Source organism: Phascolarctos cinereus, unplaced genomic scaffold, assembly GCF_003287225.1.
Source record: "Phascolarctos cinereus isolate Bilbo 61053 unplaced genomic scaffold, phaCin_HiC Scaffold_3;HRSCAF=262, whole genome shotgun sequence".
In the NCBI taxonomy this organism is placed as follows: Eukaryota; Metazoa; Chordata; class Mammalia; order Diprotodontia; family Phascolarctidae; genus Phascolarctos; species Phascolarctos cinereus.
The window spans coordinates 177,001-241,380 of NW_027555736.1; the positions used below are offsets into that span (position 1 = coordinate 177,001).

At 51.2% G+C, this 64,380-nt stretch overlaps 2 protein-coding genes across 4 annotated transcripts; one reads left to right on the top strand and one right to left on the bottom strand.

The window, feature by feature from the left end:
- Nucleotides 1–16,262: 16,262 nt before the first annotated feature.
- On the bottom strand, nucleotides 16,263–20,633 carry ZNF511 (zinc finger protein 511). Its single transcript, XM_020973067.1, has 4 exons — nucleotides 20,495–20,633; nucleotides 19,931–20,284; nucleotides 18,813–19,175; nucleotides 16,263–16,820 (listed from the first exon to the last, which is right to left on the bottom strand). Exons 1-4 carry the CDS (start codon nucleotides 20,527–20,529, stop codon nucleotides 16,721–16,723), a joined length of 852 nt encoding a protein of 283 aa, XP_020828726.1. The 5' UTR covers nucleotides 20,530–20,633; the 3' UTR covers nucleotides 16,263–16,720.
- A 622-nt stretch (nucleotides 20,634–21,255) lies between these two features.
- Nucleotides 21,256–46,700, top strand: TUBGCP2 (tubulin gamma complex component 2). Of its 3 annotated transcripts, none has more exons than XM_020973063.2 (18): nucleotides 21,256–21,351; nucleotides 24,867–25,054; nucleotides 25,926–26,054; nucleotides 26,758–26,934; nucleotides 29,250–29,409; nucleotides 30,623–30,830; nucleotides 36,458–36,657; nucleotides 37,772–37,961; nucleotides 38,956–39,101; nucleotides 40,019–40,199; nucleotides 40,573–40,753; nucleotides 41,237–41,409; nucleotides 42,325–42,453; nucleotides 43,266–43,386; nucleotides 43,971–44,114; nucleotides 44,194–44,310; nucleotides 44,933–45,096; nucleotides 46,480–46,700. In XM_020973063.2, exons 2-18 carry the CDS (start codon nucleotides 24,905–24,907, stop codon nucleotides 46,589–46,591), a joined length of 2,682 nt encoding a protein of 893 aa, XP_020828722.1. In that variant the 5' UTR covers nucleotides 21,256–21,351; nucleotides 24,867–24,904; the 3' UTR covers nucleotides 46,592–46,700. The 3 variants fall into 3 exon arrangements, with proteins under 3 accessions (XP_020828722.1, XP_020828724.1, XP_020828723.1); XM_020973065.2 differs by having other exon boundaries at nucleotides 41,270–41,409; XM_020973064.2 differs by having other exon boundaries at nucleotides 29,256–29,409.
- The last annotated feature ends 17,680 nt before the right edge of the window (nucleotides 46,701–64,380 follow it).

Genomic DNA, 64,380 nt, shown 5'->3' on the forward strand with positions numbered 1-64,380 from the left:
GCTCTGACCTGACCCAGTTCCCCAGCTCACTGGGAACGACGTTTGGCAGGTGACCCCGCATGGGGGCTGGGGCATAAGAAGCCCCACTGGTCTGCGATCCTATGGGATAGCTCCAGCCAGTGTGCCCCACGAGGGCTTCCAGGGAGCTGCCAGAGTAGGGAGGTTGGAAGGCCATCTGGTAAGGAGAAGGCGCTTCTCCGTAATTCTGGAGCCAGTCCTCTGAAACCTGGTCGCTCCATTCTGAATAGTTTTCAGGATGATTGTTCACAGGGTCCATGTGAAATGAGGAGGGGAGGCTGAGGCCTTGTGGTCCAATTGCTGGTTCCAGCTAAAAGAAGGGGGAGACAGGTTATCTGAAGGACTCTGAAGCCCCAAGCAGGGTGGAGGATCCCTGGGCTGCCCATGGTCAGCCCCCTTCCAAACAAGACAGCAGAAGATCCCTGCTCCCTAGGGGCCTGAGGGGAACGGGGGTGGGAGGGGCGAGGTTGTAACCCTTGCTCCTCTTTACCTGGGGCAGCCTGTGATCTTGGTCATGTGTTCTGCACACAGGCACAGTCTGTGATCTCTTTACCTTCAATCTCTGGTTCTGGAACCAAGTCTTGACCTGGAGAAGCCAACCACCCCCAGTCACACAATGGTAGTTTCTTCCCCGGGGAGAGGACAGACTCCAGGGAGGAGAGGCCCCTGCCTCCCACCTCACTCACACTGAAGGGGGGAGGGGGAAAGGTCACTTCCTGGGCCCCCCTGAGCCCCTCAGCTCCATGGATGCAGTGATGTGCTGTGCTGGCTGCAGCCCCGACCCTCACTCCAATGTGCATTTACCTGTTTGTAATTTAGTCCTAACAGCTCAGCCAGTTGGTACCCCCTCTCCCGAGTAATGTATCTGGACACTGCAAAGTCACTCCTGAGCAGCCTCAGCTGCTCCTGAGAGAACGTTGTCCTGGTCTTTGGCTTCTTGGCCCGGCTCTGGTCTACCTCATTCTCCTGGACGGTGGGCGTGTCTGGAACCAGCGGATCCACAGGTGAGGAAGCAGGGGAGAAAGCTGGAAGAGGAGAAAGCAAGGAAAGGAGGGGACATCTGTCAGCTTTGCCTGAATGCCCAGCAAGGGAGGGACCAAGCTTCTTGTGGAGATGCGGAGAGATGTGGAGAAAGCAGAGAAGGGCAGCTTCGGAGGGACAACATCAGCATCATCTCAACAGAGGTAGAGGTCATCAGTTGGTAATTAGGCCAAGGACAGCTAGGTGGCACCGTAGTGCACAGACTGGGAGAATCATCTTCCTGAGTTCAAATCTGACCTCAGACACCTACTTACTAGCTATATGACCCTGGGCAAGTTACTTAACCTTGCTTGCCTGTTTTCTCATCTGGAAAATGAACTGGAAAAGGAAATGGCAAACCCCCTCAGCATCTCTACCAAGAAAACCCAAAATGGGGTCACAAAAGAGTCATAGGACAGACTGGACTAAACAACACCAAGCACAGGACAACCCAGGGAGGCAAAGGGGGCGTTGTTATGAGGATGAAGGGCATACTAAGGGCTCACAGAAGTTAACTGTGAAAAGCAGTATTGGTGTCCAGCCCAACCATTGGATGCCTCTCTGTGGCAGAAGCAAGCTCTCATGGGGGGGCGGGGGGGAGAATCTCACATCCTCTAACTCCCCAAGCCACCAACAAAGTATCAAAGGCAAAGTGGACATTCTAAGGCTTTGAATGAGCTTAATGAGACCCAATATTTCCCAGTTTCCCCCAGTAGTTTCTCCAAAGGACCAAGGAATAAGCAGGACTAATCCTGGAGGGCAAAGACCCCACCCTTCCTCCCTCCCATTCTTCCTGAAGTCAAATGGCTCCAAAGGGCTGGGCTCAAGGTGGTTGGGGTTCTTTCTGGCAAGTCAGACCTTAGCATCTGAGTCTGTCCTCTTCTTCTCAGACTTGGCTGGTTAGGAGAGCTAAGGATTGGGGTTCATGATTGTTTGCATGATGAGCCCCTTCAGGGGCAAGGCTTTTTAATCTTCTCTTGGTATGGACCTTAGACAGTGCTTTGGACATCACAGCACATACTCTAGGCCTGCTGGCTTAATTTTCTGTTCATTAGGGTTAGAACCCGAGATCGGGAGTCCACAGCCCTAAGGGAAGACTGTTTGGCCTGTAAGGCGAAGTGCAGATCTTGGAATCCGATAGGGCTGTGACAGAACACCGCCTCAGGCACTTGTAGCTGAATGACTTCATCTTTTAGCCTCGGTATCCTCACCTCCAGGGTTCTAGTTAGGGCCGACCTTAAAGTGACTTCTGCTATTGCTCCCCCCTCCTCTGCCTTCCTGCCTCCGGGGAGCCGCCGTCTATCAACCAGCCTAGAAATAAGGGCACCCTTTGCAGGCCACAACTGCCCCGACAGACACCCTCCAACCGAGTCTCCATCCTAGAGCCTTCGGTGCCCCGGCCCAGCCCAGCCCACCTCACCTGGGCTTTCTTGGAAAGCTGCGGAAGACGATGCGTAGGGCTCCACGGGCGGGTTCACAGCCCAGGTGTGGGGGAAGGCACCCCCCATGGCTCCTGGGAGCCTGCAATCTGTCGGAGAAGAGCCCTGGGGCCAGGCTGAGCCAGAGTGGTGAAAAAGTTCCATGGCAAGGCTCCAGTCCCCAGCACCCTGCTGTGGCCCACACGCCCTGTGCCTAGCTTCGTGCTGAGTCTGGTGTGGGAGCAGCAGGCCTCCCATTCAGTCCCCGCCCCCATCAGCCAATTCTAATCCAGTCGGCCTCAACCCTCCCCACCCAAGGCCATCTGACCGTGATTGACAAAGGTGAGTGGGAGCCCAGGGAGGAATGGGTGTGGTTTGGACCCTGGAGACCTGCGGCCCAGTTTCCAATCTCTAAATCCTTGTGGATGAATTAGGGTTCAATCAATGTCAATAAACATTTATTAAGCAACATAAATCTTATCCTCTCCCACTTCTTTCTGCTCTTACTTGGGCCTATCCTGCACCCCTACCAGGCCCAGTACCGCCTGCACCTTCACTCATTGTTCTGGGCTCACAGGTGGAGTCAGGGAGGAGTCAGGAAGACCAGAGGTTCAAATCCGACCTCTGTGTGACCTTGGGCAAGTCTCTTAACCCTGGTTGCCTCAGTTTCCTCATCTGTAAAATGAGCTAAAGGAAACGGCAAACCACTCCAGTATCTTTGCCAAGAAATGGGGTCACAAAGAGTTGGACACAATTGAAACAAAATGCTCCCCGTTGCCATTATCAGATTCTCCCCCTTCCTCCCTCACTTCAAAACCTCCATATTCACCTAATCAAAATCCTGGTAGCCGTTGTCTGCACTCCTCTTCCCCCTCTAAGTTATTCCCTTTCCTTCCTCAATGAGTTCAGATCCTGGGTCACCATTTTTCTCTCCTCCCCAACTCTTGCCCTCATACTAAGGGACTTCAACACACAGGTTGACTCTCCCTCAAATACCCTAACCACCAAGCTCCTCAGCCTTGTCTCCTTTAACTGTAGATAGCCCAAAGAAGTCTGGCCAGCCGGCTTCTCTCCTCCCTCCATGCTACTTCATTTGGTGAACTCATTTGGATTCAATGACCATCTCGTCTCCTTCTCCTGTCTCAGCCTCTCTGCCATGCTTCAATTTCTCATCTCCAAGTGCCTTCCAGATATTTCAGACTAAGTGTCCTGTAGACATCTTAAACTCAAGTTATCTTTCCCCCTAAACCCTCCACCCCTCCTACCTTCCCAGTTACTTTGAAGGACAATACCATACTCTCAGGCACTCAGGCTGGAAACCTAGGAGTCATTCTGGACTCCTTACTCTCTCACCCCCCTTTTCCAATATGGTACAAAGGCCAGTCAATTTCACCTTTGCCAACCTCTCTCTCCTTCTCTCCTCTGACACTAGCCCCAACCCTCATGCTTGGGTTACATAGCTGCTGGGGTTGGGGGTAGGGGTCTGCCTGCCTGGGGTCTCTCCCCACTCTAGTCCATCTTCCATTCAGAGTGATCTCCCTAAAGTGCAGGTCTGACCACATCATCCCCCCACCTCCCACTCAGTAAACAGTAGTTCCCTCCCGCCTCTGGAATCAAATCTGAAATCCTTATTTTGGCATTCAAAGCCCTGTACAACAGGACCCCTTTCCTACCTTGATAAGACACTGGATTCCTTGCTGTTCCTTGCACGAGACGCGCTATCTCCAGAGTCTCCCCCATTTGCAGTCCCCATGCCTAGAATGCACTACTTCAGCATGTTCTCTCTCTAGATTTCCTGGCTTCCTTCAAGTCCCTGTTAAAATCGCACCTGCTACAGGAAATCTTTCCTGATCCCTCTTAATTCTAGTTAATTCGATCTGTTATCTCTGATTTATCCTGAATATATCTTTAACCCCAAGATTCCACTGCTAGGCATATACCCCAGTGGGGTCCAAAAGAGAGACTCTCTCTCACTCTACTTTGTGATTAGCACAATGCCTTTCAGGATAAGTGTTGACTGATTGCTTGATTAGTACATAGTTCTGAATCAGCGCCATACTGAGCTCTTAGGGTCCTCATTTCACAGATGAGAAAACTGACATGCCCCACGAAGACCTCCCCCCTCTTCCCTAAATCCTGCCCTCTTGTTATGAGGCCAGAAATCCATTCCCTGAAAACCAACACCTCCACCAGAATACACGATCCAGGCCAAGAGATCAGGACACTCCCAGAGGGATTTAACTCTGAAACTCTGGAAGGAAGGGACTAGAGAGTGACTAGATGAGCAGAGAGGTGCAGAAGGGGCATTTAAAGCAGTCAAAACTTACGTATTCAGAGAGTTGGTCTTGCCAGGCTTTATCTATCTGTGTTCTGAGACTGAGTCAAAAATCCCCCAAAAATTTAATAGTCAATAAATAGTTTATAAACACTGTTAGGTAGCACCATAGGGCAAAGAGCACCAGGCCTAATACTTCAACTCCCTGAGTTCAAATCCAGCCTCAGATACTTACTTTCTGTGTGACCCCAGGCAGGTCACTTCACCCTGTGTGCCTCAGTTTCCTCATCTGTAAAATGAGCTGGAGAAGGAAGTGGCAAACCACTCTAGTAGCTCTGCCAAGAAAACCCCAAAGGGGGTCAGGAAGAGTGGGACACAACTGAAACAACTAAAGAACCAGAGTTCATGGCCCCACCCTCCCATCAGGGAGGCAGAGGGTGTGGATGAGGGGCAGGCCCTGGACTGATGAGTCCTCACAGGATGATGAGGTTATCCCAGTAATGAATTTCCTGAAAAAGTAGAGGAGTCAGGTGAGAAAAGGAAGTGATGCTTTTTGTGCTTTCAACTGAGAAATGCCTTCCCTCTCAGATTCCCTTCCATCTCCTCTGTCTGTATCTTGTATGGACCCAGGTGCTGGCCTGTTGCCTGAGACATTTCTTTGCATCCCCAGCACCTCAGTGCTGAGCACTGTGCCTAGTACAGAGCGAGTTCTCAATCAGCGTTTTCAGTGTTTTGTACACGGGGCCTCTCTTTTCTTGTCTCTGACCTCAACTGGGTCTATAGCTGCCTAGCACTGGAATCTCTGGGTTAAAGGGCATGGAATTTAAGTTGCTTTTTTGAGAAGCCACAGACAGGTGCCATGCTAGGGAGTTGGTGCAGAGACAAAGAAACAAGTGTCCAAGAACAGGAGAGGGTCCTCAGGAGGCTTCTGCTCTTCGAAGCACTCTGGGGAAAGGCTGCCAGGGGCTGTGCTGGGGATCTTCCATCAGTTTGTGAGTAGGAATAAAGGCAGGGGATGTGGTGGTGATCTAGGGCATGGCAGGACAGAATTGGCAATAGGAGGAGGGTGAAGGATCTCCAGAGAAGAGCAGACAGACACAAAATCAAATCAAGAGACTGGAACCCACTGTACTATGCTAGTGATATGGCAAACAAAATGTCTGAGGTGAATTCAGGAAATTAGAAGGGAGTTGCCACTGTGCTACCAAACAGAGCAAAAATAAAAATTCACAATGCCAGTAGAGGGAAACAAGGAAAGTAGGTGATGCATAAAGGATCTCTAAACAATGAATCAATTTCAGTGTTCTTCATCTATGCAGCAAGTGGTATAGCACCTATATTAAGAAAGAAAGAATTAACTAGTAACAAAACACAGTAACACAGTAATAGCAGAAAATCTAAACATTTTTCTATCAGAAGTGAACAACTCTAACCAAAAGATAAACAAAAATATGTTTTTTAAAAAAACGGAAAATATGGAACTTAAATTGTAAGAGAATTTAGAGCTAAATGATTGGTGATATCTTCTGAATGACAACAACAGAGATTATGCATATTTCTTAGTATCGTGTGACACCTTTGTGAGATATGATTCACCTATTCCTACTCCATTCCAATCAGTATTAATCAGTTTGATATTTTACATTAAATCATATAAAGATAATTAGGTAAGCTAGGTTCTTATAGTAGGCCTTTATAGTGGGTCTCAAACTTTAATATAACATTCACTACTTGTTTACTGGTTATGAAGCTCACTTGCACAACCACAAGAATGTTGACAAAGATATCTCCATCCCATTTGCTCAAATCCGTGTTCAAGCCTAGCATGGGTGGGATACCTCGATTCTTTGGAAAGTTGCCCAACTTATTTTTGTGCCTACAGACCACCAAGATGAGCAAGTGACCATCTTATAACCACTTAGTGGAGATGACCCATGCTTCACCCAACCTGTGACTCCCTTGCTGATATGTCATCTTTGGCCCCCAAGAGCAAGATCTATCAACTAAAGAGATTCTGTATTTTACCATGACTCCTTTGCATATTTGGGCATCAAACTCTACAAAAGTAGGATCCTGGGGACCAGGGGCATCTCAGGTCGTGAGGAAGATCTGAGGTCTACTTCATTAGAGGAGGCCATGGACCCTTTAATGAAGTGGTGCTATTGGCTTGGAGCTTTGCCTTGGTGGTTTTTCCTGCAGATTGGACAATCTTGGACCCTACACCTTTACACAAATGGATTAGGCACTAGGACACAGGTAAATCATACATAATTTTTTTTTAAAAAAGTAGAAATACCAAAGAGACAGATCCAAATGAAGAATAGAGTGAGTGGGTCAAAAACCAAATCATAGAAACAACAAATAAGTATGTGTTAAGTAAAGCGTTCACCTCTCCCCCTCAGAAAATTAAACCACAGCAGGCCCAGAAAAGCAGAAAAGAAGCATTTAAGGAATTTTCCTACTAACACAACTAATGGGTGGAAAAAGTCCTTGGTCAAATTGAAAGGATTTAGGCCCTTAGCCACTGGACCGAGGCAGCTGTCACCATGAAGGGAGAACTTTGTGGTTGCTCCCCTCAGCCTTACGTAGAGACTCCAACCTCCAGATTGCGGGTAGAGTTCTGGGCCTGGAGTCAATGCTAGGCACCAAGTTGAGCATTGGGAATACCAGCAAAAAGAGGGATTATTCCTGCCCTCAAGGAGTTTACTTTCTTTTTAAACTCTTGTTAAGGTAAAAGTCTGCTTCCAATGTGGAGAATGTACTGTCCCAAGCTTCTGGGGTTTGTATGGCTGTTTTCAGAGATACTTCTAGGGACCTGTAAGTTTTCAGTTCTTCCAAGGTGGTATGATAAGGGTCAAGGTGTTTACTGTTTTCCTGGCCTATGCTCTGGTCTTTGAGTGACCGGTCACAAGCAGTCTTTTCTCTCTTGGAACTGTGAGGAGGGTTTACTCTACACCACCACTACAAGCTCCACCACGCCAGCGCTCCTCCTCACCCCAGGACCACCACCCAGAACTGTGACCCAGATCCAAGCACAGGCAAAGCAAGAGATTCCTGCAGTCCCCCTCTGATCAGCCACTTGATTCCCCCTCAGTCTGTGGGCCAGAAGCTCAGGATACAACCACCGCCCTAGCATCTGTGCTCTCTGCGCTCTGGAACTGGCTCTGACCTAGCTCTTCTGTCACCGCAAAAACAGACTTTTCCCACTGACCTTCTAAGTTGTCTTTGGCGTTTGTGGATTGAGGAGTCTGGAGGCCGCCACAGCTACCCGTGATTGAGTCCTCTGAGGCCTACTCTAGGTTCACTGGGGCCTGGAACCTGCATGCCCACGCCAAGAACTGTGCTCCACTCCCCACCTGGAGCGATATGTCTTTCCGATCAACCATCCAAGCTGTTTTGGGCTGGAAATGTGTTTTACTCTGTCTTTTTGTGGGTTCTGCTGCTTTAGAATTTGTTTAGAGCCATTTTTTATGGGTATCTGGAGGGGTTTGGGGGAGAGCTCAAGTAAGTCACTGCTTTCACACTGCCATCTTAGGTAGGAGTTTACTTTCTTATAGGAGAGGACAGCACAGAAGAGAAAGCTGAAAAGAAGAAAGGGAAGGGGACACACAAAACTGAGGCAGAGAAAGTCTTGGGGAGATGAGGAAAACGTGATTGGATGGGAGATCCTCCCTCAATTGGAGGCTCTGGGAGGAACCAGCCAATCAGAAGCTGAGGCCATGGGGGTTGGGGTAACTTCCAGTCTAGGAGTAGAGTAACTTTCTGAGGTGTAGAGGTCTCTATGCATGGAGATGAGCCAACAGCACAGCCAGGGGAGGAATGAAGACCTGAGTTCAAATCGAGCTCCAGACACTTACTAGCTATGTGAACCTGGGAGAGTCACTTCACTTCTATCTTCCTCAGTTTCCTCAACTGTGAAATGCAGAATAACAAGAGCACTTACCTTCCAGGGTTGTTTTGAGGCTCAGATGAGATCATCTTTGTAAAGCAATTAGCACAGTGTCTAGTACAGAGCAGGTGTTCAATAAATGTTTGTCCCCTTCCTTCCCTTGGCCTGTATCAGAAGGCAGAAGGGGAGGAAGGGGAAATTTCCTCCCCTTTCTCCCTACATTTCATCCCCAAGGCAGCTAGATGGTGCATAGAGTACAGAGCCTGGAGTCAGGAAGTCCTGAGTTCAAATCCAGCTTCAGACACTTCCTAGCTATGTGGCTCTAGCCAAGTCACTTAACCTATGTCTGCCTCAATTTCCACATCTATAAAATAGGGGCACTAATAGCACTTACTTCTTGAATGAGATCATTTGTCAAGTGCGTTACAAATCTTAAAGCACCATGTGAATGGTTAAGGGTAGTAATCGCTGCCACCCACAGGGCTATCCTTAGACCTTGAGAGAGCAGCTGTACTCTTCTGGAAAGGACTATGGATGATTGGTACCTGGGTTTACAGAAGTCCCCTCCTCCTCAAGCATCTCTTACTCCCAATCCAAAGAGCATCACTGTTTGGTGAGTGGTAACCTCAGGGAGCCTGGCCTCCCTGAACTAGCCTTTCTTCTGCCTCTGTTTCTCTTTCTCCCCCTCCCCTCCCTTCTTCATAATCATTCTCCTCCTGCTGCTGCTGTTTCTTCTACTCACTGATATCACCTCTTCTTTTCATTCTTTCTGTCATTTTTTTTATCTTTCCCTTCTTCTCAGTCTCTCTGGCATCTCTTTTCTCTTTTTTCCTCCCCCAAAGATCAAAGGCTAGAAAAGGCAACTTAACCCAAGCCCTTCGGTCAGTTCTGTCATGCCAACAAATATTTCTGGTTCCTCCTCTTCCCTCTCTTCCTTGGGCCTACTCATGTCTCCTCAGTCCCCTTCCACAATTCAGCGACCCTGTTCTCTTCTCTATGCATTGCATGCTTGGCTACCTCTGTGTCTTAGGGTCAGTGTCCCCTCCCTCTGAAGTGTCTGACTCCCATGGAACTTGGCAATGCCTCTGTGGAAAGGTTCCCAGTCAATGTCCATGGTGCTGGGAAGTTGGGACTCAGTTTCTTATTTTTCTTACATGTAATTCTTTTTCTATTGATAAAAATGCATTTCTGCTTTCCCCCTATTCCATTGAAAAAGAAAAAAAACCCTCCCTCTCCCCTTTCCCTTCCCCCCAAGCCCAAAACCTTTGTAACAAATAAACTGAGGTATAGCTGGCCTCTGGCTGTGCCCAAGAAGGGGAGAGTGTGCAGTGGCTTGCAACTCCTGCCTTAGATATTTCCTAGCTGTGTGACCCTGGCCAAGTCACTTAACCTAGGCCTGCCTCAGTTTCCTCATCTCTAAAATGGACATGCTAATAGCATCTTCATCACAGGATTGATGTGAGGATCAAATGAGATAAATGTAAAACCAAATTCAGAGAGTCATGTGAGCACTGTTGTCCTTCAGTTGTTGGGTAGCGTATGACTCTTCATGACTCCGTGGTCCATAGCGATCCTCCACTATCTCCCAAAGTCTATCCAAATCCGAGTTCTCTGTTTGTATGACGCTATTCATCCATCTCATCCTCTGCCATCCCCTTCTTCTGCCTTCAATCTTTCCCAGTATCAGGTTCCTTTCCAATGAGTCCATCCTTCTCATTTTGTGGCCAAAGTATTTAAGCATCAACTTCATCTTTGACCTTCCATTGAATAGCCTGAATTAATGCTGTCCAAGGGATTCTCAAAAGTCTTCTCCAGCACCACAATTCAAAAGCAAGGATTCTACTGTGCTCAGCCTTCCTTATAGTCCAACTCTTACATCCATACATTGCTATGGGAAAAACCATAGCTTTGACTATATGGACCTTTGTCATCAAGGTAATATCTCTGCTTTTTAATCTGCTGTACAGATTTGCCATAGATTTCCTTCCAAGGAACAAGTATCTTTTAATGCTTCTTCCCTTCCCTAGCCAAATAGGGGATAAAGTGAGTGTAAAAGACAAATTGGACAATCTGTCTGACTCGTCTTTTTTGGAGAATTAATCTTTAGACTTAGAGCTCCTTGAGACCCTGGTTTTTTCCTTCCTTTGTGTTCCAGAGCTTAGCACAGTGCTTGACAAGCAGTAGGTACCTAATAAGTGCTCATTGACCATTCCAATTACATCCAATTTAAAAACCAAGCCAATGTAGATGGCATAGGAGAAATTGCATCAGAACAGTAAAAGTTCCCCTGGGGCATTAAGGCAGAGCTATAAGAAATGATGACCAGAGAATTTGAAGAACCAAGGGAAGCCAGAGGTGGGGAGCAGGAGTCCCCACAACAGCCTCAGTGAAAAGCAAAAAGATGACCTTGAGGCTTAACCTTCTCCTTTGCGCAGAGAGGGGCGCAATGTGCAGAATGCTGGCAGAACCGGGCCCAGAAATGATTTGTTTGATTGAAGCAAGTGTTTACCTAGTTTTATTCCAAGGAAAGGTTGAAGGGTCAGTTATGGGCAGTGTGGATGCCCAAACAGGCCATGATATAATGATGATGATGACGATGATAACTAGCATGTCTGTAATGCTTAAAGGTTTGAAACAAGAGATGTTATTAAATCATTTTTTTTAATTAAAAAACTTTAAAACTCAATAAGAGGCATGGCTCCAAATTAACATGAAGCACTGGAGATGGTGAGCCTGGCACTGAGGGTACAGAGACACAAGCTAGAGGCAAGCCCAGCCTTCAAAGAGCTTCCATTTCACAAGGAAGGGGGCTGGGAAAGGGCGCAAGGTGCAATGTGTTCACAGTTGAGTAACTGCAGGACATAGACACAGCAGTGCTCTGGGGGCATTACCATGTCCGGGGTGGGGGAGACCTTGGTAAGGACCAGGGTAGTCACTTTGTAGGTAGTGACATTGAGCTCAGCTGTGGCTTCTCAGAAAAGAGAAGTAGAAGAACATTCCAGGCAGAGAGAGAGCTTGTACAAAGGTGTGGAGGTGGGAAATGAGCATGTAGAGTAGGAGGAGCAACAAGCAAGGCAATCTAGCCAGAACATGTGTATGTGAAGGAAAGTCATGTGCAGAGGAAGCTGGAGCAAGGTCGGAAGACCTGTAAGCAATAACAACCCCATAGTAGCACGCATTTCTACAGTGACTCAAGTTTGCCAAATCACTTCAGAAGCATGACCTTCTTGGAACCTCAGAATAACTTGGGGAGGCAGGTGCTATTATTATTCTTATTTTACAGTTAAGGAAACTAAGGCACACAGAGAGTCAATGACTTGCCCAGGATCACTGAGCTAGTAAGTGTCCGGGCTTCCAGACTTCAGGCCCAGGACTTCATCCCCTGTCCCACCAGAAGGTAACACGGTTGGACATGAGCTTTAGGAAAATCCTGGTGCAGCAGTGTGGCCGAGAGCTTGGACAAGATCCCGACTTGAAGTGGACAGAACAGAACTGGCTATTGAAGTAGTGAAGGCAAGAGAAAATGAGGAGGGAACAATGAAGGAGATACTCGGGGGGCGGATTGGCAAAGCGTTAGCAAAGAATTAGCTGTGTGGGGTGAGGGAGAGGGAAGAGCTCGCCTTTCCTAGGCACCTCTGATGTCCCAGGCACTGCGCCCAAACGACTATGCACTGGCACCATGGAAGGAGCCCCTGATGAGAATGAGCAGAGGGGAGGCCTGGGAAGCTTTTTGCAGAAGACGAGATGTTAGCTGGGACTATAACCAGTCAGCAGAGCTGAGGAGGGAGCACTTTCCAGGCAGGGGGGACATCCAGGCAAAATGCCGGAGCAGGGGGAAAAGAAACGAGAGACTGTGGAGGAGAATGAGCTACAAGAAGGCAGGAAGGATGGAGGTGGGGGTGGGGAGGACAGGCCAGAAAAGACTTTGAACATAAACATGAGTATAAAGCATGATCTGGGCAGGGCAGAGGGAGTAACTGAAGTCTGTGCAGCAGGGGTGACCTGGTTAGACTTTAGGATGCTTTGAAGTGGGGAGAGCCTCATGGCAGGGACATTGACCAGCAGGCGCCAGGTGATGGGGTCTGAACTAACTCAGTGATAGTGTCAGAGGAGGTGAAGAGAGGGATAGACCTGTTGTCATGGAGATCTAGACTGAAACAGACCTTTATCCAATTACGAACTGGGTGATGTTAGTCAAGTTACTCTGCCTCAGCTTCCTCAATTATAAAACAGGGCTACCTCCCAGCGTGGTTGGGAGGATCTAATGATATCAGGCAGTCAGGAAGCATTTCTTAAGTACCTACTGTGTGCCAGGCACTGTGCTAAGCACTGGGGATACTAAAGAGGCAAAAGATAGTCCCTGCCCTCGAGAAGCCAAATAGTATTTGTAAAGAGCCCAGTAGGTGCTATATATAGCTTGTTATGGTCATTGACTGGAAATGTTGTAAAGGTAAAAACTGACAGACCTCAGCGACAGGTTGGAGACCTAGGAAGGAGAGGGCAAAGCTATCAGGATGACAGCGAGGCTGTCAGCCTGGGGGGCCCAGGGGGGTGCTGTTGTCCTAGAACGTGGGAGGGGAAGAGGGTTTGGTGGACAAGACACTGAGTATGAGATGAGCATAGTGGGGATCAGGGCTAGAGAAGCAGATCTGAGCATCCTCGGCACAGAGGTGGTGGTTCAATCCGGGGGAGCTCACGAGACTCCCAAGAAGGCCCAGGACAGGGCCACAGTTATTAGATGTGACCTGGATAAAGATCTAGCGCAGGAGAGGAAGGGGTCAGAATGGGGGAGTGGGGGAAGGAAGGATGACCAGGGAGAGTTGTCCTTGTCAGTGTTGAGGCATGTCTGGTGTGTCCGACCCTCCATGACCCCATGGGGTGGTTTCTTGGCAAAGATATTGGAGGGCTTTGTCATTTCCTTCTCCAGCTCATTATACAGATGAGGAAACTCCTATGCAGAATGGAGGTCTACCTGAACTCAGTTCCCCAATGACTAACAAATCCTAAGCCCCCCCCCCCAACCTCCAGCTGTGAAGTATCTATCACCATAGTACACAGAGTGCCAGGCCTAGAGTCAGAAAGACTCCTCTTCCTGAGTTCTAATCCAGTCTCAGACACTTCCTAGCTGTATGACCTAGCTAGGCAGGTCGCTTCACCCTGTTTGCCTCAGTTTCCTCATCTGTAAAATGAACTGGAGAAGCAAGCCATGAAAACTCCAAACGGGATCACCATGGATCAGACACAACTGAACAACAGCAAAAATTAGAAGCCTCTCTGTTAGTTTACCTAGAAATATTAAGAACTAAAGATGTCTTCTCATCTAAGAAGACTTTCTGGGCCTGTCCTCTCTAGAAGGTAGGTTAGGTCAAGAACAAAAGAAAACAAAAGGATTAAGGGTAAGGAACTAAACTTGGAGCAAAGATCATCTGGTCCCTGGGGGAAGGGCCTAGCCTCCCAGGCCTGGGACCCACCTTCCATTCAGAGGGAAATGCCCCATCCCTCTTCTTTCTTTCTCATTCAGAAAGATCAGATACCTTGGGAGTCCTTGAAGGGAGGGGTTAGTTGGGAAGCATGTATGAAGCAGCTAGAGCCAAAAGAGGCCAAGGGCAAACTTGTCCTCCAGGAGCTTACAGTCTAGCTAACAAACCTGGATAAATGGTTAGTCGCTGCTTGAGGAGGACCAAAATGACATCAGTATGTTGGGGCCAAGTTTCAGTGCATCCAACCCATGTGAGCTCGGAAGGCCCTGCCACAGATTGGGCACAAATAGGCCACGTGAACATTTGGAGTTGACCTGGCTCTGAATGGGCACTTACTGGTTCTTTTGAGTGACAGAGCACAGCACCTTCTTCGATGGATAAAATAGGAAAGAATGAACAGAGGGAAGGCACTAGAATTAGGCGGGATTGGGAAAGGCTGGGATTTTATCTGGGACTTAACACAGCAGTAGGTAGATATGAGGAGACCAGGAGGATGGGATGTCTTTGGGAGAAGCCTGGAAAGGTGGGAAGGGGGTAGGATTTTGTATTTGATCCTGGCAGTGATAGGGAGCCACTGGAGTTTATGGAGTGGGGGAAGGCAGGGCGACCACTTTAATGGCTGTATAAGGGATGGGCTGGAGCAGGGAGAGACTTGAGGCAGGCAGATCCCCCATCCTCCCCCCCCACTCCCCCTGCTGGAGGCAAGAACCACAGTCCAGGTGTGAGGTAATGAGGGTCCCACCAGGGTGGGGGCAGGGCAGGTGAAATTGACCAGAGGTGTTGCACAGTAATGGGAAAGATAATGGGTTTGGTGTGGACCTGAGAACGGTCAGCTTAGAGATGGTAATTCAATCCATGGGAGCTGATGAGACTGCCAAGTGTAGAGAGGAGGCCCTGAAGCAAACCATGAGGGACACATACAGTTTCAGGGTCCATGAAAGGAGACAGAGATGAGGGAGGAGCAACAGAAAGGGGGCGGGTGTCCCAAAAACCCAGAGATAAGAGTGTATCCAGGAGGAGAGTGACCAACTGTGTCCAAGACTGCAGAGAGGCCCAGGAGAATGAGACCTGAGGCCATTGGACCTGGCCACTGAGGTCATCAGTCAATTTGGAGAGCAGTCTGGCAGAATGGGAGAGAGGCCCCCATTGCAGATGGCCTTGTTCAGGAGGTTAGCCATCACAGAGAGGGGAGAGATGACCACATGAGGATTCCTTGTAGGATGGGGAGATGTGGGTGTGTTTGGAGGCAGAAGTGAGGCAGCCTTCTGTAGAGGTAAGAGAGAGTGGGGGTGGGGAGTCAGCAGCCCCCTTGTAGAGGCCAAGGCAGCAGGTGGCAGGAGTGATAAATAAAAGGGTCCAAAGGCTCACCAAGGGATCCCGATGGGGTTAGCCTCAACGGATGAGCAGAGAACCTCTGCCATAGGGGGAATGATTCTGGAATTTTGGCCCAATACCCTGACTCTCCTGTTTCAACCAAAGCCTTCCACAACCTCTAAGAAGTGTGCCCAAACCAACTGTATTCTCATTGCCAATTCTGACTTTCTGAACCACGTGTGACCATGTGCTGGGCACCTCCATTTCTCCCTCCCATTCCCTTTCAGCTCCCTTTTGTGTATTCTCTCTGCTTGTATCTATATTCCCAGCTTAGCCCAGTGACTGGCCCATGTAAGCGGCCAAATGCTTCTTGCCTTTCTCCTCTCTCAAGATTCCTACAGTTACCTCAAATTGTCTTGGGGTTAAGGAGACCCACGAAAGGAGCATGGGAGGACTAAGTCGGGGTGGACATTTTCTCTCTCGTCTAGAAATTGTCTGGATTTAGAATCATGTAAAAGGAATAAAAATGCCATCTAGGACAGAGGGGGCCCAGGACCAAACCCTGGCTTTGGCTATGGGCAGTAAGCCTGAAGAGTTGGCTGGGGTCAGTTGGGAAGGGTGCCACAGGGGCTCACTGTGAGCTTTGGGAAGAATAGTTTGGAGAAAGGATGAGAAGACGAAGGATGAGGGCCGAGTTCACTAGGGACTGGGGCCAGGGGGCAGCTTGCTGTAAAAAGGAGTGGGACCCTGAGTTTTCAGACGTGAGAAAGCCCTGGGCATCTTTGCCCGCAGCAGGGAAGGAGCCTCCCTGTGAGTGGTTGCAGTGTACAAATGGAGCCCAGCCATGGTGGGGTTGCTTACACAGACTTTATTTAGGTTCACAGGGTTAGGGAGCAGACCCTTAGAAGGTACCTCAAGATGGCCCAAAGCAGGCATGGCTGCTCCGGGCGACAGCCTTGAGCATCCTCCTGGGATTCCTGGTGTGCACACCAGGGGCCTGTGCTTCACAGACAACAAGACAAAACACACAGACAGACGAGGGGTCCTCCAGCAGGAGGAGTGAGCAAGGAGGGAGAGGGGAAGAGGCCTGGTCTGGACTCAGCCGGGTCCAAGAGGTGCTTGGCCGACCCCTGATTTGGTCAGGGGCTCCAGAGATAAATGAAGACCAAGGAAGCAGCACCCCAGGCCGATCGCTGTGTGGTGGTGCACCTCGGGGGCTGCTCTAAAGCCCAGAAAACATGCTTCTGGGTGGGGGGGGAGGGGTCCTGCTTCACAACCCCAGGTGGCAGCCCAGCCCTACAGGTGCTCAGTGATCTTCATTACTTTCCTCTGCACTATCATATCCTCCAGTGTCTGGACTATCATATCCTGCAGCGGCACCCGGACCAAAGCCAATTGTAGGGCCTCTGGAAGGAAAAGTATACTCCCGGTAAGTCCTGACGCTCTCACTTCAATGATGCCCCTTTATTGGGGGGGCCCCCCATATCACCCAGCAGGGAAGTCAAGGGCTAGGCTGCAGAGGGACCGGAGGCCCAGGAATACCCTAACCCTTCCAGCAGTTTCTCACTGCCTATTTTTGGGGGAGGTGTGTGCTGCCTCAGTGGCAAGCTCTCTTTGCTCCCAATTCCCATTCCTCTGAGACTTTGCTCCCTCCTCCCAGTCCTCCCTTTAAACCCCTAGCTACCCTCTTCAGGAAGGAGCCAGCTTTTCTCTATTCCTTGAGATGGCAGAGCCTCCTCCTGCAGGGACTCAGCATTTGAGCTGCCACCCCCTTTCCCCCAGGACCAGTCTTCTCCCTCTTTCCCTCCCTCCTCCTCCTGACCCTTATAAGCAGGGAACTCTGTGGTCTCTGGCCTCCCCTCCCAGTCACCCTTTCCCCAAACAGGGTCACCTTCACCACTATATGCTTGGGAAGCCTCCTCGCCATCAGCATCTCTCCCATCCTTCCTTCTGCTTCCCCAAATTCTGCCCTCACTTCTCTCAGTGAAAAGACCTCGAGTGAGCTCTGTCCCTAATGACATCAGCCATCCCAGTGGTGTGTCAAGGTCACTCAGGATCATCCTATCACCAAGTCAGTAAGCAAGCTGCCAAATGGCACCAGGCCGGGAACAGATCCCTGGGCCACGCCACTACCGACCTCCCAACAGGTGCAGGGGTTTGCTGTTGGGCTCACCCAAATAACTCCCGTTACTGGCCCTTCACTGGCCAGTGAGTATCTAAGGTGTCTTCAGGCCCATCACTGTCTTCACTGTGCTGCAGTCAATGAGCCAGCCCCCAAGCAGGGGAAATGACAGAACCCAGAGGGTAAGGGAGTCAGGAAGGGTCTCGGGTAGGACCCTGTCCACAAGTACCAAAAAGGGAAGACTGGCAAATGCCTTGCCAAAATCCAAGTGTAACCCTGGCCCAGACTCTGGGGCTCCCAGCTCACCCAGGATGGGTTATATAGTCTTGAAAGGTTCAGCTAAGGTCAGGAAGGCCTAAGTTCAAATCCCGTCTTGGATACTTCCTAGCTGTGTGACCTTAGGCAAGTCACTTCCATCTGCCTCTGTGTGCCTTTATTTCCAGTAGATTGAGGATAATAACTGCACCTCCCTCTTAGTGTTGTTTGAGTATCTAATGAACCAATGTATGTGAGGAGCTTGGCTGACCTTCAGGGGCTCTGTGAATACTATGTGAGTAATCATCCCCTCTCAGGCCACAGGACTTAAGCCCCCAACCCTCAAGTTTCTCCCAGCTCCCATGCAAACACACACCTGAATGGGCTGTTCCCCACCCCAGAGTCTTCAGGGTCCCTGAGAGAGAGTGAACTCTCCCAAGCAGCTTTTGAGGGGAGCCCCGCCTCCCACTCAGACTGGCCTGCTTTGTCCTGATGCCTCCATCTCCTATCGGCCAGTCTTTGCATGGGCTGTACCCCCACCCCACATTCCTCTATCCCTTGGAATCCCTTGAAGACTGAGCCCACCTGTGGCCCTTCCTCATCCCTTCAGGACATAGATTCTTCCTGGGGTCTGTGTGCTCAAATGTTTAACCTTTTGTGCTAAGTGTATTTCTATAGGATGTGCTTCTTGGACAGTTCCCTTTGTGTGTGTTGAACAGCTGTATAAGAAGGCTTTTTGCCAGGTCCCAAACACATGTAGTGAATAGTGAAGCGGTAGCTGGCCGAGGCTCCATCGGTTTGTCAGTCAGGGCTCCCTCTCTCTCCCCAGGTAGACATTGCACTGACTCCCCAGGGGAAGGTAAGGCAGGCTTTGCTCACTGGGTTCTCGGGTCCATGGCCTAAGTGCTGAATGTGCTTTTGGGTGGAGATTGTGTAAGTGAGGCAGACAGAAAGAGAGAGACGCACACACACGGAGGGGTGGGAGGGGGCAGAGAAAGGGCCAACATTCCAGTCTCCTGACCTGAGGCTGGTGATGTCTTCATCGGGAGAGTCAGGGTCACTGCCAGCCTCCGACTCGGCATCCTCCTCGTCCTCCCCCATGTCCTCCTCCCCCATGGGCTCCTCCTCAGCCTCGTCCTCAGCCTCATCCACGGGCTCCTCCTCGTCCTCAACCTCTTCCACAGTCTCCTCCATGGCCTCCTCTGGCTCCTGGATCATGTCCCCTCCCATTGCTCCTATCTGCCCAGAGACCTGGGACATCGAGGCTACAGAAGCCGATGCGGCGGCAGAGGCCACCGATGCAGAGGCCGAGGCCGATTCCTTAGCCCCAGAGGCGGACCCGGCAGAGGCCGATGCCGAGGATGCCAAGCCCTGCTGGCCGGAACTGCAGAGGAGAGTGACTGGGGCGTGATAGCCCTGCAGCCCCCCCCCCACCTCCCGGCAACCGATGACGCCCCTCTGGCGTCCTCCGGTAGATGCTCAGGCCCGGATGTCCACCGCCCCTCCCCGCCCCCACCCCATCGCTCCCCCGAGATGCTTGGCCCCTCCCCCCACCTCATCCCTATCCCTCCCCCTCCCCTCTGCTCTTCTCTCCCCCTTCCCCGCCCCCGCCCCCTCCTGCTCTCCCCGGCCTCCGCCCCTTCCCCCTCCCCTCCTTGCTTTTTCCCCACCACCATTTATCCCCCATAATGATCTGCCTCCCCCTCTTCTCCCTGCTCTCTCTCCATCCCCATCCATCCTCAATAATGATCGACCACCTCCCTCCTCTCTCCGCTCTCCCCCCAAGCCATCCCCATCCATTCTCCATAATGATCGACCTCCTCCCTCCTCTCCGTGCTTTCCTCCACCCCCACCTCCATCTTTCCCACATAATGATCGACCACCTCCCTCTTCTCCGCGCTTCCTCCCACCCCATCCCAATCCATCCCTCATAATGATGGTCCACCTCCCTCCTCTCCCCGCTCTTCTCCCACCCCCGTCCCCATCCATTCTCATCTGAAAACACCTCCTCCTCCCTCCCTGCTCTCTCGCTGGCCCCCACCCCCGCCTGCCCCTCCCTTCTTGCTCTCCCCTGGTCCCCCCCTCGTTTCCCTGCTCTCCCCTCAACAACGATAGCTCGCCCCCGCCCCTCTCCCCTACCTCTGGTTGTCCGGGGGCGAATCGAACCACAGATGGGCCGGGTAGTGGTGGATGCGGATCAGATGGTCCGTCTGCTCCTCGGGGCTCATGAACTTGTCAGTGCAGCCCCACACCGGGCACTGGTAGTAGAAGGGGATGGGGCGGCGCTCGCGCGCGGCCGCCGCCCGAGTGGGCGAGGACGGCACGGTGCCGTGGCGCTCCAGGAGGTGGATGTCCAGCAGCTGGTCCGAAGGGAACGAGCGGCGGCAGAAGGAGCACGCGTTCTGGTGCAGCGTCTGGTAGTGACGCACGTAGCCCGGCAGGGAGTCAAACACCCGATCGCAGCCCCCAATGTGGCAGCAGTAAGCGGGCACCCTGCAGGGAGAAAGCGGCTCGCTAGCCCCCGACCAGGGGCTACCTGCCCGCCCGCCAGCCCCTCGGCTCATCGGCCACCTATCCGCCGCCCACCGGCCCTGAGGACCCTCTGCGGACCCTCTCCGCAGCCGGCGTCAGAGCCCGGCTCCGCTGACCGGACTCTTCCGTCGACCGCGGCTTCCCTGTCACTGGGAAAGGCGGCAACAGCACCTTCGGGTGCTGAGGGTGTCTCGTAGGGTCCCCATCCTGGAGAGCAGAGGGCCGAGGAGGGCGCGACCAGCGATGTGGACCGAGCCCTGATCACCGCGACGATGACGAACCTTTTTCTACGACGAACCTTTTTCTTACCTCCCACACCCTCCCCACCCCCTGCAATCCCCGCCTCTCTGCCTCGGTCTGGCCGCAAACCCCGCCTCTCCGCCGCAGTCTGGCCGCAAACCCTGCTTCTCCGCCTGTCTCTCACCGCAAACCCCGCCTCCCCGCCTGTCTCTTACCACAAACCCCGCCTCCCCGCCTGTCTCTTACCGCAGACCCCGCCTCTCTGCCTCTGTCTCATCCCAAAGCCCCGCCCCTGACTCGGTCTCATCCCAGGCTCCACCCCTCCACCTCGGTCTCGCCTGAGGCTCCGCCCCATATTCGGCCCCTCATCTTTGCTCCCGCCCCAGATCTATCCCTTTAGTCTTGCTCCTGCCCCAAGGCCCGCCCCTCAGCCTAGCTCTCATTCTCCAGGCCCCGCCCTGAGCCCACATGACCTCAAACAGCAGGTGTCCTGGTGCAGACTAGGGGTGGCCCCGGCAGTAGGGTGGCGAAGGTCCTGCAGCTGTGGGTGGGCGGGGGAGGGCCAGTCGACCCTGGGCCCAGGCAGGCCAGCAGCCTGGGGGAGGGGAGGGCAGCTCCATTTCCCCTCTTCTTCTCCCCCCCACCCTCCTCCCTTACCAACCATGCGCTGCCTGAGGCGGGAGGGAAAGGGCTGGTGATGTAACTTCCGGCTCAGGAACTACTTCCTGGTCATGCCTGAGCCAAGGCGGGATCCGGCTGGGAGCAGGAGGCATTGCTGGAGCCTGTATGTAAGTAGGGAGGGAGTCTCCCACAGGTGGATCAGGGTCGAAGCTTCCCCTCCCCGCTCCTGCCTTAGTGCCCCCAGGAGCCCCTCCAGCTCGCTGACTAGCACGGGACAACTTCCGGTCCTCACCCTAAATTCGAGTCTGTGTCCCAGGCACTGAGAGGCCTGGGGCCTGGACCGGGAGCGCCCCCTCCCCTCCCCCAAGCCCTGGACAAGAGCTCCCCCTCCTTCCTCCTCCCTCCCGCGGGGCCTGGCCCCAGCCCGGGACTAGGACCACTCCTTGTCCTCCCCCTCTTGCCTGCCTCCTTTTCCAGACCCGGGACAGCTCCCTTCTCCTGCTCTTTCTCCTCCTCTCTGCCCAGGAGATCACACCCCCTTTCCTGTGGGGATGGGACCGCGCCTCCCCCTCCTGCGCCCCTTCTCTCACCCCCCCCACCTGGACGGCTCCCCCTCCTCCTGCTCCTCCTTCTCCTGTCTGCTCCCCACACCCTCACCCTGGGCAACCCCTTGTCCTTCTCCCACCCTAGACTGGATAGCTCCTCTTGCTCTCTCTCCTGCTCCCTTCTCTCTCCCTTCCTCCTTCCTCTAGGACCCCTGACAGTTCCCCCAACCCCCTCCTCCTCTTCCTTCTCTTTCTCAGGACAGGACAACTCCTTCTCCCTCTCTCACTGTCCTCTCCAGGACCCTGGACAGCTCCTACCTTTTTTTCTCCTTCCTCCTCTTCCTCCTTCTCTTCCCTCCTGCTTCACTTCTCCTTCTCCCCCCTTCCTCCCCCCTTTCCTTCCCTCCTTCCTTCTTCCTTGTCCGCCCATCTCCTCCCAAGACCCTGGATAGCTCCTTCTCCCTCTTGCCTTCCTCTTCCTCCTCTTCCCTCCTGTTTATTTCTTCTCCACCTCCTCCCCCTCTCTTCCTCCCACCACCACTTCCTCCTCCTCCCCCCAAGACCCTGAACAGTTCCTCCTTCTTCCTCCCTCCTCTTCCTCCTCCTCTTCTCTCCTGCTTTATTTCTCCTCCTCCTCTCCTTTTCCTCCTTCTTCCTCCTCCCAGGACCCTGGACAGTTCTTCCTCCCTGTCTTTCTCCCCCCCCCCAGTCCTCCTCTTCCTCCTCTTCCTTCCCTCGAGGGTAAGCTCAAGATGGCATGAATTCCGGGGAGGCTTGAGGTCCACTCAGACCCCTCAAGAGTCCCAAGGTTGTTGGCAGGAACAGCCACCAGGGCAAAGAATTGGAAATTGAAAGGATGCCCATCCGTTGAGGAATGGCTGAACAAGTTGTGGAATATGAATGTAATGGAATACCATTGTTCTGTAAGAAATGATGAGCAGGCAGACTTCAGAAAAACCTGGAAAGCCTTGTATGGACAGATGCTGAGTGAAGTGAGCAGAACCAAGAGAACATTGTACACAGTAACAGCCACATTGTGCAATGACTAATACTGATAAACTTAACCTTTCCCAGCAATACAAGGATCTATGACATCTCCAGAGGCCTTGTGGTGGAAAATGGTATCCACATCCAAAGAAAGAACTATGGAATTTGAATGCAGATTGAAGCATACTATTGGCTATTTTTTTCTCTTTTGTTGAGTTTTATTTCCTCTTTCTGGTGATTCCTCCTATTGGTTTTAATTCTTACTTACAACATCACTAGTGTGAAAAATATATTTAATAGGAGTGTATATGAAGAGCCTGTGTCAGATTGTGCCCCCGTTTTGGGGAGGGTGGTGGGGAGGAAGGGGGAGAAAAATTTTAAACCCAAAAGCATATAGAAGTGATTGTTGATAAATCAAAATAAATTAATGAAAAAAAAAACCAGCCACCAGAAAACAGGGAGAAGCTGGGGTTGGAGGCCCCCAAAGTGAGCTGGCTGGTTCCCGAAGGAAAAGGCCTGGCTCCTTTGCAGGGGTTGGGCCTCAGGTGGGAGCAACCCTCAGGTACTGGTCATCTCAATGTATCTTTGTCATAAGAAAGGTCTCAGTGGGAAGGAGGCATTCTGAATGTGCTAGTAAAAGCCTCTTTTAAAAGAAACTACTGCTCTCTGGATTTGGGTCTGGCCCCTCCTTGGGGAGTTCACTTGAACCTCTGGGACCAGCTGTGTACAATGTCTAGGAATGGGGAACCCCTGAGTGCTCACTCCAGGCCTCTTCTGGCCTCCAGTCAAGCCCACAGTGAGTCCTGGGCTCCTTCTCCCAACCTCACAACTGTCTGGACACTTTCTCCTTGCTCCCTTTATGCGTCCAGTTCTGAATTGTTCTGCTGCCTTATCTCTGTCTTCACCTTCCCCACGGTCAGTCACCAAGTGTATTTAGGAAATAGAAGGTATCCCCAGACAATTAGCAGATGGTAAGACCTCTGTTCATGGCACTTTGCTGTGCTACAGGGGTACATCCAAAGGCATTGGCTTATTTATGGGGTTTGTCCATCTCCCTCTTGGACACCCCAAATCAAATGCCCCGTAGGACATCACTCAGACTCACAATCCTTCTTTCCACATTTCCCAGGCCCAAAGCCTCAGCACCCCCTCAACTTCTCCCTCTCATGCCACATGGCCAAATATTGTGGTTCTGCTTTCATGACCCCTCTTGTGTGACCCCACTGCACCCGACCCCCAGCCCCTTGTTACCTTACACCTGGACTGTTTCAGAAGCCCAAAGTGACCCTCTCTCCCACACACCCCCTAACTCAGACATCTCCAGGTGCAAACACAACAGGCTCTGTTTAGCCCCTTCTGCCTCTCCAGCCTCCTGGTGGTGTCCGTCTCTCAGTGTTGGGCATTTCTCTGGCTGTCCCCTGGGCCTGAACAGCTCACTTCCCATAGGAAGCCTTCCCAGACTGCCTTCCTCCCTGCTTCCACAGAGTTCTTGATGTGTTGTCTCCTTAGACTGGGAGCTCCGTATTTCTCCCCTTTCTTTGTATCTCTGGCACTTAGCACAGCTCCTAGCACATAGTAGGCATTTCATGGATGTTAGTGAATTGATTGTTTACTCTTCGAGCCTGAGGTTGCTGGTATTGTCACAATGCTCCAAGTGAGGAACCTGGAGATAGACTCAAATCCCACCTCAGACCCTTCCTAGTTAGGTGACCCTTGTCAAGTCACTTCATCATTGCCTTCCTCCGTTTCCTCATCTGTAAAGGGGGGATAGTAACAGCACTTACAACTCAAAGGAGATAGTCGCAGTAAAGCACTTAGCCCAGTGAGGGCACTTCATACATGGTTATGCCTTGCCTTCCTTCCCAGGCCCATTCTGTTTTTCACCATCCTTTTGATCTGACTGTTGCTGTTCAAAAAGGTAGTTGAATAAACCAGGCACCAGATGGGACAATTCTCAGTCAATTCTTGTGCATGTTCTTGATTCAGGTTTCCCGGGCAATGGACATGAGTTAGGTTCGTTTCTCCTTGCAAGACTCCCATTTCGTCTCCTACAGACAAGGGGAGGGCTTGGGTGGCGTCCCCCCCCACCCAACCCCTGACCTGCTCAGCTGGTCCTCAGTTTTTAGAGAAATGGTTTGTTTTGCCCTCAGGTGAACTCTTTGTGAGTGTGTGACCCAGCCCTGGAAACATGAGTGAATTCCGGATTCACCATGACGTGAACGAGCTGCTGAGTTTGTTGCGTGTGCACGGAGGGGATGGTGCCGAGGTCTACATCGACTTGCTGCAGAAGAATCGGACACCCTATGTCACGACGACCGTCTCTGCACACAGCGCCAAAGTGAGCCCCTCCCCCGTTCCGGAGCAAGAGCCGAGAACATGCCAGTCAGGATGCCTTTCCATACTTCAGCTCCCTTAGAATGGAAGCCCCTGGAGGGCACTGTCTTTGCCTTGTTTTGCATCCCTAGCACTATACACAGTGCCCAGCACTAGTTTGTGGACTGACTGCCAAGAACTAAATACGTTCAGGACTTCTGAAGAAGGGCTGTTTGGGGCACAGCCAAGAAGCCCTGGGTTCAAGGTCCTCCTCTGATCACACCCAGGCTGTGTGACCGGGGCTTGATCCCAGGCAGAAAGCGGCAGAGATGGTGCTAGCCTGCAGTGGTGAAGGGAGTTTGCTCCCCCAGGATTTCCCAAGACCATAGAAATGACAGGGGCCACCCAGCGGGTGTGGTGATGTTCAAAGCAGCAGCTGTTCTGCAGCTGATGCCCTGATGTCATCTCCAGTACTGGCCTCAAGTAGCCCCACATTCATTTTTCCTGAATTCTGAAAGCACAGGTTTTCATTTGTGCTCTGTCCTGACAATTCTGCAGCACAGTTTGCTGTTTCTGGCACTCCCTTACCTCCAACCCTAACCTTGTCTTTCGCACCAACTCGTTGCTTTGTAAGCTTGTGTTTTAATGAATATGAGGCAACTGCCTGCCCCTGCTAGTTGGAATGCGGTGGAGAAGCTGCGTGAGGAGTGGGGGGGCTGGGGTGAAGGGTGCCTCACATACCTCCAAAGGCGGACAGAGGAGAGGTTGTGCAAGTGGGGGTGGGGGCAGTCCTTCATTTGATTTGTGGTCCAGACCCTTGGAGGTTCACTTGACCTCAGCTGTTGGTTCTTTGCCTTGGCTTGAGGTGGTGTGCTAATGCTTGTTGTGCTCCCTAGGTTAAAATAGCAGAATTTTCCCGTACTCCCGAAGATTTTCTGAAGAAATATGATGAGCTGAAATCAAAGAATGCCCGAAATCTTGACCCTCTGGTCTACCTCTTGGCAAAGCTTACAGAAGACAGGGAGGTAGACTGCTTATTATCTCATGAAAAACCACAAAGCTCCTCAGGGTTGGGTGTGAAGCCCCTTGGGGAGGAAGTCTGAGCTGCACCTTCTGGTGGGAGGTAGAGGCAGTTAAGCAGAGTGGAGAGAGATGGAGGGCAGACCTGGATTCACATCCCGCCAGTGAGATTCTGTAACCCTAGACAAGTTCTACCCTGCCAGGCACTGCAGGGGCCACCCGAGGATTTCTCTACTAGGGCTGCGCAGATTGACTTTGCTTTGGAGCTGAAAGTGCCAGGTTCTGTTCCTGTCCAAACCACCAAGATAAACCAAGATATTTGCTGTTCCCAGGGCTTCCTGGAAGGCAGACATGGCAGGAGCTTTCCTGCTGTGCTGAGTGGGGGGCCCTGAAGGCCACAGGTCCTTCCTCACGGTGGCTACTGATGTGTTTCACCCCTCAGATATTAACAGATATTGTGTGGAAGTGATGAGCTGGCTTTGCATGGGAATTTCTAGAAAGATAAATGCAGGAAATTGTCTTACTCTTGGGGCAGTGCAGACTTTTCTTCCTAGAGTGACATCCAGTGGGGCTAGAAAGGGCCCCAATTAGGGACAAGGTGGATTGGAACAAGGCCAGCTCCTTTTCCCGTGGGCAGTAGTCCAATCAGAAATAAGGGTTAATGTGCTTAATCTTTCAGCCCAATGAATCTTTGTGCCCATGTTTCAGACTCTTCAGTATCTACAGCAGAATGCCAAAGACAGGGCTGAGCTGGCCGCCGGCACGGCCGTGAGCTGCAGCACCAACTTTAGCATCCCTTCAACGGCGTCCAAGATTTCCATGCAGGAACTGGAGGAGCTCCGGAAGCAGCTGGGCAGTGTGGCCACTGGCCCCAACTTACAGCAGGTTCGTGTCTCATCTGTCTTCCTCTGACTATGGAGCCCAGGCTGCCCTCTGCAGGTCCCCAGCCCCCAGATCAGGGCTTAGGTGGGATTATGCCCCCAGAAGGGGCAGTGAGGGGCAAGGGCTGGTAGCTGGACTCACGAGCACTTACCAGCTATGTGTCTTTGTTTGTAAAGTGGGCAGGAGAGCAGCCCTTCATGGGGTAGTTGGGAGGATCAGATGAAATCCCTTCTGAAAAGTGCTGTAGAAACATGTGCTTTTGCTAAATCTTTTTTTCTTTTTCTTTTTCAATAATTAATTTATCTATTTTTAGTTTTCAACATTCACTTCCATAAGATTTTGTGTTTTACATTTTCTCCCCCTTCCTTTCCTCCCCCATCACCAAGACGGTGTGCAATCTGATATCAGCTCTACTTATACATTCTTATTAAGCATATTTTCCCATTAGTCATGATGTAAAGAAGAATTAGAACTAATGGAAAGAAACATAAGAATGAAACAATAAAGCAAAACAAAGGAAAAGGAGAGCAGATAGTCTGCTTCCATCTGCATTCAGATTCCATGGTTCTTTCTCTGGATGTGGATAGCATTTTCCATTGTGAGTCTTTTGGAGTTGTCTTAGATCCTTGCATTGCTGAGAAGGGCTAAGTCTCTCAAAGTCAGTCATCGCACAATGTGGCTGTTACTGTGTCCAACATTCTCCAGGTTCTGCTCATTTCACTCAGCATCAGTCCGTTAGCCTTTACAGGTTTTTCTGAAGTCCGACTGCTCATCCGTTGGAGAATAGCTGAACGAGTTGTGGTATATGAATGTAACGTAATGGAAATTGTGCTAGAAGAAATGATGAGCTTTTGCTAAATCTTAACCAATGAAAGCACTTCTCTGAGCACATGTGGGCAGGTGCTCTGCAGAGGTGCTGTTCTGATGAGACAGTGGGTACCTATGAAAGCACAAGCTACATCTGTGTCAGTTTCAGCACATGCACACATGTGCGCGCACACACACACACACGCAGTAGTTACTTGGAGGGTCATTTGGAAGAGAAGGCACTAGTATTTGGGGGGGTGCTGCATCTTAAAGGAAGAGAGGGACTCAGAGGCAGAAGTGAGGAGAGATGGCATGCCAGGAATGAGGGACAGCCAGTGCAAAGATCCAGAGACAGGAGATGGATTGTAGTGGGGGAGGAACAGAGAAAAGACCACTGCAGCCAGACTACAGGGTAGGAGACTTGGAGTGACGAAGCAGTGGGGCTCGAAAGGTGGCTCCCCTCTGGCCTATGCAGGGCTTTAAAAGCTAAACCGAGGGGTCTGTTTCATTCTAGAGGTAAGGAGGGACCCTGGGACTAGACAGAGCAGAGGAGTTGGGGCCGGGTCTGCCCTAGAGAATAGAATCTGGGCCCTAAAGAGGAGAGGCTTAAGGCAGGGTGAGCAGTGAGGAGGCTCTCATTGGGACAAGAGGCCAGGGATGAGATCCAAATCAGGGGAGAGGCCGGGCCTGAACGTGCAGGCCTGAGAGTGGCCAGCAGAAAGGATGTGCTGATCAAGCCGCTGGGAGAGGAGCTGTGGATTACCCCCGCCCCCTGCTGGGGAGCCTAGTGTTGCTGAGAAGCCAGCAGGGGGGCTCTCAGACAGGAGAGAGAAAGGGTACAAGGTATGGGAGAGGGATAAAGAGGAGAGATGGAGAGTGGGTGTGGGCCTGCTTGGACACCCTGATGGGGGTGAGGCTCTGGAGCAGACAGGGAGCTGCCCTACCGAGGGGGAAGCTCATCCCTTCTGGACATTGCCCTTTCATCGATCTGCAGAAGGTCATGGTGACTGCAGAAAGGTGTGGGGGGTGCGGTGCATACACTCGGGCCTCTGCACTAGCTCCTCCAGCCACCAGCCGCCTTTGACCAAGCCTCTTCTCCCTAGTCCTATGTCCTGGTTGAGGCCTTGATGTAGCCCTAGTCTCCAAAACAGTCTTAGTTTGGTGAACCTCCCCTTGATCTCTGTGAATGTGGACAGCGAAGGTCAGGGAGGAGCAGCTGCAGCCTAGAGCCCGCAGGGGTCAGCAGAGGAATTGTACAACAGGAAGAAAAGGTGGACCAGTGTCCTGGGAGGGTGGGGAAGGCCCGTTCTAGCTCCCCCTTGCCTGGGCACCAGGCAGGGCCCCCAGCTTTACCTTGGCCACTGGGCTTCTGTGAGGCAGTTCCAACTGGGGCCTGGAGTAATTGTTGTTTGTTTGCAAGGAGGATGTTTTATTCTGAAATCATCTGTCTCACAAGTGAAAAGCATATCTTGACTCTTCTTATTTAAAAAAAAAAAAACAAACTTCTCAAGTCACAGGAACTCACAAGAAAGATGCTACGGGACAAGCAGAGCAAGAGAAATTCAGGCCACCATCTGCCAGTATTCCCTGCTTGGGTGTATGAGAGACCGACCCTGATTGGGGATTTCTTGCTTGGCTCTGGCCTCAGCTCAGAGTCTGCTCTGCCTGTTGGTACGTGCTCCTGATAAGTCAGAGATGGTGGCAGGGGGGCCCCAACTAGGGGCCAGGATTGCTCTGCCCCTCTCTGAGCCCCCCTCCTCAGCTGGCTTCCCTGGGCATTTGGGGGAAGGGTCCTGAAGGAAGCACCCAGTGATGATGGGAGTCCTCAAGCAAGGGCTTGGAGAGGTGGAGTACTCCCAGAGATAAGCAGAGAGTTGGGCTTTGATCAGAGGGGTCCAGTGAGATGACATGTAGCACAGGGCCTGGCACATAGTAGGCACTGTGTAAATGGTAATGACACCAATGATGATGGAAGACAGGGAGGGGAAGGATTGGTTTTCTTCCCTAAAGGGGTCAGGGAGAACTCCTAGGAACGTTCCCTCCAAGGAAGGGGTCCTGGTTGACCCTCGAGCCTGAGGGGACTCCTTTTGGAAGGGAAAGCCAATGTTCCTTGAATTCTGGAGTTCTCCACCTAAACCCTGGCAGTGGCCCCTGGCTCTCGACTCTTTGATTTTACGGGCTGTTTTCTTTCCCTCTCTCTGGGAAGCTCTACTCCACTGAGACTCGGCCTGGCTCCTCTCCCCGGGGATTGAAGCAACCCTGCCATTCAGAGGCCTTTGCCCAAGTCCTGTCTGTGACCCTAACTTGCTGCAGGAGCAAGTCCTTTTCTCACTAAGGCTGTGATGCCTGACCTCCCTCACATGCGGGTGGTGGGGGAGTCTCCCGTAAACCCCTTTGCAGAGTCCAGAGAGGTCCATAAACCTCCATCCCGAGTATGTGGTGTTTCATGTACTCTCCTCCTATCATCCTGATGGAGTGTAATCCACCCAGAGTGACCCAGAGTTTCAGAAGGGCCTCAAGAAGAAGCAGTTTGAGCCCACCTTTGGACACCTTTTCCTCTGGATGAAAGGGGAGGCATCCTGTTGGCTGCCCTCGAGGCAAAGTGCCCTTTAGGATGTTGGCCGGCCAGATCAGGCCTTATTGAAGGTGGAGCCCCGAGGACAGCCCCTGGGCGATTCTCCTTTGGAGCAGAGACCACCTGGGCAACACCCATTCACTCTAGGCTCTGCAGCTTCTTCCTCCTGGGCCCAGACACCCCAGAGAAAGCTGCAGAGACAATGTGTGATAAACAGCATCCCCTGATTTTTAGGGTTGGAATTATCTTGGCTAGGAGTTGGAAATTGACTGGTCTTTTGGGGGCCCTTTTGGTCTGACTTTTTTGAAGGGAGCTTGCCCTTGGCCTCTCAAGAATCTGCAGTTGTGGAAGACCTGCTGTATGTTCTGGTTGGAGTGGACGGGCGCTACATCACAGCTCAGGCCCTCATCGGCAGGCAGAGCCGCACGTTCCTCGTGGACCCTAATCTGGACATGTCTGTCAAGGAGCTGGTGAACAGAATTCTCCCAGTGGCTGCAAGTTACTCAGCTGTGACCAGGTGCATGTCATCTCTGTGTGTCTGTATGTGCTGGCAGGATCAAGTTACAAAAGCTGTCTGACTCCCTCACCACCCCTCCATCGTGGGCCCTTCCTGCAGACCCTCCCTCTCCTTCCATCCTCTCTTGGGGGCTGTCTTCCTTTGTGCTCCCTGCCACCAGACAACCTCAGCTCATTCAGGGCCCCTCCATCCTCAGGGGGCAGCACCTGGTTCACAGCCTTCCTCTCCCTCCATCCCTGGCGGCTTTCATACTCACAAGGGTGTTCTTTCAGATGCTCTTGCCTTCTCATTCCTCAACCATCTTCACATCAAGGGTGGTTTTTGTCTGCCCCTATCTCAGCCACCCACAAAAGGTGGCTTAGATGCTTTTAAGTCATCCCAGACTCTTGTCCAAGAGGGAGAAGGGACCTCAGGGGCTTCTCTTGTCTCATCCGTGTTGGGCCATCCATGGCCTCTGCTCTAGGAAGGCCTTTCTTGGAGGGAGAGGCTTCCCTTCGGGACGCTTGATTTCTGTGGTCATCAACCTCGCCAAACATCAGTGAACATTCAGGTTTGGTTTATCCTGAGAATGTCAGGGTGGCTTCCATCTAGTTCCACTTTAACAGAGCCAGCTGGGCTTTCTAGCAATCTTGTGGGTCACTATGCCAGACTCTGAGAGCCAAGCGACCCTTGACAGATGACCAACATGATTCCCTTTTCTGTCCCTCGGCCTCCATTACTGTGGAGCCATGCCCCGTTAAGGCCTGGTTTTCTTCACTGAGTGGCCAGCCTGCCGGGGCCAAGCCTCTCCAGACTTAGCCAGCCTGGTCTTTGGACAGCAGCTTTGACCTCTTGCCAGGGCTACCTGCCAGTCTCACATGCGCTTAGTGACTTTACACAATTCAGGAGAACCCTAATATTCCGCGTGCTCTGCCCTGCCAAGAATCAGGAGGACATGGAGGACCCCACCACAGCCTTCTCGGCTTCTCCTAGGCTGCTGAAGGTACAAATTTGTGTCACCTAATGCCTCTTGCCACTTGCCACTGAGGAGTCAGAGACAGTGGAGGAGGGAGAGACCCTAGGGTGGCAGGGGGGCCCCAACCAAGGTTCAGGACTGCTCTGCCCCTCTCTGAGCCCCCCTCCTTAGCCAGCTTCCTTGGGCATTTGGAGGGAGGGTCCTGAAGGAAGCATCCACTGATGACAGGAGTCCTCGGCCCTCTGGTCTCCTTCAGGATTCTTCCTGCTGCTCAGAACTCTGCTGGACCTTCAAACCCTGAATTCTACCTCCATTTTTCTTCCATTATCCCTTCTCCAGCCTCCTGCCATCTGGCTTCTTAGATGACAATTTCATTTGAAACTGGTTCCTGAGGTCCCCACTGACCTCTCCTTCCTGACTGGGACTCAGGGGAGCCCTCTCAGAGGCCTTGTGCACCGCCGCCCCCCTTGTCCTGTGGCTGTCTCCCGCTTTCCACTATCTGTCCGCCCTTTCTTTTTTCTTTTGTTTTTTTATTACTAAAATATGCAATAAGAAAAGGAAACATATCATGAAATTAAATATTGAAACTTAACTGTGAAATAAGAATAGGAAAAAAAGCATGTCATGCACAACACAGTATAAGAGAGGGTTCAAAATATAGAGCAATAAATTTCCATTTCAAGAAAGCCTATGTAATAAATACTACACATTGTATTGAAAGCTGTCCATCTTTTCTTTGCTTCTTGTGAGTTTTCTTTTGTTCTCTGCTGTGTACTTTTTTGGTATTTTTTCTCCCTCTCCCCCCCCCACCCCCAGAAGGCTACAATTAAGCATGGATGCATTTATATAGAGACTTAGATGTATACATACACACACATACATATATAGAGAGAGACGTATACTTTCCCTAACAAATTCTACTTCTGATCTTTGTTTTTACGTTTGTGCATATCTCTTATTCCCTATGCCTCCTAACTCTCTACTTTACTTCTACCTACTGCCTTGCCCTCCTATTATTTAATCTACCTGCCCGCTTAAGGATCCCTCCCCCATCCTTCCATTCCCATAAATCTAAACACCCTTTTGTACATGCCTTTGACCTGTTCCCTCACCCTCCCCTCTAGAGATCCCTCCTTTATCCTCTCCTCCCTCCGTATCCCCTTGCATTTCATTTCTTTAGAATTTAGAAGGCTTTCATACTCTCCTACTATGTATGTATTGCTCTCTCTTTAAACCCATTCCCAATGAAAGTAGGGTTCCAGAACTACCAGCCCTCCTCCCCCATCTAATTCCTTTATGTCGGTTCTTCCTCTCGCACCTCATTTGTATAAGATAATTACTCTTTTTAGCTGTTCCTAAATGGTTTTACTTTTTAAAGTCATATCATACTCAGGTCTACCCCAGTGTTTCTTACAAACTACCCAATTACTAATAACAATCTTTGACATATGTTTTACATATATAAAAGGCAAACAGTCTGTCCTTATTGAGTGCCTTGTAATTAGTCTTTAGTGTGTACCTTATGTTTCTCTTGCTTCTTGTATGTCAAATCTTCTGTTAAGTTAAGGTTTTTTTTTTAATAACAAAGTCCTGAAAGTCTAACAGTTCATTAAAGTTCCATTTTTTTTTTTTTGCTCAGGATGATGCTTAGCTTTGCTGGGTGTGATATTTTAGGCTAGAACCCCAGTTCTTCTGCTCTTTGATATATAGTGTTCCAAGACCTGCAGTCTTTTAGCTGCTGCTAGATTTTATGTGATTATAGTTGTGGCAGTACCATATTTAAATTGTTTTTTTCTTGTTTATCCTTGAGCTGGGGGTTTCAGAATTTGACTATGATATTTCTGTGGGTTTTCCTCCTAGGATCTCTTTCTGGTGGTGATTGGTAGATTTTTTCTATTTCTACTTTCCTCTCTTGTTCCAATCAATGCTTCAGGACAATTTCCTTTAATTATTTCTCCTATTTTATCAAGATTCTTTTTTTGCTCATAGCTTTCAAGTAGTCTGATTATTTTTATGTTTTCTCTTTTGATCTGTTCTCCAGATCAGTCATTTTTCCTATGAGATGTTTCACATTCTCTTCTATTTTTTTCATTCTTTATATTTTATTATTTCTTGATCTCTTATGACTTCGCTGGCTTCCTTTGCCCAATTCTGATTCTCAAAAAGTTGTTTTCTTACTTTCTTTTCATAATCTTCTTGGTTTTTTTTGTTTGTTTATTTTTTAGTTTTTCCTCAGTCTCTCTCATTTGATTTTTCAAGTCTTTTTGTTTTCCTCTTGCAATATTCCTTGGCGTTTTCAATTTGGGATCTATTTCAGGAAGTGATCTTTCAAAGGATTCTTTCGAAGACTGTTTTCCCCTCTGGCCCCTTGGGCCTCTGAGTAGTTTTCCTTGATGATCTCCTGAAAGATGCTGTCTAGGCTCTTTTTTTCATCATGGCTTTCAGGTAGACCAATAATTCTTAAGTTATCTCTCCTGGATCTATTTTCCAGGTCAGTTGTTTTTCCAATGAGGAATTTTACATTTTCTTTTATTTTCTCATTCTTTTGATTTTGATTTACCGATTCTTGGTGTCTCAGAGTCATTAGCCTCCAATTGCCCAGTTGTAATTTTTAATGAATCCATTTGGCCCATTCTACTTTTGAGGGAGTTGTTTTCTTCGGTGTACTTTTTTCCATTTTTAAGATGAATTATTCAGTTTTTCTTCTGCTCCCTTATTTGACTTTTACAGTCCTTCTTCAGCTCTTCCAAGAAGGCTTTTTGGGTTGGAGATCAGTTCATACTCCCCTCTGAGGTTTCAGCTGTGACTATATTGACAACGTCATCCTCTCCTGAATTTGTGTTTTGATCTTCCCTGTCACCAAGATACTTCTCTATAGTCATTGTTTTTCTATGTTGCTTCTTGCCCACGCTGTTTGCCTTGTTTCTGGCTTTTAGGGGGCTAGGGCCTGGTTTGCTGAAGCAGGGTTTGCCACTGGCTTGCTGGGACACCTCCCTTCCTGTACTGGTCCCCTTCAGCCACAGCAGGGGGGATCTTTCCCCTCAACCCTCTAGCCTCACAAGCTAAAAGACTGCTGTATCTAGGCTTTCTGCTGACTCTACTATTTCAGGATTTTTCCTGGGGCAATATTCTCTGGGTTTTTTGAGGTCAGTAAGGGAGAGTGAGAGGGACTTGCAGCTTACTCCGCCATCTCTTCTCCTGGAAGTTGAAATAGGTGACTTTTCAGCATTCAGTCTGTGGGCTAACAGCTCCAGGAGCAGCGCTGCCACTGCCGTGGCTCCTGCTGCTGATTCAGTCGCTCCCAAAGCATGCTCCTGGTTTACTGGTGCAAGGGCTGTATTGCACACCTTGCAGCCCTGTGCGGGACCGCGCTTCTCTCTTACCCCATTCCTACAGACCCCTCCGGCTGGCCTTCTGAGTTGTCTCTGGTGTCTGGGGGCTGAGAAGACTGGAACCCACCACTGCTGCTGGTGATTGCGTCCCCCGAAGCCTGCTCAGGCTTTGCCTAGGCCAGGTCTGCCGCTGTGTCCTGAGTGCTGAGTGCTTTCTCAGGCCTGTGCAGCCGACCTTTCCTGTTGACCTTTCAGGTTGTCTCAGGCTGGAATTCTGCCTCTCCAGAATTTGTTCAGAATCACTTTTTAGAGGTGTTTGAAGAGATTTGAGGGAGAGCTCAGGTGAGTCCCTGCTTTCACTCCACCATCTTGGCTCTGCCCTCTGATTTTTAAAGTCTTTTTTAAGTTCTTCTATGAATTCTTTTTGAGCAAGTGACCATTTGACATTGCTCTTTGGGGTAGAAAAGGGTGTCTTTGTTTCAGTGTCCTCCTCTGAAGATGAACCCCAGTCTTCTCTATTCCCATAGTAACTCTCTGTGATTGGATTCTTTCTCCTTTGCATTTTTTTTTTTATTTGTAGTAGCTTAGTTTTTGTGATCACTTCTAGTCCTGGGGTATGGGGAATGGTGCCTCTGGCCTCAGATCCTCCTTCCATTCTCCCTTCTGCCCCAGAATCAAAACCAAGACCTCCAGCCTCCTGTAAATGCCCACAGCCAGTGGTGTTCTGCCCCCCTGCTTCTGCCGCTATTTTATCTCTTCTGTGGGGAATCTTGAGAGCTTAGTATTTTCTGACCTACTCCGCCATCCTCCCAGGTCCTCTCCCTGTCTGTCCTTTCTCCAGCTCTCTCCCTGCCTTCCATCTCGTGTGTCCCTTTGTGTATGTGAAGGGATTTCTCATCTCTTGCCCTCCCCCAGCATCTGCTCTGGGCTTCCTGGGCTTCCTGGTCACCCCAGTCCTGAAGCAGGGCTGGGCCAAGCCCCCCTGGATCTCCCTGCTCCTCTCCAAACCATCCCTCCCACCCCGCTCCAGAGCCTTCCCAAGCTCCTTCTAACCTTTAGCATGAGGCCGAAGCTGCTGAAAAAGTTTTGCTGACCAGGCTTATTATTATTATTTGGTGATAATTACTCATAAGCAATAATAATGATTTCCATTCCTAGGGTGCTTTCCTCACCCACATGGTTTCATTTGAGGCCACACTTGCCCTGTGATGAGGACCTAGGCCCACAGGTGACATTCTCATTTCCCACATGAGTCAGCAAGGGAGTATCAGAAAGGGGAACCCAGCCCCAAACCTGCTTGTTCTCCCCAAGGAACATCAGCCGTGCTGGTCTACTTGCAGGTTCATAGAGGAGAAATCTTCCTTTGAGTATGGCCAAGTCAATCATGCCTTGGCAGCTGCCATGAGGACTCTGGTCAAGGAGTACATGATCCTGGTCACTCAGCTTGAGCACCTGCAAAGGCAAGGCCTCCTCTCCTTACAGAAACTGTGGTTCTACATTCAGCCCACCATGCGCACCATGGAGATCCTGGCCTCCCTTGGTGAGTCTCCCATGGTCCCTTGGGGCCTCTGCAATTTGTGGGGCAAGTGAACACACTGTGATAGCACTAGGCACCATGGACCTGGTTCCCAAAAGACCATGTACCAAGGTAATCTGGCAAATGGAGCGGGGTGGGTCAGGAGAACCCCATGTGAATCTCACCTCAGATGGTGCTAGGGTGTGAGGTGGGGGACAGTGGGCACCTTCCTGACCCTCTCCAGGCGGGATGGGTGGGTCAGGAGAACCCCATGTGAATCTCACCTCTGATGGTGTTAGGTTGTGAGGCAGGAGACAGTGGGCACCTTCCTGACCCTCTGTAGGGGTCTGTCCTAACCCTCTCCAGGCGTCAGAATCCTCCTGTGGAAGTTGGGGTGCAATGAGCCTGAGATCTCATCATGAGAAGGAATCCCTCTACTAGGTCCATGTCTAGTGTGAGGGCTGACCAGAGGCTGGAGAGGAGGGACAGGAAGAGCCCAGGAGGGTGGATGGTTGTCACCTCACCCTCTCCCCTCAGGGCAGGGGCAGACTGACCCTCCAGCACTCCATGGTGGCGCCACAGTCGGGTTGGAGGTGGCGTCCGTAATCACCTGCCATAACAGTTCTCCCCCACTTTGGTCACTGGTCGTTTCTAGTCCTCGGCCTTGTGTTCCTGTGTTCCGTGATGCTTTCAGGGCTCGTGTTGGGTCTTGTAGACCCCAGACACTTTATGGGAAAGAGGGGTTCTTAGCTCTCTGTGGCCTTTGGGTCTTCAGCAAGGTGACAGCTCCAGCTCAGGGAGATGAGCCACCCCCGCCACCCAGAGGGGTGGATGCACCGTCCTTGGGCCAGCTCAAGGTTTAGGGACTTGACCAGTGTCTAGGACAAGGAGCAGCCTCACCTCCTTTGGGGCCTGTCTCGGGAAGTCTTGACCAGCGGCTGCCAAACCTGTCCCAGGCCCTATTGTGACCCTGCAGGCACTGCTTGTCATGGGGCCTGCATCTGCCTCAGGTAGTCCCCGGGTCAGGCTGCCCCTGCCTCAAGGTGTGCTCTGGCACCTGGCAGAGCGCTTGCCGAGAGGAAGGGTGAGGGCAAGTGGGCAATCTCCCTTTGAACACAGCTTCCTTCATTTCCTGCAGCCATATCTGTGGATAAAGGCGAGTGTTTGGGGGGCGCAACCTTGAGCCTTCTACATGACAGAAGCTTCAACTACACCGGCGACAGCCAGGCCCAGGAGCTCTGTCTGTATCTAACCAAGGCTGCCAGTGTCCCCTACTTTGAGATCCTGGAAAAGTGGATCTACCGTGGGATTATCAATGACCCCTACAGGTCAGCCCTCGTCGCTTCCCCATTGCCTCATGTCACCCCTCGCCCTGACTGTGCACCCCAAGAGCTCATTGTTGCCTCTGGCAACACCTTCCCCAGAAAGGCCTCCCAGCCCAAATGGCTGTGTCTCCATTGCACAGGCCATGTAGAAGGCAAGAGCACAGGGCCTGGTACCCAGTGGGGGCCTAATCAATACTTGATGGAGTGATTGCTCCAAGGCCTCGAGAGTTTGGTCCCAGCAGGGTGGTGATCTCAGCTGGGAGAGGAAGGAGTTGCAGGTCCTTTGTGCACTCACACAAAAACCTCTTCTTCCAGTTTGTGACTTTGCCCTTCCTCTGGGCGTACTGACTGGGACAGTGGGTTTGGGGGAAGGGCAGCTGGACACTTGCTCCTCGTCTGTCAAAGGGCTGGCTTAGCTCTAACCTTCATTCTGAGCCAGTCTCCTTGACTAAGGAGTGGGGAGATGATTTTGCAAACGCCCTTTGGCATTTCTTTGGTGACTTTGTTTTTGGAGACAGACTCTGTGGCTTAAGTTTCTCAGTCAGGTAACAGTAGTCTTGGCATCTCACTGTGAAAGAAGTACCTGGAAACTGAGACAGAGACAAGTCCAGTGACCCGCCCTGAGGCACCCAGTCATTAGTGACTGAGGCAGGGCCCCAACAGGCTGCTTCTAAACCAGCATTTATTAAGCACCTAGGGATACAGAGAAAAATGAGCCTGTCCCTTCCCTCAAGGCACTGACATTTTGTTGGGGGAGGCAGAATAGGGGAAATAAAATGTGTGCTCAGGGGAAAGCACACTGACTGCTATGGAATTAGGGTTGGGACTAGAAAGGACACGGGAAAGAACTGAGGCCGGACAGGGTGGTGGCTGAGCTGGCTGAGGTCTGAGGGCAGACGGGGTGAGGAAGTATGGGGAGGGCCAAGGCCCTGGCTGGCTCGCCACACTCTGCCCTTGACATCTCTTCATTATTCCTTTTCCTAAACAAATGACCCAGTGAATTCATGGTGGAAGAGCATGAGCTTCAGAAAGAGAAAATCCAGGAGGATTACAACGACAAGTACTGGGATCAGCGGTATACCGTTGTCCAGCCACAGATCCCTTCTTTCCTCCAGAAAATGGCCGACAAGATCCTGAGCACAGGTGAGGGACACGCTGGTGGCTGCAAGAGCCATGGAGCCCTGGAGCCCCAGAATGCTCACTGGTAGCATGGCCAGGGCAGAGCCACCTGCCCCTTGGGAGGTACTTCAGTTGAGTCCTGTGCCCCTTCTCTGGCCATCTCTGCTGTGGGCTTTATGCCCCTGGTCCCAGTCAGGCCGCTCATCAGCCTGCTCCAGCTTGGGTGGTTGCCAGCAGGGCTCTGGTCAAGATATCTCGGGTCATCCTGGACCCTCCACCTGGGGCAGCAGCCCTCTTTTGGGTTTTCATGTCATCCTGAGGCCCTGGCTCCAACATGATTCTGCCACAGATCCCCCAAGATCTTGGGCAAGGGCTTCCATTCGCTCCCTTATCAAAGGACCGTGGCACATGCGGGGGCTTCCTGCTTGGCATGGAGAGTTCTGTGCACTTGACATCCATCTCCATCCTCTCCAGCCCCATTGCCCATCCCAGCTTTAGATTACTTTCACACTGGCTATTCTCTGGCATCCCCATCGTCACAGGGTGCCAAGTACGGAGGACCCTGCCTGAATGTCCCTCTCACTGGCCTCCGAAGGCCTTCATCTGCCTCCCCCCCCTTATCCACTCCAGGAAGGGGCCTGAGTATCTTCTGCTGTTGGTGAAGTCACACGGGTTTATGGGTCACTGCCAGGAGTAAGTCTGGCCAAAGTCCCAGGCTGAGGGCTGCCTTCTTTCTGGACATTGGAACACTGGACTTTCTCATTCTTGGCTTCCGTGATGTTCCTGGCCATCTGGCAGTGCCTCATCAGGCCCTTCCCCAAGGATAGTGGAGGGGGAGCCCTGGGGGGTGAGGCAGGGGCCTGGCGGGAAGGACTCTCAGCGCCCTCAGTGGGCCAGGCTCCCTCACGCTGTTTGGTGACCATTCTCCTTCTGCCTTTCAGGCAAGTATCTGAATGTGGTCCGAGAGTGTGGCCATGACGTGACCTGCCCCGTGGCCAAGGAGATCGTCTATACACTGAAAGAGCGTGCCTACGTGGAGCAGATTGAAAAGGCCTTCAACTATGCAAGCAAAGTGCTGCTAGACTTTCTGATGGAAGAGAAGGAGCTCGTGGCACATTTGAGGTGATGGGCATGCTCACACGCACCCCGCCCCTCCTTTCCATGGCCCCTCTCAGTGTTGCCCTCTAACCTTAACCCCAAATGCTCCAACTGCGCTTTGTGTACTGGATGCTCTTCATTTCTGGGGCTGTGGTCACTTAGGCAGCTCCTCCTCTTCCTAGATTTCTTCCCGCCCCACCCCGAGAGTAACGGTAGCAGTAACAGGACCATGGTGACAACATGGCGCCTTCCAAACATCACCATGTTGGGTCTTCACAAGGACCCTGGGAGGGAGGTGCTGTTGGGACAGCTGAGGAAGGCAAGGTAGACAGCATTTGTTTCACCTCACCTGGGCTCCCTCACTCTCTGACCGCCGGGTGCCTCTGGGGGTCCGCAGGTCCATCAAGCACTACTTCCTCATGGACCAGGGAGACTTTTTCGTGCATTTCATGGACCTCACGGAAGAAGAGCTGAAGAAGCCTGTGGATGACATCATCCCCACCCGGCTCGAAGCCCTGCTCGAACTGGCCCTCAGGATGAGCACGGCCAACACAGACCCTTTTAAGGACGACCTGAAGGTGAGCCGAGCCCTGCCTCTTGGGAAGAAAAAGCTGGTGGCCTGGGCAGCTCCTGCAGGGTGGGGGAAGGGGAGGGCAGGCCTCAACAAGGCCATTGGATCTAGGTCAAAGGGTCTTCCTATGCTCCCGAGTTCTTCCTGTCTTGTAACAGCATGGCAGGGATCCAGGATGTCCCTAAGGGAGTCACAGATTTTGGAAGTGGGCTGGGGGTTGCCCAGCGAGAACGGCCTCTTCCTCTCACCACCCTCCTGTGGGGATTCAGTTGTCCTCTTCTTGGCTTCCCCATCCCATCTGACTCGTCCCTCTGGGACCACACAGAACAAGGCTAGTCCCTTGTCCTTTGACCAGGTCTTCTGTTCCCTCTTCATGGGAGGTGGCCAAGGTCCTCTCCAGGGCTGGCTGCCCCCTCTGGCCTTTCCTGGCTGAGCAAGGGGAGGGGCTTCTGCTGGGGGGGTCCACATCGTTTCTCTCGACCTCTCACAGATTGACCTGATGCCTCATGACCTCATCACACAGCTTTTGCGAGTTCTTGCCATAGAAACCAAACAAGAAAAATCCATCATTAATGCTGACCCAACAGAGCTCACTCTGAGTGGCCTCGAAGCCTTTTCTTTTGACTACATCGTGAAGTGGCCGCTCTCACTGATTATCAACAGGTAGACAATCCCTTCCTTGTGCCAGAAGGGCTGCCCTCAGTTTCTCCAAGTGTCTAGCATGGGTACTCAGGGAGGGGCCTGCTGTAGGGTCAGCTCCTTCCCATTATTAAGAGGCAGTGCAGACTGGGCACCCAAAGGAGTGCCATCTGCACGGTGGAGGGGCTGGGCACCAGTGGGACATTAGGACCTCTCGGTCCCAGAAGGTGGCTTGAGTTGGCCTCCAGGGCTCGTCCATCCTGCGGCAGAAGCCTTGAGGGCCTGATTGTCCCTGGTCTCAAGGGCTGGTCCTTCCAAGGTCTTCAGCAGGATCAGATTGACCAAGAGGCCTGGTTAGGAAATGCAAGTGCATGTGGGTAGGTGGTGCAGGTGTGCGTGCGTGTATACATGTGTGCCATGTGAGTGTGTGTGTGGAGTGTCACATGTGTGCGTGCATGTATATATGTATTTGTGCATGTGACCGTGTGTGTGTGTGTGTGTGTGTGTGTGTGCGTGCGTGTGTGTGTTGTGTGCTTTGGGACATGTGGGTATCATGACTGCCCATGTGCGTGGGTGGGTGTGAGGCATTTGTATACATGCACACACAAGTGTGTGTGTGCTTGTGGTATATTGTGGCCCATGTGCATGCACATTTGTGTGTGGCGCAGGTGTGCATGCATGTACACATTGTGTGAGCGGTGTGCAGCATGTGCATGCAGGTTGTATGAGTGAGCACACTTGCACAGGTGTGCATTCACATGGGCACAGGTGCATGTCTACTGCAAGCACACGTGTGTGGCAGCACAGGTGGACTGGGGCGTGTATGCGCACGTGTGCGTGTATTGTGTAGTGCACATGTGCTGGCATTGCAGGACAAGGAGGGCCATAGAGGACCGTACCCCAGCCATGGTCACACCCTCCCTCCTGTCTCTGTCCTAGGAAGGCGCTCACTCGCTACCAGATGCTGTTCCGACACATGTTCTATTGCAAGCACGTGGAAAGGCAGCTCTGCAATGTCTGGATCAGCAATAAGATGGCCAAGCAATTGTCCTTACCCTGCGCCAAGTGGTACGTGCCGGCCGGGGCCTCGGGGCGCCTGCCTTCTGCCACATGGACAGACTTTGGTTTGAAGGCTTCCTCCCCCTGGGTCTGGTGGTGCCGGGCCCCAGAGTGCTGCCGGCAGAGCCGTGGTTGGGCACCCAGGACCCCCCCTTTTCCCCTGGACATGAGACCCCCATTTATCCAAAAAAGCCAAGGGAAACTGGTCAGCTGCAGATTCGAGGGAGTGGATGTTCATGTGGCTCTTCAGCAGGTGGCCTTTCAATCCTGAGCCCCCAGCCAAAATGGGGCTTAGTGCCTTCTTTGGGGTTCACTTGTTCTTCCCCAGGGCATTCTCCTAGGCGTTCACCCCAGTGGGCATGGTTCTGGACCAGGAGTCAGGAAAACCCGAGCTCACTGGCCTTGCGGTGCTAGAGTAGTTACATAATCTCTGCCTGCCTCAGTTTCCTCATTCTAGCCCTCAAAAGAGGTGTATCATGTTTGTAAAGCACTTTCCAAACCTAGGGATGACAGTGTTTATTCTGTGGAGATCAGTGTAATAGAGAAAGAAAGCTGATTTTTCTGTTGCAAAGGCCTGTGGACCATACACACTTATGTGCACACTCCTGTGCATGTACACACTCAGGTGCTCACACACTCACATGCACACACCCACATGCACACACACAAATGCCCACAGACTTACATGCATACACTCCTATGCATGCACACACACAGATGCTCACACCACATGCACACACTGTTGTGCATACACACACAGGTGCTCACACACACACTTGCGCACGCATGCTGAGATCCTCCTTTTCACTTTGTTGGTTCAGGTTTGCTGGGGCTTTCACTCTGAGACAGCGTATGTTGAACTTTGTCCAAAACATCCAATATTACATGATGTTTGAGGTGATGGAGCCAACCTGGCACATTCTGGAGAAGAATCTGAAATCGGTGAGTGCTGGTCTCCTTGGGCAGGCTGCGAAGGGCAAAGGCCCAGGGGGTGGCTGCAGTGCTGAGCTCCGCCCCCCCAGGCTTCCCATGCTCCCCAGGGTCCCCATGCCCCAGGGCGGCCCCTTCTGTGGTCCATGGGACCCTCCTGGCCAATGATCCTGTGAGGTCAGGGTAGGGGACTCTGTGAGCCTGAGGCAGCTGCGGGGGAGCTCCAAAGCCTGACTCTGACAGCCAGGGAAGGAGACAGAGCGCAGGCCATCAGAGGCTCCTTAGCACTGTGATGACGAATCCCTGGGCCTCTCTTGCCTCTCCTGGCAGAAAAGAAGCCAGCGTTTATTAAGTTCTTACCGTGTGCCAGGCAGGGCACTCAGGACTGCGGATACAGTGACGGGTAGCAGGGGGAGTCCTGGCCAAGACAGTCTCTCTGGGGGAGCAGAAGAGCAGGGGAGAGAGTGGGGGGAGTGGGGCCTGCGGGACACCCCGGGATCGCTTCGGGGATGCCACCTCCTGGAGGAGAGGGAAGCAGAGAGGAGCGCTGCAGTCCTCTCCTGCCCTTGGCGTCAGCACTCAGCGCTCTCCCACAGGCGTCCAACATTGACGACGTCCTCAGCCACCACACGAGCTTCTTGGACAACTGTCTGAAGGACTGTATGCTCACGAACCCGGAGCTGCTGAAGATCTTCTCGAAGCTGATGTCCGTGTGCGTCATGTTCACAAACTGCATGCAGGTCAGTGGGGCGGAGGAGGGGGAGAGAGGGCAGGGGGGAGGGGCCTCGGGGGGCCTTCACTCTTCACTTGCTCCCAAAGAGATTCACCCAGAGCATGGAGCTGGGCCGCCCCCCTGCCGAGCTGGGCACCATGCTGGGCCCCCCCACAGAGGCCGAGCGTGCAGAGGAGGCGCTCAAGAGGAAGCTGGCCACAAAGGTGAGCGTGGCCTGTGGGGGCCAAGAGGAGGCGCAAACATTGTCTCATTGGTGTTTCCCAACCACCCTGGGAGGAGGGAGGGAGGTGTTAGCATCCCCGTTTTACATATGGAGAAACTGAGGTATGCAGTGAAGTGATTTGCACAGTGGAGGAGGTGTCTGAGGCTGGATTTGAACCTGGGTCCTCCTGACTCCTGGTCCAGCGCTCTGTCTTCTGAGCAGCCCTGCTGCTTCTGTTCAAGAAGCCCAGAGTTTAAGTCATAGCTGTGCACTGTCCCTTGCTCACCTTTCCCAGCTTCTTCCTGGTCTTTCTGTAAAATTGGGGCAAGGATGCTTGTGTACCTGCCTCCCTGGGCACCCTTGCCACGCCTGGCTTTGCCTGCAGGGAGAACCTTAGAGAGTGCAGAATCCCTGCCCACCCCTGCCTGGTGCCCTACCACAGGGAAGCCTGGGACTGGTCAGGGTGGCCCTTATTGCCACAGGCCTCATGGCTCTAAGAGCAGCCTTAGCTTGCTCACCTGTGAAATGGACGCCCGGTTTCCTTGGAATCGGGGTCAGGGTCAGGGCGACCCCTTGTGGTGGGCTGCAGCCCTGCCTGGGGCGCTCATGCCTCCCTTCTCCAGCATCTGGCAGAGCACGTGGACGCTCTTCAGCTGACATCCGGCTTCGAGGCCACCATCAACAAGTTTGACAAGAATTTCTCTACCCATCTCCTTGACCTCTTGGATAAACTGAGTGTGTTCAGCACCAATGACTGTGAGCACAGCATGGTCAGCGTCATCTCCAGGTGAGGGGCCCCACGGAGAGTGTGCACTTAGGAAGCACCGACTGTGTGCCAGGCAGTGTTCCAGAGACCCAGAGGCAGCCCCTGCCCTCCAGAACTGGAGAGGTCTTCCTACTGTGGGCGTGGTCTGGTGCCCTCTCCCCCTGCCCTTCCCTTGTGAAGACTGAGCACCCATGTGGAAGGGGCAGGCCACGGCCAACAGGCAGGGCTTGGGCCGCATGTGCTCCCATACCCAGGCTGAGGCCTTTTCCTGAAAACACCTAAATGTCCCTGAGTCCCTCCCTTCCCCTCCCTCTCAGGGGATCCTCCCACACTAGCAAGAGGAAGGACAAAAACAAAAATGGGAAACTGATCCACACACTGAGAAAATTCAGACCCCAGGTGTGATGAGGTGCCCCCCGAGGTGGACCTCTGCACCACCCCTATGGAACTAGACCCTCCCCCCAGCTTTGGACCCTCCCCCGAGATGTGGACCCTTTGCCCCCAAGATATGACCACCCACTACCCCTACAGAACTAGACCCTCCTCCCCCCAAAGGTGGACCCTTCCCCCCAGATGTAGACCCCCCCACCCCTACAGAGCTAGACCCTTCCCCCAGATGTGGACCCTTCACCCCCCAGAGGCAGACCCTTAGCTCTACAAAGAAGCCAGGGAGACATCTGCTGTCTCTCCCTTAGAGCTGGGCTTCCTCTTGGTGACTCCGTTTTGATTTGTTATGTGTTCCTCATGCTTTCTGGGTTTTCCGGCTCCACTGACCATTCTGCCCTCCTCCCCAGGCCCAGCCTTCCCTCCCTGGTTACTGCCAGCCACAAGGAGACTCTGTCCGAGGGCTTGGCTGCTCTCACTGGACAATGACCTCTTTCCCAGGTTTTAGCCAGGGTTCTAATCCCAGTATAAAGTTGGTAAAGGGGGGGGAGGGCAGAAGGCTGCCCCCTGGTACCCTTAGACCTGCCTTGGTTTCCTCAGTGTCTTTGGTTTGCCTTTTCCTCTTGTGAGACAGGTGTTTGCAATGTCCATCTCCAAATACATCAGCAAAGTCAGATGAAGCATTTATTATATACTCACTATATACCAAGCACTATGATACATGTCCCTGCCTCCAAGAAGCTTCCTCTCTAATGGGGGGGACAGCAGGGAGACCCCAAGAACAGCACCGGAGGGGAGGGCAGCAGGTGGCCTGAGCCCCGGGATGGGGTGTCTCCCCTATCTCCAGGTGCCAGGGCAGGTCACAGTGACCAATGGGTCCCACCCATGGGAACCTAGGGGGAGACCATCTCCGTGGGGTCTTTGTAGGGGTGGCTGACGTCTCCCCGTGATCGCTGCCTTCTCTGGCAGCCTGGGAGTGTCACGCCGGGCTCTCAGGGTTTCCCTCCTCCTTCCCCACAGGCTGGACTTCAATGGTTTCTACACCGAGCGCCTGGAACGCTTGTCAGCCGAGAGAAGCCAGAAGGCAGTGGCCCCAGTGCCCGTGGCCAGGGCGGCTCTGCCAGTGCAGTGAAGAGCCCAGTGCTCCCCCAGGGAGGGCTCCTCATGGGTGCGAGGCGGCGGGAGATCGCGGTGGGATATGTATTCATATCAGAGACATTAAAAAAGTGAGCATCAGTGTCTCCTCTGTGTCTGCCCAGTGCATGGATGCTTGGGCCCCTGCGGGAGGGCTGTCCACTGCAGGGGTCTGTCCCCTCCCTGGGGAGCCCTCGCTGGCCCAGGACCCCTAGGAGCAGACTTCTAGGCTCTCCTCTGAGATTGAGCAAGCTTTGGCCCGGAATGAAGCCACAAGGATGACCAGCCAGAACTGGGCCTGCATCCAGGAAGACCTGAGTTCAAATCCTGCTCAGGCATGGACCAGCGGAGTGGCCCTGTGCAAGTCACTTTGCTTCTGTCTGCCTCAGTTTCCTCTTCGGTAAAATGGGAACCATATTAGCACCTACCTCCCAGGGTTATAGGAAGGTCAAATGAGATCCCGTTTGTGAAGCACCTGTAAACATCAGCTATGATTAGGGCTCTTTTTCTCTATGGTCCCCTTTTCCACCCCACTTTTCTGGGCCTCAGTTTCCTCCACTGTAAAATGGGGCCCAGAAAAGTGGGGTGGAAAACAAACTTGGTTAAAACACTCTTGGCAGCTCCGTCTTGAGGAGGCAGAGCCCCTGGTGCTGGGGGGTGAGCTCTGATGACAACCCAGCCAGGGTGTTCCTCCCAGAAGCCATCCTGAGAGACCCCACCAGCCCCCAGCGTTCCTGGGACTGGTCCCACATTTTCATAACACATGCGTGCTAGGACACACTCCTGAGCATGGCACTGGGGGCCCACAGAAGGTGAAGGACCGCCTGTGAGCCCGCGAGTGGCTCAACCTACAAACACAAACACATCTACTGTGGACAAAGAAGGCAGGCCCCTCAGGAAAGGCTCGTGGAGAAGGTGCCTGTGCCCAGGGCGCAGCTGGGGAGGGTCCCTGAGGGAATCACGAGGGGAGGGGGAGGGGCAGAGAGGCCATGCAGCAGGGGGAAGGGTGGATGGGAGTCCAAGGGACCCACGGCAGTTTGTTAGGCATTTCATTAGTGTTTATTGGTCTGGACAGCATAGGAGGGATACAGACATCACCAGAAGGTCTTAGAGACTGCCCCCTCCTCTTAACAGCCCAAGGGCACTGAGGTCCCCAGCTCCTTTGTACAGGTGGCTGCTTCTGGGGGGCTGGGCTCGGTGGTGAGCCACCTGTCTGGGCCTTGCGTTCTCAGGAAGGAAGGACAGACTGGTCCTGGGCCCCAGAGGAAAGGAAAAGCGGGCCTTCCCCCTCCTCCCCCCTCAGTCTCTGTGGCTTCTCCTGCCCCGGTGACAGCATCTGTGCATCTGTGGGCAGGAAGAATGAGCCACCAGGCTTCCTGTGACGAGCCAGCTGGGGAGGGGGTTGTTTAGCAACAGTGGGGAGCTCCCTTTTGCCACCTTGGAAGCAGCTTCTCTGTGGCAACACTTCCTCAGCAGTGTCACCCCAGTGGGATTTGTGGACAGAGAGCCAACTCCCAACCATCCTCCCTCCAGAAGCTCTGGACTCTCCTGACTGCCCTTTGCAGCCCTCCCACCTCTTCCTGTCAATGTTTTTTCAGTCACTTCTGCATCTTCATCTTGACATCCCCCAAGCTTCTGTCCTACCTGGGTTCCCTTCAGCTTTCCCTTGTCATCTCCGGGCTGACCATCCACAGGTCTCTGTGTCCAGCCCCCGTCTCCTGAGCTCCAGTCCATCAAACATCCTACAGCTTAAACTCGGCTGTCCAAAGCAGAACTCTTTTCTCCCCTAACCCACCCCTCGTGTCATCCCATATACTCAGTTGCCAAACAGTGTCATCACCCCCATGGCCTTCTCATCTCTGTTCCCATCTCTCAGCCACCCCCAAGTTCAGGCCCCCATCTCCTCTTGCCCAGATGATTGTAATAGGCGTGTCATGGGTCTCTGCCCTCCACATTCCATTATCCTAAGTCTAATCACATCTCCCTGGACATGAGAAAGCTCCAGCTGTTCCCTGTCACATCTCAGGTGGGCATTTCCTTCCTATCCATCCACAGTGTGGAGTCCGGTGCCTGACACATTGTCAATAGCAAATGTTTGTTGGCTGATTGATTGTGCTGTGAAGGAAGGTAGAGATTTCTTACAAGGGGAAGGAGGGAAGGGCTACCTTCTGAGCCCACCTCAGGGAACAGAGTGGAGAGGGAGCAGCTCAGTGGGCAAAGGGCAGGTGCATAAAGCAGGGCTTCATGTACCCATAGGGACGTTTTCAGGCATCCACCGTGTGCCAAACTCTGGGGTTAGGGTAAGGGTTAGGGGGAGGGGGAAAAGATCGTCCTTGACCTCAAGGAGCTCTCAATCTAATGAGGCAGAGACAATTTACAGAGATAAGGAATGAAGGGGGGTGGGGGAGGCTGGACCTGGGATTTTAGCTAGGACCAGAAGGAAGCCAGGGAGCTCAGAGGCTTCCAGGTGTGGGGGATGGCCAGGACTGTGGAAAGAGGAGGGGAAAACCTTTGGGGAAAAGGCTGTCTGCAGCTGGGTGTCCAAGATGGAGGAGGCCTTAGAAGTCATCCACCCTTTCCATGTCTTTGGGGGAGACCCGTAACCAGCACTGGGTGATGGAAGGAAGACAATGGCACTAGGGAGGGGATCTCCCTAAAGAACCCACAGAAAGGTAGAGGTAGGAGGGTCCTTGGGTATGGTCAAGCCCAACTCTTCCATTTTATAAGAAACAGAGGTCAGTGGTGACCTAGTTGGGGCTCATCTGCCATCTCATAGGCTGCCACAGGAGGGGATGGTGGCCCTACATTTGAATAAACAAGACCTGTCTGGGGAGAGGTGGGATAGGGCCAGACTGTAGAGGGATTGAGGGACTGACGCCTGCAGGCAGGTGACATGATGAAAGTCCGGGCCTGGCCCGTGTCCTGGGATAGAGGAGAAGGGCTGGGCCAAGTGGAGAATTGTCAGGAAAGTTCCACACCGGGAAGGCCTGGTGAGGAGGAATGGGCTTGGGGAGGGTGCTGGGGGAGAACCAGGAGCAGAATCCAGCCTGACAGGAAGGAGATGAGTTCTATAATGTCCTCCAGCCTGGTGATCCCAGGTCTGCTGGATTGTCTCCCCCATCCCACCCCTTTTACCATCCACGGCCGCCATCCACTGGACTCTTACAACTTCCTTCCCCTAATCTTCCTGTGTCCAGGTGCTTGGACCGCATCACTCCATCACACTGGCATGGCTGTGGTGGATTGGAGTCAGGGGCTTGGGGCAGTCTCCTCTGTGCCTCACTTGTCTCCTTTGTAAAATGAGGTGGTTGGATTGACTCAGAAGGACCCTTCCACCTCATTCTCCACAATGTTAATGCTTCCACACTGGTACTGAAGAAAGTTCAAACCACTTAGCCGGGAGTTCAGGGACAGCCACAACTGCCGTGAGCTTCCTTTTTCCTCCCCATTTTCATCTTTCACTCCTCCCCCCACCTTCTGTTTGCTTCCACCAAAAGAGGCCACTTGTAGGGCCACAGAGTGGACTTCAGAGGTAACTGGTTCTTGGTAACAGTGAGTGTGTTAGTCCAACAGGTGCTTCCTGAGAGTTTGTACTGTGCTAGGAACTGGAGATGCTGAGGAGGGCAAAACCTCTAAGTCCAAAGGGGCAGGCAGCACCCAAATAATTCATCAGGTGGATGCAGCACCACATGCAGTAGGTAGAAGGTGACCTGCAGAGGGAGGTAGCCCACTCATGTCCGTAAGATGCCCATTTCACCATGGGGCCAGTTAAGAAATGCCTCCAACAGCTGTAGGGCTTCCAGTGCCCCCCAGGGCCACCCTTACCCAGAATCTTCCTGACCAAGGTGGGGAGTGTGGCCCCCTCTCGCCAGCTCTGCTGTTGGCCACATCACTGGTAAAATGTTAAGCAGCCCAGGTCCAAAGACATGCCAAGCACAGTTCACTGGCGACCTCTGTCCATCATCACTTGGCCAAGAAAACGAAGGGGAAGCGAGACCTTGGTCACTGTCTTCTCTCTACTGTCTATGGCCACCCTTACCCCTCCCCCCAGTCACAACCCATCTCTTTTTGGAGCCTTCTTTTCCTCATCTGGCTTTTAAAATAGCCACGCACGCACATGCACCTGCACACGCACATGCATCCTCCCTAGCCAGCTCACTCTGGTCTCTGCTACAGTCAGCTCCCATTAGCCTGGTAGGATCTGCCATCCACGTTCATCATCATTTCATTCCCTTCGCATCCACAGCCGGGTCTAGGCAGCTCTCTGCTTCCTCACTGAAATGGCTTCATTCCTGAGCACTCCCCAGATCTCCTATGCTGGCATCCCATAGAGGATCTTGGTCCAGGGAATCCTACCTTCCCTTCCTCTGCATCCCCAAATCCACGTGCCCTTAGAGAGGACTCCCTGGGCTCAGTCTCCCACAGCTCCACTGGATCCATGTCCCCTTCAGGGTCCTAGGGGTATTGCTGAGGAGGTGGGACATTGTCTCCCCTACAGTCAGCTCAAGCCCCCATTCTGGGTCTAATCCTCACACTGTTGGCCACCAGCAATGATCACCAGCCCCATTTCCCAAGAAGTTGGTGGCTTCAAAGATAGAGCAAAAACAGAAGTACCAACTTTCCTTCTTATGCTACCTGTCTCTGAGGGGAGTGGGGTCAGACTTATCACAGATTCTGCAACTTCACACCCAGACACAGCATCTACACTGCTGGGATGCTTCTTAGAGTACTGAGGCTGCATACGTGTGCAAAACCTGGCATAGGCTTGCCTCCTAGACTCCTGAATGGGGTGGGTCATTCTTCTCATCTCTTGACTCACATGCACACTACAACCAAAACCAAATGTCACAAAATTGTAAAGAACAGTGGTGGCTCAGAAGGGGAAAGAAGAGAGAATCTCTCCCCCTGCCCCTTTGTGTAGGCAGGCGCTAAAAGGGTTGCACTGGCACATTTTTTAGGCCTTTGATGCATTGGTCAATGATGATGATTTTCTCCTTTTTCATTTTTGTCTTTAAAAAATACTATTTGTTATATAAAATGGGAAGGGAAGAGGAGTGGGGGGGTATGATGATGTAAAAAACAAAAGACAGCACTTAATTCTTCAAAAATCACTTAGGAAGGAGAAGCAGGCTGGCGTTATAGCCAGGAAGGCCCAGCCAAGAGGAGATGCTTTCTCCTCATTTCTGCCCTCAGCTACTCCTCCCTCCAACCTCGGAGGCTACGCAATAGCTCTTCCTCTTTGCACAAATAGTCATATTTTTGTTGCCACAGCATGTCATGTTGTGCAAAGACCTGGACTCCTTTAGTGGAACACCTTCCTGTGGCTCTTCTGGAGCAGCCCCTCAGGGGCTGATGGCTCGGCCACCTCAAGCCTAACTCGGGCTGGGAGGAGGAGCCTATCCTAGCAAGCCCAGGTCTTGGCTCCCTGGATCTGGTTGGATCTGAAGTGGAGTGAGCCAAGAATTTTCTCTTTGATGGTGAGGGTTACATGCTCTCCTGGCTGCCTTTAAAAACCCTCATCGACTCCGAGCTGCACTCCATCTCCTCTGCTGATCTAAATGAATTGGGGGAGAGGAGGTGAGCCCAGGGGCTCCTGAGAGCATCCAGCTTTGTGGCTGCTCCCAGATCTCAGTTTTCAGAATTAGAAGGGCCCAGGGTATGCCAAGCAGGAAAACTATACCCAGGGAAGGCCCTAGTTCAGAGTTCAAGGCATGGCTCCCCATCCATGACCTTAGCTGCCTCATACTATGAGAACAGTGGATGAGGACAGCTTGGCTTATATTTCTCTAAAGCGAGAAGGCTGACCAGGCACCATCCTCTGCTATGAGGCAAGGAGTACAAGGTCCAGAGAAGGGAGTGACCCCTGTTACACAGCCAGCATTCAGATTCCAAGACCATCTCTCTTCTTCCTCTGCTTGGAAAAAGGACTGGCACATATCATTACAATTATTATAATTATAATTACAATTATTATTAATAACAGTAGCAATCCTTGCATTTGCCTGGGGTAGGGGAAGGGGGAGGTGTTGATCTAATCAACTGGTTTCCTCTCAGCCTACCTGGTGAAATGAGACATCAAGGGCAGGTGACAGAGTCAGCTGAGTCATATGGGGGTTTAGGACTATAGCAGAGCCTACATCCTATCATCCCTTCAGGAGACTGGAAAAGCCCCTTCATTCAAACTTCATAGAACTGAAGGATGTTTAGCAGTGTGGTTAGATAAAGAATCAGCCACACTAATATGACAAAAAAAAGGAAAATGTTAGATGTTGGAGGGGATATGTGAAAACTGGGACACTAATGCATTGTTGATGGAGTTGTGAACTGATCCAACCATTCTGGAGAGCAATTTGGAACTGTGCCCAAAGGGCTATAAAACTATGTATACCTTTTAATCCAGCAATACCACTGCTACATCTATATCCTAAAGACATCCAAAAAGGGGGAAAGGACCTATTTGTACAAAAATATTTATAGCAGCTCTTTTTGTAGTGCCTAAGAATTAGAAACCAATTCCCCATCAATTGGGGAATGGCTGAACAAGTGGTGGTCTATTATTGTAATGGAATATTATTCTGCTATAAGAAATGACAAGCAGGGTGATCTCAGAAAAACCTGGAAAGACTTATATGAACTGATGCATAGCAAAGTGAACAGAACCAGGAGAACATTGTACATAGTAACAACAACATTGTAGCAATGATCAGCTCTGAATGACTTAGCTCTTCTTAGTGAAACAATGATCCAAGACAATCTCAAAGGAAGATGAAGCTGTGCTCTCCACCTCCAGAGAAAGAACTGATATTGATTGAATACAGACTGAAGCAGGCTAGTTTTCACTTTCTTTCTTTTTTCTTTTATTCGAGTTTTCTTGTACAAAATGACTAATATGGAAATGTTTGACATAATTACACATGTATAACTTATATTTTATTGCTTACCATCCCAGACAGGGAAGAGGGGAGGGAGAGATAGAATTCAGAACTCAAAACTTTAAATAAAAACGTTTGAGAGAGAGAGAGAGAGAGAGAGAGAGAGAGAGAGAGAGAGAGAGAGAAACAGCCTAGGTAAGGGGGTGAGGTGGGGGATCAGATCCATTATAGATTCTGAGGATACATTTTTGTGCAGACATCCAAGAAGCAGAGGAGGAAAGCATAAATGAGCCTTTGGCTGAAGATGAGAAGCTGTTTTGTCCCTGGACTATACCACAGACCACCCAGACAACTGCATAATTAAGGAAGCAAATCACAAACTCTGCCCACAGGGATGGTGTTATAGCCATGAGGACTTTTAGAGCTCATCACCCACCCAAAACTGAACAGCTAAAACACCCTTGACACCCCTTACAGATAATTTCATCCACCAAGAAATTCTATGGGGGACTGGATTCTTGCCAACAGGCAGAAGCCTTTTGCTGGGGTGGAAATTATGGCTTTTGGGGAGAGGAGAGAGTAACCCCAATCTCTCCTAGAGCTTACAATAAGCCCCAGTATTCTGACATGTGCCCTGAATATTAGCAGAGTAGATTTCATTGAGGAGACAGCTAGGTGGTGCAGCAGATAGAGCACTGGGTCTGGAGTCCTGGAATCAGGAAGATCTAAGTTGGAATCCAGACTCCGACACATACTAGTTGTGTGGCCCTGGGCAAGTCACTTAACCCTTATTTGCCTCAGTTCCTCATCTGTAAAATGGAGACACACTGAAGAAGGAAATGGCAAGCCACTCCAACATCTTTGCCAAGAAAACCCTTGAGTGACTTTGGGTCAAGAAGAGTCAGACACAACTTAATGACTCAACAACAAACAGCCACAAGATTTCAGACAATGCAGAGGAAGAATGAACTTGACTAGGAGGAAAAGTCAGCACAGGAGGGATGGGAAATGCTCAAGATTGTGATGCAGCACAGGAGCATTAAGCATTTAAGGAGGAGCTTACAAATGCTTGTTGATTGAATGAAGAAATAAGATTGTGAAGACATAAAGAGAAATAGTGGTAGGGAGGGGTTAGGGTAAAGGGGGAGAACAGTGTGTATTCACAGGGAGCTCACTGGCCAATTTCGATATTTGTGAAAGCCCCATAGAGAAGGGAAGCAAGGCAGCAAAGGTGCATCACAACCATTGACTGATGTCAAGGCTAGAATGAATGGAGGCTGAAAAGACATTTATTAATCTTTTGTGTGCGAGAACCTTCTGCCCAGCCCTCTTTCTCATCAGCTCCCAGAGGGTCCATGCTTCTTTCTGTGCAAGTGACTCCCAGATTTCCATAACCAGGCTCAGTCCCAAATCACTAACTGCCTCTTGGACATTTCAAACAGGATGGGTCAGAGACAGGGCTCTCACTCACTACGTCCAAAATAGAAGTCCTTACCTTCACCCCAAGCCCCTTCCCTACCAAACGTTTTTGTGGGAGACATCACTTTCCAATGCCCATAGCCATCACCTTAATTAACCTCGCTGGTTCACGTATCTCCCAGATGTCAGGTCAGACATGGCAATGCTCTTATCAGATAAACTCCAGAGGCTTCCTGTGGATAAAGATCAATGCCTCAGCTGGCATTAAAGTCCTTATCCTCTTGGCCACACTCACCTTTCCAGTGTCTGTGTGATCCTCACACACAGCATCAAATCTCCCATGATCTCCACCCAAAATGACTTTCCTCTTCACCTCCACTTTATCAAGCCCTTCTTTCTTGTGAAGAGGCAAAGTCTTTCCTGATTCCTCCAAATGACAGTGGCCTGCCTCCGTAAACAGCTTCACTATCCCCCCTCAGAACTCTAGGGGTTCCCCTGGGGGTTGAGATATCTCTCTAATGCCATTGGCCTGAGCTCCTAATTTGAATATATTTCCTTTACTGGCAGCTGACTAGCGACTAGTGAGTGCCCACTTAGTATCAATTATATTTTATAAAGAGATATTTACTTTGAAGCAAGAAACAAAAGTAAAGACATTCCCTCCTGACACCTTGAGGACTTGCTCCATCCTATGTTGCCTTGGCCTCGGGGTAGAACAGGCTCAAGCTTCACACAGTTCCTACATGGCATCGATCCCACCAAGTTAGGCTCCCAGAGGTCCCTCCGTGGAGCATTGATGCTGCGTTGGCCATAAGCCCAGATGGACTCACTCCAGGATCGCTCACATGCCAGGATGACATGCCTTCTTGGTCTTAGGAAACTCACAAGGTCAGAGCCTTCACATGAATTCCCTTTGCCCCAAGGCCTTTTCTCATGGGTCAGGGTTTTCCTCAGAGGTCTAGGTTCTCTCCTCTTCAGTGTCAATGAAGGGCAGGGACTCCACATCCAATCAGACAGCCTTTCCTAACCTCTTGATTAAGAGAAGGACCCACTTACAGAATGTATACACCTGTTCTGCAGCCTTTCCAGGCACTTCTTTACATGTACATGTGTCAGTCCCCCAACACACTTCTGTGTGTGTGAGTACCTTCCCCCTGTAGAATATGAAGGATCCGTTTGTGACCCCATTGCCCCTCCCCAGGGCCTGGCACTTAACAAATGCTGATTGGTTGGTTCCCCATGACTTGGATACAGACGAAGTGGCCTGCTTATCAAACTGAAGACAGTGAGGTGGGCTGGGACCCACCACACTGTAGCACAGCACGCTGGGATCAATCAAATAAGAGGAACCTTTGAAAAGATGGACCTTGGTGGGAGTCAAAATCAAAATCATCTGTGTGGGGAATGGACTTTAGGAGGAGAAGAGGGGAAGGGGAGTCTGAGAAGGACAGAGGCTGATAGACTTAGCTCTTTTCAGCAACATCGTGATCCAAGACAATCCCAAAGGACACATGATGAAAAATGCCACCTGCCTCCAGAGAAAGAACCCATGTTGTCTGAATATAGACTGAAGAATGCTATTTTTCTTTTTCTTTTTCTTTTCTTTTCTTTTCTTTTCTTTTTTCTTTCTTTCTTTCTTTCTTGTTCAAGTCTTCTTGAACAAAATGACTAATATGGAAATGTTTTACATGATTGCACATATGTAACTTCTATCAGACTGCTTACAATCTCAGGGAGGGGGAGGAGAGGGAGGAATATAATTTGGAACTCAAAAAAAAAACAATGAATGTTTAAAATTATTTTTTACATGTAATTAGGGGGAAATAAAATATTATTTAAAAATTTTTTAAAACCTAATTCTCACTTATACAGAGATAGAGACAAAGAGAGAGAGAGAGAGAGAGAGAGAGAGAGAGAGAGAGAGAGAGAGAGAGAGAGAGAGAGAGAAATGAGATTATTGGTGGCTTGGGAGAAAGCAGTTTGGTCCAGAGATCAAAGGAGATAGGATTACAGCCAAGAATCCCTACCCAGCAAAACTGAGCATAATCCTTCGGGGGGAAAATGGACATTCAGTGAAATAGAGAACTTTCAAGCATTCTTGATGAAAAGACCAGAGCTGAATAGAAAATTTGACTTTCAAATATAAGATTCAAGAGAAGTATGAAGAGGTAAACAGAAAAGAGAAATCATAGGGGACTTATTAAGGTTAAACTGTTTACATTTCTACATGGAAAGATGATATTTATAACTCATGAGACCTTTGTCAGTATTAGGGTAGTTGGAGGGAAAAATATTTATATGTAGATAGATAGATAGATAGATAGATAGATAGATAGATAGATAGATAGATAGAGGGCACAGGGTGAGTTGAAGATAAAGGGGTAATATCTAAAAAAATAAAATTAGGGGGTGAGAGAGGATTATACTGGGAGAAAGAGAAAGAGATAGAATGGGGTAAATTATTTCACATAAAACAGACAAGAAAAGGCTTTTACAGTGGAGGGGAAGTGGAGGAAGGTGAGAGGGAATGAGTGAATCTTATTCTCCTTGGATTCAGCTTAAGGAGGGAATACCATACACACTCAATTAGGTATGGAAATCTATCTTACCCTACAGGAAAATAAGGGGGAAGGGGATAAGAGAGTGGGGGGATGATAAAGGAGTTAGGGTTAGGGTTAGATCGGAAGAGAGGGTAATCAGAAACAAATGCTTCTGTGGAGGGACAGGGTCAAAAGAGAGAATAGAATAAATGGGGGTGAGATAGGATGAAGGGAAACATAGTTAGTTTTCCACAACATGACTACTGTGGAAGTGTTTTGCATGACTACACATGTGTAACCTGTATCAAGTTGCTTGCCTTCTCAATGAGGGTGGGTGGGGAAGAAGGAAGGGAGAAAATTTGGAATCCAACGTTTTAAAAACAAATGTTAAAAATAGTTTTCACATGCATCTGGGAAATAAGATATACAAGCAGTGGGATATAGAAATCTATCCTGCCCTACAGGAAAATAGAAGGGAAAGGGGATAAGAGAAGGGGTGGGGGAGATAGAAGGGGAAGGGATGAAATGGGGAGAAAATTTGGAACTCAAAATCTTGTGGAAGTGAATGTTGAAAACTAAAACTAAATACACAAAAATTGGTTTAAGTACCATAAAAAAATTAAAATAAAAAGAAATAAAATTAATAAATAAAATAAAATGAAAAAACATTTTGGGATGGAAAATGCCAACAGTCGGACTATTGGGAGAAACTTCCTCAATTAGAGCTACCCTGGGGGGAGAGGCAGCATGGTCCCTAGGCCAAGGTCAGAGATCCATGTGCTTGGGTGCATCAGACAGGAATCCTTCAGAGGCTGTTCCCAATTTGGATAATTGAGATTACAAGACCCTTTCCCCATCATGCATGAATTCCTGGTAGTTTCTGCCCATTGAACTGAACTAAGCCAAACTTGCTATTAGGGGGAATCATGGGTTAGGGGAGGGGCCAGGAGTGCTGTACCTCGCCGCGCCCCCCCCCACCTTGAAGAGAAGAGTTCAGTTCTTTTCAAGAACCCTGTGGGGTTTCCTAGCTTCTCCCACACTCAGCATGTTCTCTGCTCGGACCCTTGGTTTACTGAAGCCCTCCTCTCCTTCTGTCAATACTAGGGGCTCCTAAAGGAAAGGCTGGGGTCAGGGAGGGAGGAGAAAGGGATCCTCTACTCCTTCTCTTGAAAGGACTGAATTGAAACCTGGGAGGTGGCAGTTTGCCAAGGCAGCAGCTCCTCTCAAGAGATCGCTGTGTCTCCCAGAAGCTGTCTTCTCTCTCTCTCTCTCTCTCTCTCTCTCTCTCTCTCTCTCTCTCTCTCTCTCTCTCTCTGTCTCTGTCACTCTCTCTGTTTCTGTGTCTCTGTCTCTCTCTGTGTCTCTGCCTCTGCCTCTCTCTCACTCTCTCTCTGTCTCTCTCTCTGTGTCTCTGTCTCTCTCTCTGACTCTATCTCTCTCTTTCTCTGTCTCTGTGTGTGTGTCTCTGTCTCTCTCTGTCTCTCTCACTCTCTCTGTTTCTGTGTGTCTCTCTCTGTGTCTCTGTCTCTCTCTGTGACCCTGTCTCTCTCTGTCTCTATCTCTCTCTGTGTCTCTGCCTCTGTGTCTCTCTCTCACTCTCTCTCTGTCTCTGTCTCTCTGTCTATATCTCTCTCTGTCTTTATCTCTCTGTGTGTCTCTCTCTGTGTCAATGTCTCTCTCTCTGTATCTCTCTCTCTTTCTCTGTCTCTGTCTCTCTGTCTCTGTCTCTGTCTCTCTCTGTCTCTATCTCTCTGTGTCTCTGTCTCTCTCTGTCTCTCTATGTCTCTGTCTCTCTCTGTCTCTGTCTCTATCTCTCTTTGTCTCTTTCTGTGTTTCTGTCTCTCTTTGTCTCTCTGTGTGTCTCTCTCTGTCTCTCTCTGTGTCTCTGTCTCTCTCTGGCTCTATCTCTGTCTCTGTCTTTCTCCCCTCTTTGCACCCAGAGGAAACCTGGGAAGGCGATGGGAGCTGTTGACTGATGGCTTTTAGACAAGGACCTTGATCCTTGGCCAAGGACAAAGCAAGGGTTTTGGGCTCAAAGCTGCCTAGCTCGGCTCCCAGAGCCACACACACACACACACATGCACACACACACCACATATATATATACATATACCACACACATATATACATATGCACACATACCACATACACACACATGCACACATACCACACCCCACATACTCCATATGCTCACATGCACTCATGCATACACACACCACACATATACATATACCATGCACATACATATGCATGTGCACACATACACACCACACACGCACACATCCCCCTTTGGTCTCTAAGTTACAAAGGAATATTCACAAAGGTCTGTAAGGGAGATGAGCCATGAGCTCACAGCCATGAGGGCCTTGTGGTGAGCACCCAGGAGCAGGAGGCATGTGGAAGGGGAAGCAGAGTCATTCTGGGCTTCTCCAAAATAAAGAACTGGGACCAGGGACTAGGCCTTACAAGGAGAGAGATTTGGGCTCTGTGAAACAATGAACTTCCTACCAGTCAGGGCCAAACCAGCAGGCAGCCTTGCGGGTGGCAATTTTTCCCTGAGCTTGCAAATATTCAGTACAGGTTGGCTGAGCATGGAGGAAATGCCAGGCTGTTTGGCACCCCCCTGAGCCCACTGGCCCAGACAGGCCTGGCTGAGGGTCCCTCTCTCACATTCCTCACTTAGCTTATTGACCCCAACAGCCCCTGGAAAAAGTGCCTAAGGCTTAGGTGGGGGTCCGAGAGTGGACCACCATGACTCAGGTGTGGGATGGCTAATTTATTCTGACCCCCTAAGAAATGTCAAGCAGAGGACACTCATTCAAAAGGGGTTTGTCTGCTGGGGAGGAGGTGGAGCCTCGGAATCTTGATGAGGTCACACTCCCAACCAAGGCCTCCAGGAGGCCTGGCCGATCCCAAGCCACTGCTGTGGCTGCCTCCAGTAGAACCCCTCCAGGGACCCTGCTGCCCCAACATGTCCAGTAGAGGCCATCCCTTGGTCCCCTGCTCAGGAACAAGAGGAAACACCAAAGAGATGGCCCAACCCCAGGCTCAGGCTGGTACTGGGCAGCACAGAGACCTGAGCTTCCGTGAACAGCTCAGAGCCAGTCAGAGACCTGGTGGGGAGGGGATCAGCTGCCCCTCAAAAACAATCCAGCAGGACCCACAGACAAAAGGAAGGGGCCAGCAATGAGCGTCAGTTCAGCAGCCAGTTAGGGAGCTCTTCATCAACTCGTGCGTGAGCCCCTGGGTCAGGAATTCTGTCTGGCCAGACTCTGGCCCCCAAGCTCCCCGTGGGAAGGGCATCTTTGAGGAGGTTCCCATGGACGGCCTTGATGGGCTAGGATGGAGGGCTGGATCTGAATGAAGAGCCAGGGATGTGGGCTCTCCTGTCTCTGGGCTAATGCCCAGTAGCCAAGGGCTCTCTAGCCTGGTTTGCATCGCCACTGGCCTGAGCCTAGCATTCTCCTTCAGGACTCGTGGCCTCTGAAAGGCTCCCTTTCATAGGCACTTGGCAATCTTGGCTCTTTCCCAGCCCACCAGGGCTATCGATCCTTGGCCCCAAGTTGCAGTTTCTCTGAGGCTTGACTTGTGTCCTGCTGCTGGACTTGGATGACTGGAGGAGAGAGTGAGGCCCAAGACTTTGCACTGCTCTGCCTCCCCTGAATCCAATTTACCTACCAGTCAAGACATCCCCTGAAGAAGTCATCGGGAGGACAGCAATGAGCTCCCTCACACCTCCCCTCCCCCGAGTATGTTTCCCCAGTGCCAAGGCCTGGAGGACCACCCCGACAACCTCCCTGCTCCCAGGCCAGCCTGGACCATGCTGATCCACCCACTGCCAATCTGTGGCTAGGCCAGGTCTCCTCCACTCTCCTCAGGCTCCCAAGCCCCTTCCTCACCTTCTCCTCCTCCACTGAAATGACTTCCATCTAGTCTGAGCCCCCCTCCTCACTTTCCCTTTTTTCTACCTCTGAATCCTGCTTCCAGTTTCTCTCACCAGGTTTGTGACCTTGAGGAAACCCTTCTACTCTCAGAGCCTCAGTCTGCTCATCTGTAAATTGAGGAGAGTGGTGCAGATGACCTTTAAGGTCCCTCCAGCCCAGAGGTGTCAGACATGCAGCCAGACAGACAGCTGTCCTCCCAAGGCCAGCCTGAAAGAGATTAACATGTAATTGGGAAATACTTGACAAAATAAATAAAGATACAGTAGAATATAGACATTTATATGGTTTTCTAATATGAGGTCTACAAGGATCCTTATCTGTGGTTTAGTTTCAATTTGAGTGTGACAACACTGTCCTAGCCCATTGACTGTGTAGGGGGCCAGACCATAATGAGCTGAAGATGGGAAACCTGGTCTGGATGTCTTTTTTAAAAGCATTTATTTTTTCTCCCTCCCCAATTTGGGAAGAAGAAACAGAGAGACAGACAGAAACAGAGAGAGACAAAGAGAAAGAAAAAGAGAGAGAGAGAGAGAGAGAGAGAGAGAGAGAGAGAGAGAGAGAGAGAGAGAGAGAGAGAGAAAGAGAGAGAGAGAGGGAGAGGGAGGGAGGGAGGAAGAAAGGAAGGAAAGAGAAAGAAAGAAAGAAAGAAAGAAAGAAAGAAAGAGAGATAAAGAAAGAGAAAGGAAGGAAGGAAGGAAGGAAGGAAGGAAGGAAGGAAGGAAGGAAGGAAGGAAGGAAGGAAGGAAGGAAGGAAGGAAGGAAGAAAAAGAAAAAGAGCCCTCCTTACAGCACACACAGGCAACAAAGCACATTCCAGCACTGGCCTCATCCAGAAGCGCATGTCCCATTCTGCCTCTCGAGTCCATCGCCTTCCTGGCAGGAGGTGGGCTCATTTTTCATTCTCTGGGTCAGATTTCCAAAGTCTTTTGGGGCAGTTTTTCTTTATGATCATGTCATTATTGTCTGCTTTTTTTCTCCTGCCACTCACTTCATTCAGCGTCAGTTCACTGGCACCTTCCCTGGTTCGTATCCCATCACATTCGTAACTCCTGGTTTGTCTTGCCACTCCCCAATAAGTGGGCAGCTCTTTAGTTTCTGGCTTTTCCTGCTCCCACAAGAGCTAGAAGCAGGTTTGTTCACATGGACCTTTTCTTCTTCCTTGGATCTCTGGGGCTCACTGCTGGCTCAGAGCTTTGTGGACAGTCCTTTTGGGTGCCTGGGTCCTGGAACCCCTCTGCCACTGGTCATTTTTCTCTTTTTCGTCTTTGCCAACCTGATGAATGGGAGGGTGGAGGGAGAGCCTCAGGGTTGCTTTAATTTGCTTTTCTCTAATTGTTAGCGGCTCAGATACCTGGGATTTCTTCCTTCAAAAACTGCATGCTCATATCCTTTGGCCATTTATCTGGTCTGCTCATTTAACCCTGAATGATTCACAGTCTCATCAGTTTCTGGTCTCCACCAGCAAGACTCATCTTTTTTTCTCTGAAATTTAGATTAATCTGCAGAATCTTGTGGTCAGCCTTCTTAGTAATCATCAGCTCACTTCTTCCTTCCTGGAGCCCCGGCTTGGAGTGCTCCTACCATCACCCCATTCTTGGAAGGCTCGGGGTGAAAGATGCGCCTGCTGGTTCAATAGGGCCCAGCCCCCACTTCTTGGAGTGGTGATGGGAGGGTCTGGGGTGCAGCCCTGGGGGCCTAGAGGGTGGGGGAGCCAGGGTAGGGGTTCACCACTGTCCCTGAAGCTCACTTTCGGGTCCTCATAGGCATTGGATCCACTCTGAGTTGGGGTTTAGAGGGGTCCCAGATCCACACCAGGATAGCCAAGATGGGCCTGGACTCCAGGAGATCCTTGGAGCTGGACCCTCTCCAGACTACTCAGATCTGGGCCCTCTCATTTCTCTTTTTTTTTTCTCTTTTTTTTTCTCTCATTTCTCTACAGGTACAGACATACACTCCTCTCCCAAGGAGCATTGGAACGATGTGAGAAAATAGGAATCACTTCTAGGTGTACCTGTGTATGCCTAATTTCTGTGTGTGCTGCACCTGTGAAGCTCTGGGCACCTTGGATTTCAGCCTTGAAGCTGCCCCCTTGTCTTGTTTAAATCCTGTGTCCTTTTTGCACAATATTCCTTCTTCTTCCTGTCATCATTCTTACACCCCACCCCCACCCCCACCCCCAACACTTCCTGTTCAAGGCCAATATTTTGAAAAGCTGAGTAATGAGATTCTGACAAGATGACACCTGAGAAGACTGGCCTAGGCTCAACTGCTCCCCTCCCTCCTCACCTAAGTCACCAAGGAGCCCTGAGCCTGATGAAATGCAGAGGGATCTAGGTCCTCTCCCCTAGTGTGGCCAGAGTGGGTCAGGCCTGAGAGCGAGGGGATCTCTAGACCATGTCCAACCACAGAGCCCTGTGCCCAGAGTGCTAGCTGCATTATCATCCCTCATCCTGGCCTTGGACCCATTCTAGCTATGTGACCCTGGGCAAGTCACTTAACTGCTCCCTGCCTCAGTTTCCTCATCTGTAAAACGGGGATGATAATAGCATCTACCCCCCACCACCAGCCTTGCTGGAAGGCTCACAAGATGGTATTTGTTAAGCACTTGGCACAGTGCCTAGTATATAAGTGGGCTGTACAAATAGGAGCTGTTATTATTACCTTGGTGTGGCCAGAGTGGAGGCCCCTCCCCTGTGCAAGGCAGAGGAACCTTTACCTTAGCACCCCTGGGTCCCCAGAAGGAGTGAAGGTGTGGGGAACGTATGAGAGGGCTTTTTTGGGGTGGAGGCCAGAGGCCAGGGGTCACCTGTCGAACAGGGACCTAGCCCTTGCGGAAGGCCCAGAGAGGGGGCTGGCTGGGAAGCTGCTGGACCCTGCATAGCTCCCTCCCCCATGCCCAAAGCTGGCCAGACTGGACACCAGGCCTAGTTCATTCCTCCCTCAGACGGCTAGGGAAGGTGAGGGAGGGAGAGAGTTTACCTGGCTCAGTATGGCACCGAGCCAAAGGGGCCT

What these genes read in the sequence shown, in the direction of transcription:
- TUBGCP2 (XM_020973063.2), top strand. Translation starts at nt 24,905, where the DNA reads ATGAGTGAATTCCGGATTCACCATGACGTGAACGAGCTGCTGAGTTTG. An exon ending in CTGGCCCCAACTTACAGCAG is followed by an intron (nt 26,935 to 29,249) that starts GTTCGTGTCTCA and finishes AAACTTCTCAAG; the next exon opens with TCACAGGAACTCACAAGAAA. An exon ending in CTTTTAAGGACGACCTGAAG is followed by an intron (nt 40,754 to 41,236) that starts GTGAGCCGAGCC and finishes GACCTCTCACAG; the next exon opens with ATTGACCTGATGCCTCATGA.
- ZNF511 (XM_020973067.1), bottom strand. Translation starts at nt 20,529, where the DNA reads ATGGGGACCCTACGAGACACCCTCAGCACCCGAAG. An exon ending in GACACCCTCAGCACCCGAAG is followed by an intron (nt 20,285 to 20,494) that starts GTGCTGTTGCCG and finishes TTCTCCCTGCAG; the next exon opens with GGTGCCCGCTTACTGCTGCC. An exon ending in TCGCCCCCGGACAACCAGAG is followed by an intron (nt 19,176 to 19,930) that starts GTAGGGGAGAGG and finishes TCTCCTCTGCAG; the next exon opens with TTCCGGCCAGCAGGGCTTGG.